Source organism: Capricornis sumatraensis, chromosome 17 (assembly GCF_032405125.1).
Source record: "Capricornis sumatraensis isolate serow.1 chromosome 17, serow.2, whole genome shotgun sequence".
NCBI classification, from domain to species: Eukaryota; Metazoa; Chordata; class Mammalia; order Artiodactyla; family Bovidae; genus Capricornis; species Capricornis sumatraensis.
The window spans coordinates 7,591,329-7,663,417 of record NC_091085.1 but is presented as its reverse complement, the minus strand read 5'-3'; the positions used below and the strand labels follow the sequence as shown (position 1 = coordinate 7,663,417).

Here is a 72,089-nt window from a genome sequence, read left to right as displayed (position 1 = left end):
TTATTTTGTTCTCTGTGCTTTTGATATCATATTTTTAAAAACTGCCAAATTCAAGGTCATATAGGTTTGACTCTACATTTTCTTCTAATAGTTTTACAGTTTTCGTTCTTAAATTTAGATTTTAATCCATTTTCTGTCATTTTTTCTTTCATTGAATGATCTTGGAATCTTTGTTGAAAATCAATTGATTATTAATGTGTGGGTTATTGCTGGGATTTCAGTTCTATCTTTACTGGTCTAAAGCCTAGCTGTATGCTGGTATCATACTATTTTGATTACTATAGCTTTGTAGCAAGTTTTCAAATCAGGAAAAATATGAGTCTTCCAAATTTGTTCTTCTCTTTCAAGATTATTTTGGCTATTCTGGGTCACCTAAAGTTCCATATGATTTTTAGGATGAGGGTTTCCATTTCTGAAAAAAATACTGTTAGGATTTTCATAGTGATTGCATTGAAACTGTTTGTCACTTTGGATAGTATTGTCATCTTAGCAATATTGTCTTGCAGTCAATGAACATAAGATGTCTTCCCATTTATTTAGGTCTTGTTTAATTTTTTTCAGCAATGTTCTCGGTTTTCAGTGCACAAGTCTTGCACTTTATTGGTTAAATTTATTCCTAGGTATTTTATTCTTTTGATGCTATTGTAAGTGTAATTATTTTTGGAATTTCTTTTATTCTGACTCCAGAACAAACACTCATTTGTTGCTAATGTTTAGAACTGCAAATCATTTTGTGAGTAGTTGTGTATCCTGAGACTTTGCTAAATCTGTTTATTAGCTCAAGTGGTGTATTTATGCATTCCCTAAGGTTTTCTAGATGTAATATCATGACTTCTATGAATAGAGATAGTTTTACTTCTTTCATCTTTATTTGAATGCCTTTTATTTCTTTTTCTTGACTAATTTCTCTTGCTCTGTATCTGTTCGTAATATATATTTACACATCAAAATATTTGTGTCTTGCATTATCTATGTACTCTTTTTTATGAAAAAATTTATAAAAGACTATTATTTTGCTATCTGCTTTCATGACACACAGTCAAAGGCTTTAGCATAGTTGATGAAGAGAGGTGGGTATTTTTCTGGAATTCTCTTGCTTTTCCTATGATGCAGCCAATGTTGTCAATTTGATCTCTGGTTCCTTTTCATTTTCTAAATCTAGCTTGGACGCCTGGAAGTTCTTGGTTTGCATAATGCTGAAGTTTGGATGCAAGATTTTAAGCATGACTTTACTAGCATGGGAGATGAGTGTAATTGTCTGATGGTTAGCACATTCTTTAGTACTACCCTTCTTGGGAATCGGGATGAGGATTGACCTTTTCCAGTCCTGTGGCCACTGCTGGGTCTCCCAGCTTTGCTGACATATTGAATGTAACACCTTGATGGCATCATCCTTTAGGGTTTTGAATAGCTCTGCTGGAATTCCATTGCATCCACTAGCTCTATTAGCAACAGGGCTTCCTAAGGCCCACTTGACTTCATACTCCAGAAAGTCTGGTTCTGGGTGGCTGACCACACTGTAGTAACTTGGTTTATTAAGATATTTTTTGTACAGTTCTTCCAGGTGTTCTTTCCATCTCTTCTTGATCTCTTCAGTGTGTACTAGTTTCCTACTGTTTCTGTCCTTTAATGTGCCCATCTTTGGGTGAAATATTCCCTTGATATTTCCAATTTTCCTGAAGAGATCTCTAGTCTTTCACATTCTGTTATTTTCTTCTAGTTTTATGCACTGTTCATTGAAGAAGGCCTTCTTGTCTCTCCATGCTATTCTTTGGAACTCTGCATTTAGTTGGATATACCTTTCCCTTTATCCCTTGCTTTTTGCTTCTCTTCTTTCTTTAGCTACTTGTAAAGCCTCCTCAGGCAACCACTTTGCCTTCTCGCTTTTCTTTTTCTTTGGGGTGATTTTGTTCACTGCCTCCTTTTTTTTTGTTTTAAGCTGTGAGAAACATTTATTAATGATTTTTAAGTATATATGTGGCAATGTTCACTGCCTCCTGTACAATATTACTGACCTCGGTCCATAGTTTTTCAAGCACACTGTTAACTAGATCTAATCCCTTGAATGTATTCATTACCTCCACTGCATATTCACTGGGGATTTGATATAAGTGGTGCCTGGCTGGCCTAGTGGTTTCCCCCATTTTCTTTAGTTTAAGCCTGGATTTTGCAATGAGAAGCTGATGATCTGAATCACAGTCAGCTCCAGGTCTTTTTTTGCTGATGTGACATTTGGTGATGTCCACGCATAAAGTCACCTCCTTTGTTGTTGAAAAAGGGTATTTGCTATGACCAGTGCATTCTGTGGGCAGAATTCAGTCAGTCTTTGCTTCATTTTGTTCTCCAAGGCCAGACTTGCTTGTTATTCTAGGTATCTCTTGACTTCTTACATTTGCGTTCCAATTCCCAATGACGAATAGAACATCTTTTTTTGGTGTTAATTTTTCTAGGTGAGGTCTTCCAGGTCTTCACAGAACTGTGAAGAAAATTCAAAGAAACTTCAGTTTCTTTGGCTTCAGTGGTAGGGGTATATGTTTGAATTACTGTGATGTTGAATGGCTTACCTTGGAAATGAACCAAGACCATTCTGTTATCTTTGAGGTTACACCCAAGTACTGCATTTCTGACTCTTTTGTTGATTATGAGGGCTACTCCATTTCTTCTATGGGATTCTTGCCCACAGTAACAGATATAATGCTCATCTGAATTAAATTCTCCCTTCTGTCCATTTTACTTCACTGATTCCTAAGGTGTCGATGTTTATTCTTACCATCTCCTGCTTGATTACGTCCAATTTACCTTCATTCATGGACCTAACATTCCAGGTTCCTATGCAATACTGTTCTTTACTGCATCAGATCTTACTTTCATCATCAGAGACATCCATAATTGAGCATCGTTCTGCTTTGGTCCAGTCACTTCATTCTTCCTCAGGCTATTAGTAGTTGTCCTCTGCTCTTCCCCAATAACATATTGGACAATTTCTGACCTGGAGGACTTATCTTTCAGTGTCATATCTTTTTGTCCTTTCATACAGTTCATGAGGTTCTCATGGCAAGGGTACTGGGGTGGTTTGCCATTCCCTCCTCCAGTGGATCACGTGCCTGCAGCCATGAAATCAGAAGATGATTGCTTCTTGGGAGGAAAGCTATAACAAACTTAGATAGTGTGTTGAAAAGCAGAGACACTACTTTGTCGAAAAAGGTCCATATAGCCAAGTCTATGATATTCCCAATTGCCACATACGGTTGGGAGAGGGGGCCATAATGAAGGCAGAACACCAAAGAACTGATGCCTTCAAACTGTGGTGCTGGAGAAGACTCCTGAAAATCCCTTGGAACAGTAAGGAGATCAAACAGTCAATCTTAAGGAAAATCAACCCTGAATACTCGTTGGAAGGGCTGATGCTAAAGCTGAAGTTCCAGTATTTTGGTCATGTTATATGAAGAGCCAACTAATTGGAAAAGCCTATGATGCTGGGAAAGATTGAGGGCAGAAGAAAAAGAGGGTGTCAGAGCATGAGATGACTGGATGGTATCACTGATACAATATTCATGAACTTGGGCAAACTTCTAATGATGTGGGACAGGGAGGCCTGATATGCTGTAGGCCATGGGACTGCAAAGAGCTGGACATGACTGGGTAACTGAACAACAACAATAGCAACATGTTATAGAGCTGCTTCTTTTTTCAGTCTAACCTGTATAGATCTAACTCATTTTAAAAATTTTTAGATAGTATTTTAATTATAGATACCATACTTTATTTAACCATTTCACAAATAATGGGTATTTAGGTTGTTTCCAATTATGTGGCATTTATATTTTAACTTTATGTTTTTTTTTTTCCTTATGCAGTAGTCTCAAACCTTTTATGTATTCAAATTCATTACATTTTTTTTTCCTTTGGTGCTTCTGGGTTTGGGGTTATACATGGAGAGTCTTTCTTTATATAACTTAGCATAAAATAAAACTAATATAAATATATGTTAAAAACAATTCTTTGTTCTAGAGCACTTATTGATTTATCTTATGTTTAAATCTTTAGAAGTTAGGAACTTATTCTGTCTTAAGGAACGTGGGAGTGATCAGTTTCATTTTCTTCTAAATGACTATCTGTTTTCCCCAACATCATTCATTAAATAATCTATCAACTGGGAGGTACTTATAAAAGAAATATAAAGTTCAAGTTAAAAAATGACTAGGGCATTTTTACTCCCAGAAAGTTTAAAAGGTTTAGTCTAAAGCATGAGTCTCGTGACAGAAAACTACTTATCCTTCAGAACTGAATTGGAGCCAGATTAGGGAACTACTATCAGCCCAGTGTGTGATACTGTGGTTTCTAATTTGGGTTCTTTGCTCCTTCCCTTTAATTCAAATATCCCTCTCTTTCTACTTTTCTCTGTGAAATCTAACTCAGTTGCTACCTCAACCATAATGAAATATTTATAAGTTTTCCAAAAGTTTCTGTGTTTTGTCCTGCTCCATTTCAAACACATGTATCAGAACATCCAGGAATCATTTTCACCTGTCAGCTGAGAATAGAAAGCTGAAAATGGGAAGGGGTTGAAAGGAGACCAGAGAATTGGGCTTATGCTGGAAACTAGAACATCATGCAAGAAAATAATTAGGAGAGTTATGGACATTTGTGAGTATAGTGTACTCAGTGCATGTAGAGATTAAGCCTAAAAACAGGAGTCTAAGGACAAATCTTAGAGCAGACTTTATAATGATTAGCCAAGAGACAAGGAATAGAACATCAAGACTGTATTTTGTCACTCTGCTTATTTAACTTATATGCAGAGTATATCATGCAAAATGTCAGGCTGGAAGAAGCACAAATGAATCAGGTTGCCAGGAGAAATATCAATAACCTCAGATAAGCAGATGACAGAATGACAGAATTTCTTCCTTTATGGCAGAAATCGAAGAGAAACTAAAGAGCCTCTTGGTGAGGGTGAAAGAGGAGAGTGAAACAGCTGGATTAAAACTCAACATTCCGAAGTCTAAGATCATGGCATCCAGTCCCATCACTTCATGGCAAATAGATGAGGAAAAAATTACAACAGTGAGAGACTTTATTTTCTTGGGCTCCAAAATTATTGTGGATGGTGACTGCAGCCATGAAATTAAAAGATGCTTCCTCCTTGGAAGAAGAGCCATGACAAACCTAGACAGCATACTAAAAAGCAAAAACATTACTTTGCTAACAACAATGGTCAGAATAGTCAAAGCTGTGGTTTTTCAAGTAGTCATGTATGAATGTGAGAGTTGGACCATAAGGAAGGCTGAGTGCCAAAAAATTGATGCTTTTGAACTGTGAAGACTCCTGTGAGTCCCTTGGACTACAAGGAATATTTATTGGAAGGATTGATACTGAAGCTGAAGCTCCAATCTTTGGCCGCCTGATGTGAAGAACTGACTCCTTGGAAAAGATTCTGATGCTGGGAAAGATCGAGGCAGGAGGAGAAGGGGAAAACAGAGAATGAGATGCTCGGGTGGGATCACCGGCTCAATAGATATGAGTTTAAGCAAGCTCAGGGAAGTCTGGAGTGCTGCAGTTCATGGGGTTGCAAAGAGTCAGACATGGCTGAGTGGCTAAACAACAACAACAAAGGAATAGAAACAAGGAAACATAGGTGATTTTATTTTAGTTTCCCATATTTCCCATCAGTGTCCCACACTGGAGGACTTTAGTAAATAATTATTGATGAATGAATAAATGAATGAGTGAGGGAGTGCTAAACATACACTCAAACTCTAGTTTCCCTGTGATCTTGGGAAAGTCATTTAAACACTCTTACCAGTTTTCTGAACTGTAAAATGCAAGCAATAGTATTTTACAAGCCCAACTCTGAGGATTGTTATCAAGACTAAAATAGAAATGTTGCTTAAATATGTGTAAAGGCTTTGTAAATTGTCACGCCCACATAAAAGCTGTACATAGGATCCTTCTTAGAGAGAGGCAGGATATACACATGTCCATGTATAAATGTACATGTTATTCCTTTGTGTCTTCTGTTTTTTCTCCTTTATAACACTCTAAGTAACTTAATTTTCATTTATTTTAAAGAATAAATTCATCTCTAGCTTATATTAACAAGAATGCCATTAATAGCAAATCATCACATGTCCTGTTTTATGTCACCTTTGTACAAACAACTTCAGAGACTGAAACTACAAACTTTTCTAAACATTGGAAAATCAAAATAATTATTTTATAAGTTGTTGGAAGATACTTTCAAATGTCTTTTAAACCTCAGCACACAAAATTATGAATTATATTTTAAAAGAAAAATTTTCCTTCTTAAAGCCTAGAACATAATTAAATGAGATATCACTGCTGAAAGATGAAAGCCCCATCTTCTGGTTATTTGTGAAATAAGGAAATCCTCCATGGAAATACTAAGAACTAACCTGGCTGGATTTCAGGGCCTGGGACTTAGCTTTAGAGTTGAATCAGGCAGGAGCAGAGATCAGATGAGACCAGCTCTAAATTACTGAGTAGTAGCCATGATTTGGGGGACTTCCCTGGTGGCTCAGACGGTAAAGCGTCTGTCTACAATGTGGGAGACCCGGGTTCGAGCCCTGGGTTGGGAAGATCCCCTGGAGAAAGAAATGGCAATCCACTCCAGTACTATTGCCTAGAAAATCCCATGGACAGAGAAGCCTGGCAGGCCCCAGTCTATGGGGTTGCAAAGAGTCGGACACGACTGAGCGAGAAGGAAATGGCAACCCACTCCAGTGTTCTTGCCTGGAGAATCCCAGGGACAGGGGAGCCTGGTGAGCTGCCATCTATGGGGTTGCACAGAATCGGACACAACTGAAGCGACTTAGCAGCAGCAGCAGCAGCTGCCATGATTTCCATGAAGTGTACAAAATTCATTTCATCCTGAGTTTCTGTAAATGGTTTTTCTAAACTTTCAGAGAAATTTTGCTTTTGGTCTAAATCTTCACATTTTGGTGTCTATCCAAGGAAAAATTATATTTGGAAGTTTTAGCAAATTTTTTCTCCCACTCTGAATTAGTCAGCGAAACTGATATAAAATTTTTCTGTCTTCAAAAACAAGTGTGTTTTTAAATATCAGGCACAAGAACTCCTGGATAACACAAACCAATAACTTGGTAGAAAGTGCGGGATAAAGTCTGAAATTTCATAGGTGCTAAGGACCTGAAATAGAACACTTTCACCCAAATTTGAAAAGTTTTGTTACAGTTGGATTCTATTTGTGGTACACAGTGCTCTGAAAGATACATTTATGGAACAAATAAATAGAAACTGCAGAATATTTCCAATTGCTTACAATATCCTTAAATTTCTTTCTAGGAAAAGTTTATGAGTCAAAAATAATTTGACACACTAAAATAACTGTTGACTTACTTTTTCTGACTGTTGATTGAAAGGAAAAATTTCAGTGACACATCTCTGGGGATCTAAGAGAGATTTAGCTACAAAGCTTTATTTCAAAGCTTGAATTTGGAATATATGCATTCCTGATAAAGGTACAGGGAAACTTAAGAGATTTGTAAAAAGGTCAAATTTGAAATTTGGTTTACAGCCAAGGTAGAAATCAGTGTTGGCTCTCCTGGTGCCTCAATGGTAAGTAATCCACCTGCTAATGCAGATCATTCTCTGATCAGGAATGAGTCCACATGTTGTGGAGCAACTAAGCCCGTGCACCACAACTATTGAGCCTGTGCTCTTAAGCCCAGGAGCCACAAGTACTGAGCCCATGTGCAACAACCACTGAGGCCTGTGAGCCCTAGAACCTATGCTCCACAACAAAAGAAGCCACCACGATGAGAAGCCAGAACACAGTAACTAGAGAGTAGACCCTTCTCTCCACAACTAAAGAAAGCCCATACACAGCAATAAAGACCAAATGCAGACAAAAATAAATAAATTTTTAATAACTATCGATAAAAGTGTTAGCTGCTTAGTCATGTCCAACACTTTGCAACCCTATGGACTGTAGCCCACCTGCCAGGCTCCTCTTCCCATGGAATTTTCCAGGCAAGTATACTAAAGTGGGTAGCCATTCCCTTCTCAGGGGGTCTTCTGGACCCAGGGGTCAAACTGGGGTCTTCTGCATTGCAGGCAAATTCTTTATTGTCTGAACTACCAGGGAAGCCCAAAACAATCTCCAGTATCAGTAGCTAAAGTGAATGAGAGTGAATAAAGAGATCTCACTTTAAAATCAATAATAAATATTAAGTAGGCACCTATTGTTTGCACCTGTAGGGAGTAAGATGGAAGAATAGAAGGACATGTGCTGATCTTCTGCAAGAACACCAAAATCGCAACTAGCTGCTGAACAACCACCAACAGGAGAATATTGAAATCCAACAAGAAAAAAGATACCCCACATCCAGGGACAAAGGAAAGGCCTCAACAAGGTGGTAGGAAGGGCACACAATCACGTTAAAATCAAACCTCATACCCGCCAGAGTCTCTTGGAGGGCACAAATAAAACCAGGACCAGGGGAAAGGAACAGTGACCTCCCCTCCAGGAGACTGAGCCAGACCTGCCTATAAGTGTTTGAAGGTCTCCTGCAGAGGCATGGGTCAGCAGTGGCCGGCTGCAGGAACAGGGGTACTGGCAACAGCAGTTTGGGGAGACATGGCTTGTTGGCCTAATTCCTCTTGGAGAAGGTCACCATTAGCTCTACCATTGGAGCTGACCCTGCACCTCTTTTTTTCAAACAAAAAGTTGATGGTATTACCAAGTTCAAGGTTGTACTGCTCACTGCACAACAGGACAATAAATTGAGAGACAAATTGTTGGGGCAAGAAATACCAACTTTATTCAGAAAACCAGCAGACCAAGAAGATAGTGGACTAATGTCCAAAGAACCATTTTCTCTGAGTTAGAATTCAGGCTTCTTTGATAACAAAATGAGAGGTAGTAAAGTCAAACATTTCCTGGTTGCAATAAGCCTTCAAAGGGGACGTGTTAATTTCTTCTTTCCTGCAGTTTTCACAGGTGGGTCTGGTCTGGATGTTTCCTATGAGTAAAACAAAGCTAAATATTCATTGTCTGGGAGGTAGGATTCCCATGGATGGGCCATTATGTATAATTGAGCTTACAGGCAAATCATTTTAATGACTAACTTGTCATTAAAGTTTGACTTCTGTTGAATACAAAGGTTCCTATAGCATGTGTGGTAAGTTGCTTCAGTTGTGTCCCACTCTGCAACCCTATGGACGGTAGCCCACCAGGCTCCTCTGTCCGTGGGATTTTCCAGGAAAGAATATTGTAGTGCACTGCCATGCCTGTCTCCAGGAGATCTTCCCAACCTGGGATTTGTCTCCTGCATTGACAGGCAGGTTCTTTACTTCTAGTGCCACCTGGGAAGCCCTCTTCTCTATTATAGGGAGACAAAGATAATGTGTAATCACAGATGATTTCTACCCTAAAGTGTAAGTAAGTCCTTTAGCCTACCAAGTACACTATCATCATCCCAGGTCCTTCCAATGAATATTCATTGATTGAACCCTAGAGCGTTGACTTCAAAAGCATCAGTTCTTTGGCACTCAACCTTCTTTATGGTCCAACTCTCACATCCATACGTGACTACTGGAAGAACCATAGCTTTGACTATATGGACTTTTGTCGGCAAAGTAATGTCTCTGTTTTATAATATGCTGTCTAGGTTTGTCATTTCTTTTCTTCCAAGGAGCAAGCGTCTTTTAATTTCATGGCTGCAGTCACCATCCACAGTGATTCTGGAGCCCAAGAAAATAAAAGCCTGTACTGTTTCCATTGTTTCCCCATTTACGGTCGCCATCAGACACATCCACAACTGGCCGTCATTTCCACTTTGGCTCAGCCTCTTCATTCTTTCTGGAGCTAATTCTCTGCTCTTCTCCAGTAACATAATGAACACCTAACAACCTGGCAGGCTCATTGCCCAGTTTCATACCTTTTTGCCTTTTCATACTGTTCATGGGGTTCTCAAGTCAACAATACTGAAGGGGTTTGCCATTCTCTTCTCCAGTGGGCCAGGTTTCATCAGAACTCTCCACCATGACCCATCCATCTTGGGTGGCCCTACATGGCATGGCTCATAGTTTCATTGAGTTGCACAAGGCTGTGATCCATGTGTTCAGTTTGGTTGTTGTTGTTCAGTTGCTCAGTCATGTCTGACTCTTTGTGATCCCATGGACTGCAGCACACCAGGCTTCCTTGTCCTTAACCATCTCCTTAACCATCTCCTGAAGCTTACTCAAGCTCAGTTTGGTTAGCTTTCCATGATTGTGGTTTTCGTTCTGTCTGCCTTCTGATGGATAAGGATAAGAGGCTTGAGAAAGCTTCCTGATGGGAGAGACTGGCTGTGGGGAAAACTGAGTCTCACTTTGATGGGTGGGACCATGCTCAGTAAACCTTTAATCCAAATTTTCTGCTGAAGGGGAGGTGCTGTGTTCCTTCTCTGTAGTTTAGTGTGAGGCCAATTATGATAGGGGTAATGGTGATAATGGTGACCTCTTTCAAAAGGACTTATACCAGCATGTGTGGCTCTCAGGAATGTTTTATTCAGTGCCCCTGACCCCGTGGCAGGCCACTGTCACCCATGCCTCTGCCGGAGACTCCTGGACACTCACAGGAAAGTCTGGCTCATTCTTTTGTAGGGTCACTGCTTTTTTTTTTTTTTTTTTTCCTGGGTCCTGGTGCTCACAAGGTTTTGTTTGTGCCCTTCAAGAGTCTGTTTTCACAGTCCTATGGAAGTTCTGTAATCAAATCCCACTGGCCTTCAAGGTCAAATTCCCTGGGGTTCTCAGTCCTTTTGCCAGATTTCCATGTTGGGAAATCTATTTTGGGCCCTAGAACTTTTGCAACATTCCAAGAACTTCTTTGTATAATTGTTCTCCAGTTTGTGGGCATTCTGCTCAGAGGCTTTATGGTGGGGCTAATGACCACCTCCTTCAAGAGGACGTTATGCCACATGCCTTGCCTCCCAGGTCTGCTGCAGCCAGAGCCCCTGTCCCCCTGGAAGGCTGCTGCTGACCCACGCCTCTGCAGGAGACACTCAGACACTTAAAGGAAGGTCTGGTTCAATCTCTTGTGGGGTCCCTGGGTCCTGGTGCACAAGGTTTTGTCTGTGCCCTCTGAGTGTCTCTGGCAAGCATGAGATTTGAATCTGAATATGATTTCATCCCTTCTACCATCTTGTTGGGGGTTCTCCTTTCCTCTTGGGCATGAGGTATCTTTTTTTGGTGGGATCCAATATTTTCCTGCTGATGGTTTTTCAGTTTCCTGCTGATGATAGTTGCCCTTTTGGAGTTCTCATGGGAGAAGATGAGCACATGTCCTTCTGCTCTACCATCTTGAAAGCAATATACTGTACACATTGACATAATAACTAAATGTTGTATGTGAACCTTGATTGTGTTAAGTAGTTACAATAGAAAAAAAGAGTCCAAAATGTGGTGGCTAAAAAACAAACGGGAAAAGCCCACGTAAAGGGAACAAAGAAAAAATCCACAGATCGGAGTGAGAACCTCAGGTGAAACAAACATTCCCCCTTCCTGGCTAGCCCTGATTTGCATAGGGAAGGCTCAGAGGGGAGGAGACAAAATGTATAAAATGAGGAAGTCAAGCTGGGTTGGGGCCTTGGCTCTCTTTTGGGGTCACCCTGCACTCACACCTTGAGGGTGTACTTTGCTTGTGGAATAAAACTCTGAGCTGTAACCAAGCTGTACCACTGGTCCACTGTTTCAGATCTTTGCTGCAATGAGACAGAACTGAGGAAATTATACACTCTCCCTACATATCTGGTGCTATGACCTGGATGTTATCTAGCTGAAGTAGCCTTGGCTCGGCTCCAGTGAGGCAGAGACAAAGCACAGCAGAAGCCCAACTTGGCAAAAGTTGATGCTGTGGAAACTGCAGAAAAAGAAACCCAGTGCAGGGGAAGTGACAAGAAGCCCAGCGTGCTGGAAACCAGGACAGCAAACACAAACTCAGCAGAAAGCTCATACGGCTCAGTCTCAGATTCCAGAAGACCTCCAGTTAAGGTAAGAAGTCTTCACCCCTATGGCTGCAAGGACATATGGCTAACAAAATCAATTCTTTTACAATCTCTCATTTCTTGTTTCCTCAAACCTTCTGCAAACAGTGGGCACAACTGAGGGACTCTGGTAGGGGCTACAACCCAATGTGTCCTGAAGGCTCCACTATCTGCTGTGCCCTAGTAACTGTTGCCCAAGCAAGTGAGAGTTCTTCTCTCCTTAATCTCCTTTGTCTCAAGGATCAGGCCAATGAAAGCTGTGGGCACAGGTCAGGCATCTAGCAGTTTTTCCAGCAGGTTATGAAGGGGATTCTTTGGCACGTTCTTCCCACTGCTTTTTCTTCCCATCCTTCAGCTCCTCTCTTCATCTATAGCACTGTTTACAAAGTATTGGGCAGGTCATCATCTTTCCATTTCCAAAAGTTGTGCTTGAAACAATTTACCTAAGACTGGAATCACATCACTCGAATCCATGTGACCGGGACTCTATGCTGTGTTGTGCTTAGTTGCTCAGTCATGTCCTACCAGGATTCCAGCCTGGCCAAAACCCAGGGTGCCTGGTTTCAGGGCCTAGTGAAGCTCAGGTTCTTGATGTCTCATTGCAGAAAGAATTCAATGAGAGACACAGGGATAGGTAAGAGGTAGATTTGCTCGGAATCAGAGAGAAACACACTCCACAGAGTGTGAGCAATCCCAGAGGCTGAGTGTGGTGGCTGTGAAATGTGGTGTGGTTAGTTTTTAAGGGCTGGGTAATTTCATATGCTAATAAGTGGGAAGATCATTCCAACTATTGGGGAACTGCCCACTCTTTGTCTTTTGATAAATGCCTTGGAACTGTCCTGGCACATCTGGGTGTGTCATTTTACCTGGAAGATTGAAGATCAACGCTTAGTTGAAGTCAACTTGTCTGCCATCTTGGACTCGTTTGATTTAATTGGTTTATGTTATGTTCTTGGGTTATGTCATTCTCTCAAAAGTTGTGCCTGGCCCCCTTCCCTCCTGTCTCCTGCTCTCTTTGTGAGCCCTGTCTGGGACAACAATGTTGCCTCTACAATCTTCTGGCAGGACAATCAAAAAATAAGGAGTTCCAAAAGGGAAGGGTTATATATGTACCTGGGAAAAGGAGTACGTCAAGGGTGTATATTGTCACCCTGCTTATTTAACTTCTATGCAGAGTACATCATGAGAAACTCTGGGCTGGAAGAAGCACAAGCTGGAATCAAGATTGCTGGGAGAAATATTAATAACCTCAGATATGCAGATGACACCACCCTTATGGCAGAAAGTGAAGAGGAACTAAAAAGCCTCTTGATGAAAGTGAAACTGGAGAGTGAAAAAGTTGGATTAAAGTTCAACATTCAGAAAACAAAGATCATGGCATCTGGTCCCATCACTTAATGGGAAATAGATGGGAAAACAGTGGAAACAGTGTCAGACTTTATTTTTGGGGGCTCCCAAATCACTGCAGATGGTGACTGCAGCCATGAAATTAAAAGACGCTTACTCCTTGGAAGAAAAGTTATGACTAACCTAGATAGTATATTCAAAAGCAGAGACATTACTTTGCCGACTAAGGTCTGTCTAGTCAAGGCTATGTTTTTTCCAGTGGTCATGTATGGATGTGACAGTTGGACTGTGAAGAAAGCTGAGTGCTGAAGAATTGATGCTTTTGAACTGTGGTATTGGAGAAGACTCTTGAGAGTTCCTTGGACTGCAAGGAGATCCAACCAGTCCATTCTGAAGGAGATCAACCCTGGGATTTCTTTGGAGGGAATGATGCTGAAGCTGAAACTCCAGTACTTTGGCCACCTCATGTGAAGAGTTGACTCATTGGAAAAGACTCTGATGCTGAGAGGGATTGGGAGCAGGAGGAGAAGGGGACAACAGAGAATGAGATGGCTGGATGGCATCACTGACTCGATGGACGTGAGTCTGAGCTCTAGGTGTTGGTGATGGACAGGGAAGCCTGGCATGCTGCGATTCATGGGGTCTCAAAGAGCCAGACATGACTGAGCGACTGAATCGAACTGAACTGAACTGAACTGATGGTTGATTCATGTTGAGATTTGACAGAAAACAGCAAAATTCTGTAAAGCAACTATCCTTCAATAAAATAAAAAAAAAAATAAAAGAAAATAGCTGGCACTTGTGTGGGAAAGATGGTATAATAAGCAATCCCTGTAGAGATTTAGGCCTTCATCTTCCAAGTTTCCTACAGCATGTGTGACAACAACAGCACCTTTCAGTGGATGCACTTGGGGGTGGGGGTGGGGGTGACAGGCACACAATGCCTGCTAGAAGTCCATCTTTTGGTGGCATCCCTTCAAGGGCAATTGGGCTACCAGGGACAATGTTTGTCACTTTGGGAGTTAGCCATGAAGGCCATTTGAGCCCAAACCCTTACCACCCTTCTCTTCAAGCTGTGAATGTACTCCCTGGATCAAATCTCCACTCCACTTTATTGAAAATCAGTCTGTTGCTTCTTGTCATTTTGTCCTTAGGCCACTTTGCCTCAACTCCTACAACCACAACCCTGCCCCTTCTGTAGGCAACATCACTCCACCCAGCCAATAACCCACTCCTCTATCATTACTTCTGTTATTACCTAGAGTGGATCTATGACAATGAAATGTTTCTCTTATGGAAGACTAGGGGAGGGAACCAGGGACTTACATTCCTACACAAGGGTTAAGAGAATTAGCCTTGTGGCTGTTTTGCCAGGTTCCCAGTCTCAGGGCACAGGCTTAGATTGCTTTATATCATGGTGGACAAACTGACAATGAGTTAAGATTACAACCCCTTAATCCTACCCAGCACTAGTTATGCTGAAGATGTTGGAGACACCCAACTCCATCCCAGGGGGCCCAAGAGGTTGACCCTCAGAGGCCGATATGCCTTGACCTGCCCGGGGATTCAATCTCCAGGAGGTTGACGTGCTTCAACCTACCTGAATCTGCACTCTGACCCGGGATGCCCAGCTCCCAGGTTGCAACATTACTGGGTAGGATAAGCTTCAGAAAGACTCATCCCTAAGGAAGTCCACCCATGGAAATAGTAGGAAGCATATTAGTTGTGGTGCTGTGCCCAATCTCAGCAACAACTCAGGAGCCCAACAAGAACCTGATTGCCTTTCTGGAAAGGCTAAAAGAGGCCCTCCAAAAGTTTACCAATCTGGACTGACACTCTTACAAGAGACAGGTGATTTTAAAGGACAAATTCTTGTCCTAATATGCATCAGATACAAGGATAAAGCTTCAACAGCTACAGCAGGAGAACCTTGCTGCCACTTTAGACAAGATGGTCCAGATGGCCACCAGTACCTTTTATAACAGAACATAAGAGGGAAGCCAAGGCCCAGCAAAGGGAGAGAAAGAGAGACTAGGCATGCCCAGGTGTTGGATGCCCTCCAGGGAAGTGCTATGGCAAACCCCAAGTCTTTGAAGGACAAGGCATGATATGAATACCTAATCTGTAGACAGGCAGGACATTGGGCCAAATATTGTCCAAATCATGGAAAGCTTCCTAAAACAACTTGCTACAAATGCTGTCAATTGGGACACTGGGCAGTACAGTCTCAAGGTTGAGTGCCAAGCCTTCCTTCATGATGGTTCAACAGGACTGAAGTGGCCCACTCAAGCCAGCCTGCCTATCACAGATAACCATCACAGGGCTGGAGCCAAGGGTACAACTGGATATGGCAGGTACATCCAAGAATTCTTTTGGTTGACACAGAGGCTACCCACTCTATCCTGACTTCCTACTCCAGAGCCTTCTCCCCCCAAACCTATACCATTTTGGGTGCTACAGGAAAACAATTACAAAAAATGTCACGTGAGCACTTCATCGTTACTGGGATGGACAAATATTTTCCCACCAGTTTCTGGTGGTCCCTGAGTGTCCTACTCCCTTATTGGGAAGATATATACTCACTAAGCTGGGAACCACCCTTGTGATGCGAAGATTTTCAGCCCCTAGAGCCCTACAGCTTCTGGTTACTGCTGAGGAACCCATTACTCCCTCTCCAATAGGGAGAGACCAAAATCAATGGGAGACTCCAGGAGAAAAACAACAAATAACCTGAACATTATTACAGCGGTTCAGAGATAGTCCCCACCTGTTTGCACAGGCTCTTAGCTGTGATTTCCTAGATCTGGATCTGGGACCAAATGGGAAAATATTACAATATGTAGATGACCTAATCTGTAGATGAGGGAAATGCCCAATAAAATGTGATTCAAATTCTAAACTTTTTGGCAAAGAGGGGATATAAAGTCTGTTGTGCTAAGGCATAGATGGTCCAGACAAGGGTTACTTACTTGGGAGTTCAGATTATGCATGGGTCCAGGAGGCTGTCCACCCACCGAGAACAAAGAATCCTGCAATTGCCTTCCCTCACAACTCTAAAACAATTGTGAGCTAACCAGATATTGTAGAATCTGGATATCCAACTGTGGTCTATTGCCCAGCCCTTATAGGACAGCTTAAAGGAACTGGATGATTCAATCCCATTGACGAGGGGAACTCCTCAAAAGGAGGTAGAGGCTACTTTAGTGTACAAGCCTTAACTCAAGCACCCACCTTGAGGTTGCCAGACCCAGAAAAAGCATTCCAACTATATGTCCACGAAAAGGATGGAATAGGCTTGGAAGTGTTAAGTTATAGGTTGGGACCTGAGCCCCAGCCAGTAGCTTACTTATCCAAGAGGTTTGACCCAACCACTGAGGCTGGCCTCCATGCCTTTGAAATCTTGCAGCTACTGCAGTCCTGATAGAAGATGCTTCAAAACTCTCTCTTGGGGGAAAAATATTTTTACCATCCACCAAGTGAAACAACTCCTGAATGGGAAAGGCCATTTATGGAAATCCGATCAAAGGATCCTCAGATATCAAGTAGTGCTGATGAAAATCCAGGCCTGACTATATCCCCTTGTGAGACTCTTAACCCAGCTACCCTCCTGCCTACCCCTGAGGGCTCTCTCACCTTTCGCTGTTGCCTAGAAACTTTGGACCATTGGACAAAACCCTGAAAGGGACTGACTGAACCTAGATAGCATATTCAAAAGCAGAGACATTACTTTGCCGACTAAGGTCCGTCGAGTCAAGGCCATGGTTTTTCCTGTGGTCATGTATGGATGTGAGAGTTGGACTGTGAAGAAGGCTGAGCGCTGAAGAATTGATGCTTTTGAACTGTGGTGTTGGAGAAGACTCTTGAGAGTCCCTTGGACTGCAAGGAGATCGAACCAGTCCATTCTGAAGGAGATCAGCCCTGGAATTTCTTTGGAAGGAATGATGCTAAAGCTGAAACTCCAGTACTTTGGCCACCTCATGCGAAGAGTTGACTCATTGGAAAAGACTCTGATGCTGGGAGGGATTGAGGGCAGGAGGAGAAGGGGACGACAGAGGATGAGCTGGCTGGATGGCATCACTGACTCGATGGACGTGAGTCTGAGTGAACTCTGGGAGTTGGTGATGGACAGGGAGGCCTGGCGTGCTGCAATTCATGGGGTCGCAAAGAGTCGGACACGACTGAGCAACTGAACTGAACTGAACTGAAGATCCTCTGACTAATCCTGAGGAAGTCTGATACATTGATAGAAGCAGCTTTGTCTTAGATGGAAAAAGAAGAGAAAGAGCCGGATATGCAGTAGTCTCCAATTTCAAGACCATAGAGGCTAACTGTTGCCACAAGGTACTTCAGCCCAATTGGCTGATCTCATAGCTCTGACTCGAGGTTTAAAGCTGGGAAAAGGAAAAAGAGTAGGCATTTACACTGACTCCAAGTATGTCTTTCTGGTGCTACATGCACATGCTGCTATTTGGAAAGGAAGAGGACACTTGACCACCAGAGGGTCTTCAATCAAGTATGGTGATCAAATCCTTATGCTCTTGGAGGCAGTCCATCTGCCTGCTGAGGTTTCAGTCTCCCACTATGCTGCTGCTGCTGCTAAGTCACTTCAGTCGTGTCCGACTCTGTGTGACCCCATAGACAGCAGCCCACCAGGCTCCCCCATCACCAAAAAGGGAGCACGGAAGTGGCACAAGGGAATCAAGCAGCTGATTAGGCGGCTGAAAGAGCAGCATTACAAAACAATGACCTAATAGGGGTTGCCACCCTAGTTCCACAGATTAATTTACCAGAAATTCCTTATACTGAAGGTGAAACTCTTAAAGCTAAGAGTAAGGGTTTTAAAGAAGATAATATGAGGTGGATCCAAAAGGAGGTACTTGGGCCATCTTGAATGAGATGTGTTGTTTCTGGCTAAACCCCTCCAGCCAAGTTGAAGAAAGTCTCACAGTCCTCAAAAAAAATATTCATATTCTACAGGATCTCAAAGAACGAGCTGGAGAGTCCTCAGGGTGTCTATAATCTCTCCTTGGGGATCTTTCTCCCGGTGAGGGGGGATTTGGAGTTGACTAATATCCCTACTAACCCCTGTTAGCACCATATTGATACTGCTTATAATTGTTCCATGTAGTATCAGTTATTTAACTCATTTTGTCTCTGATCCGGTCAACAAGCTACAAAATGCAGTGCTAGTTCAATAAGGATATATAAAACTACACCAACTGCAGAAAACATCTATCACTCACTCCTAGACGGATACCACTACAAGGACTCTGAGGCTTGAGACTAGCAAGAGGGAAGGTCCAATGCCCCTTGCCGACCCAGCTTAGCAGGAAGTAGCCAGAGAGACCTCGGTGCCCCTATTCCCAAGGAATTGGGCCTCCCATCTCTTGAGAAGGGAATTTTAGGTAGTTAGAATAGGAGAAGGCAATGGCACCCCACTCCAGTACTCTTGCCTGGAAAATCCCATGGGCGGTGGAGCCTGGTAGGCTGCAGTCCATGGGATCGCTAAGAGTCGGACACGACTGAGCGACTTCACTTTCACTTTTTACTTTCCTGCATTGGAGAAGGAAATGGCAACCCACTCCAGTGTTCTTGCCTGAAGAATCCCAGGGTCGGGGGAGCCTGGTGGGCTGCCGTCCATGGGATCGCACAGAGTCGGACACGACTGAAGCGACTTAGCAGCAGCAGCAGCAGCAGCAGAATAGGAAAAAGGAGTCTAAAGTGGTGGTGGCAAAAAGACAAAGAAAGGGAAAAGCCCATACAAAGAGAACAAAGAAAAAATATGCAGACTGGAATGAGAACCTCCGGTGAAACAAACACACCCCCTTCCTGGCTAGCCCTGATTTGCATAGTACAGGCTCAGAGGATGAGGAGACAAAACATTTAAAAAGAGGGAACTAAGATGGTCTGGGGCTTCTCCTTTGGGTTCCGTCTGCCCTCACACCTCGAGGGTGTACTATCCTTTGTTTGTACACCTCAGGGATAAAATTCTGAGCTGTAATGGAGCTGTAACACTGGTCCACTGTTCAAACCTTTGCTGTGGTGAGACAGAACTGAGGAGATTACACTCTTTCCTGACAATTGGATCCTATGTGGTTGGATGAAGGGAAGCAGCAAAACATACATCTGCAGGACAATTTGGAAATTTTTGCCATGGATTTGCAAATATGGAATTACTATTGGTTTCCTTAAGTATAATCATATCATTATAGTTAAAAAGGAAAGTGAAAGTCACTCAGTTGTGATCAACTCTTTGTGACCCCATGGTCTGGAGCCTGCCAGGCTCCTCTGTCCATGGAATTCTCCAGGCAAGAATAGTGGAGTGGGTTGCCATTCCCTTCTCCTGGAGATCTTCCCAACCAGAGATGGAAACCAGGTCTCTTGCAGGTGGATTCTTTACCATCTGAGCCACCAGGGAAACCTGCAGTTAACATGAAAATATCCTTCCTTTTAGGCAATGAACTATCTAGAAACAGCTTCATTTTGGACTCAATCTACTTTCAGATGGTTCAATTTAAAAACATGTGACACACTGGAAATAAAAGCAAAAATAAACAAATGGGATCTAATTAAAATTAAAAGCTTCTGCACAACAAAGGAAAATATAAGCAAGGTGAAAAGACAGCCTTCTGAATGGGAGAAAATAATAGCAAATGAAGCAACTGACAAACAACTAATCTCAAAAATATACAAGCAACTTATGCAGCTCAATTCCAGAAAAATAAACGACCCAATCAAAAAATGGGCCAAAGAACTAAATAGACATTTCTCCAAAGAAGACATATGGATGGCTAACAAACACATGAAAAGATGCTCAACATCACTCATTATTAGAGAAATGCAAATCAAAACCACAATGAGGTACCACTTCACACCAGTCAGAATGGCTGCGATCCAAAAATCTGCAAGCAATAAATGCTGGAGAGGGTGTGGAGAAAAGGGAACCCTCCTACACTGTTGGTGGGAATGCAAACTAGTACAGCCACTATGGAGAACAGTGTGGAGATTCCTTAAAAAATTGCAAATAGAACTGCCATATGACCCAGCAATCCCACTGCTGGGCATACACACAGAAGAAACCAGAATTGAAAGAGACACATGTACCCCAATGTTCATCGCAGCACTGTTTATAATAGCCAGGACATGGAAACAACCTAGATGTCCATCAGCAGCTGAATGGCTAAGAAAGCTGTGGTACATATACACAATGGAGTATTACTCAGCCGTTAAAAAGAATTCATTTGAATCAGTTCTGATGAGATGGATGAAACTGGAGCTGATTATACAGAGTGAAGTAAGCCAGAAAGAAAAACACCAATACAGTACACTAACACATATATATGGAGTTTAGAAAGATGTCAATGACGACCCTGTATGCAAGACAGCAAAAAAGACACAGCTGTGTATAATGGACTTTTGGACTCAGAGGGAGAGGGAGAGGGTGGGATGATTTGGGAGAATGGCATTCTAACATGTATACTATCATGTAAGAATCAAATCACCAGTCTATGTCTGACACAGGATACAGCATGCTTGGGGCTGGTGCATGGGGATGACCCAGAGAGATGTTATGGGGAGGGAGGTGGGAGGGGGGGTTTATGTTTGGGAATGCATGTAAGAATTAAAGATTTTAAAATTAAAAAAAAAAAAAGAAAAAAAAAAAACATGTGACACACACATAAGCACGAATCCTCACACAAAGCAACTCACTGTTGAGATAATGTTAACCACTGTTGAATCAATGTGAGAGGTACATAGGTGTTCTCCGTACTAGTTTTTCAAAGTTTCCCAGGTTTGAAAACTTTTAAAATAAAATGTTGAGGGGAAATGCACATCTAGACAAAGCTCTTGAGATATAATTCATAGTGTCTCAGAAAATTTTAAAGATTTAAAGTTGCCTTGAGATTTTAAAGATCAAAAGTTCATCTTTTATTTTGTTGTTGCTCAGTTGCTAAGTTCAACTGTCTGTGACCTCATGGACAGCAGAAAGCCGGGCTACCCTGTCCTTCACTACATCCCTGAATTTGTTCAAACTCATAGCTATCAAGTTGGTGATGCCATCCAACCATCTCACCCTCTGTTGCCCCCTTCTCCTCCTGCTCTCAATCTTTTCCAGCAACAGAATCTTTTCTAATGAGTCGGCTCTTCACACCAGGTGACCAAACTGTTGGAACTTCAGCTTCAGCATCAGTCTTTCCAATGAATATTCAGGTTGATTTCCTTTAGGATTGACTGGCTTGATATGCTTGCTCTTCCATCTTTTTCTTGGCTGATACATAAATAATTTTATTTCAACAATGGTATAAACAAGATTACACCATACACAATGTACAAATAAGCATTAAAAAGTATGAAAGTTTATTACTACAATATAACAATAGAATGGGGGCTGATATCGACAAAATTTTTAACTTTCTTTACACTTTAACCAGGCTTCCCTGGTGGCTCAGAGGTTAAAGCGTCTGGCTCCAATGCGGGAGACCTGGGTTTGATCCCTGGGCTGGGAGTTCCCCTGGAGAAGGAAACGGCAACCCACTCCAGTGTTCTTGCCTGGAGAATCCCATGGTCGGAGGAGCCTGGTAGGCTACAGTCCACGGGGTCGCAAAGAGTCAGATACGACTGAGCGACTTCACTTTCACGTTTTAACAAACGATAGTGTAGTCTCAGAAAAATGCCATAAAATTTCTTGTTCAATTTCACTTGGAATAAAAAGTCCAACCCCCCCCCCCCACTCAAAAACCCCTTATTTCCTCCTTTCCCACTGGTGAAATCATTAACTGTGTCCTCGAAAACAGTTTTTATTCTGTTTGTGTTCCTCTGATGGTGGACTTTTGTGCTATCAGTGAAAACCTGGGATTCTACCGCGGGTCCTATGCACAGACCTATGCTGCAAACAATAACTAAAGAAAGCCGAGAAAAAATAATGCTTTATAAAGAAGCAGCTGACGGCCAAAAATAGTTCAATTATTGGACTTAGAACGCATCCATTAGAGCCCAAATCTCTGGCCAACCTAGGACACTAGCGCAGGCTTCGCAGTCCGTAAGCGCCGCAGCGTTCCCAGAGCCAGCGGCCTCCCAGGGACGAACTTCGGGAAGGCTCACTCCCCCTTTCTCCTCGGCCATTCGGGATCGAGGTATTGGGTCAGCCCCCTCAGAGTCTACCAATAGTAAGCGAGAGGCGGGACCAATCACTCCTGCCCCTCTGCCAATCGAGGGCGAGGGGCGGGCCTGGGACGGCCGCCGGAAGCAGGGCCCTGGAGCGAGGAGGAGGGGCCCGCCTCTACGCTTCGGCCAATTGAAAGCAAAGGGTGGGTCCCAGGGCGTGTCCCGGAAGGCGGCGCGGGCTCAGGTGCGGAGGCTGGGCGGCCCGGTTGCGGCCTCCGGCGGCCGGCAGTATGGAGGACGTGAGTGCTCAGTGGCAGGTGGCGAGCGACCAGCCCGCATCCCCCTCCTCTGATGCTGGGCGCCTTGGGCAGAGACGGGGTTGGGAACAGACTTGGCGAAGGGGATCCTTTTGCGCGCGGCTACCGGGCTGCGGTTTGTGGGAGGAGGCGCAGGGGCGCCGGCGGGGTCCGCGCCTTGCTGGCCCTGGGCTTATATTCTCGTCACAGGAGGCAGGAGGGGCGCCCAGCCCTTGCGGTCGCCTGTCGGGTCCCGGAACTGGGGAGGCCAGCGATGCGTGCATGGCCTCGGGCGCAGGAGCGAGTCCATCTCCTCTTGGCCTCCGGCCTTGGCTCTGAGGGCAGATCTGTCGCTATCATCACACGGAAACCCGCATTGGAGACAAACAATATGATGTTTTGAATGGAGGCCTGGTAGGAGTGAAGGGATTTTTAAATCTTACTTAAGTGGATCCAAACAGGATTATTAAGAAGCCACTGCACTAGTTACAGTGTACAGAGAGCAGCGTAACTGTAAAAGTCTTTGCTTGAGTGTATTAAAACATTTTTAGGAAAAGCATGTATTTGTGCCCGGAATTAACTGGATTACCCATTGCATTACAAAATTCTTGCTCTTGAGAAAATGCAAAGTTGATAGTTATATGAAAGCACTGATTTGAGTTAATAAATTAATAGGCATATTACTGTGATCCTGCCACTGAATGAGATGCATCACGCAAGACACTTGAAATACAATTCCAGCCCTACAATACCTTAGATTCTTGTGCAAATAGTAACCATAGTTCAATTATCTTGACTAAATAAAGACCAAACAATTTCTAATGATAGGACTAAAACCCATGTTTTTTACACTATGAGAAAGTGGAAAGCTAACTGTAACACCTGTAAGTAGATTTGAGATTCATATATTTAAAGAAAAATTGATTGTTTTTGAATTTTTAAAGGGTGAGATTCATGAATTGAAAATATGTGGAGAAAATGAGTATCTAAATGGAAAATGAAACTCATAAAAATGTGTGCAGTAAATGCTTCTTGCTTGGTGCTAAGCTGCCTCCAGGTTCTTGGATCTGTAACTTTTAGCTTTAGGATTAGTACAATCCTAGAAATTTGTTTCACCAAAAGATTGGAGAGTAATGTTTCACCAATAGCTACATAGCTAGGTCACTTTAGGTATGAAAAATTGCCTACCTTTGGTATTTGTGGATATGATTTCTCCCACCCAAGAGAAAGCTAAAAACTATGTGCCATGTCCTAGGCCCAGACACCTAAATGAATTAAGAGGCAAAAACTTTTTAGTTTGGGTTCTTTGTTTGCAAGCGGGCAAACCAATTTTGGCTACTTTAAGGAAGAAAGGGATTTATTTGAAAGGATATAGGGTAGATGAACACCTAATTCTCTGAAAGGATTCAAACCAGGGCTGCGTAAGGGATCCAGTGACAGGAGTCCTTTCAGAATCTCTTCTGGGATGGATCTGTCTCAACCATGGCCTTTTGTTTGCTCTGTTACTCTAAGAGAGAGTTAGATTGGCCTAACCCTCTTTGGTTTCATGACCATCCTTAGACCAGAGGAAGGTGAAGAACACTGAAGGATGTTCCCCTTGAGATTGCAGAGGTAGACTTTGGGTCCCCAACGGGGAAGTAATAATTGTGACAAAAAAGGGAGGCGATGATGTGGACAAACAACAGGTATCTCTTCCAGGTAGCAGTGTGATTATTTTAAGAGTCTTATTCCTTTCACCGTTCTCTTGCAGATGACAAGTTACAGAGAGAGACAGGATGCTGTTTGTATAGTTTTCCTACATTTCTTATAGGATCCAAAGGACAGTGTATTTGATATAGTCACCAAACACATTGTATTTCATGAACATTGAATAAGTGACAGAAACCATATTGTCCCCGACCCCTTCAGTGTAGTGAGGGAGAAAAAAAGGCATACACATAAATGAAACAATACAAGTCAGCACATGAAATGCAATACCTTTTTCGGTTTTAAAGTAGAAAGAAAACACTTGGCAAGACAAGTTTTATAGAGGATGGAAATTCTGTTGGACCTTGAAAGATGAGTTGGATGCTGAAAAAGATAAGAGAGGGTATTTGTGGGCACTCCAAAAAGCTCATGCAGACCAGAGGAGAAAGTGCATGAAAGGGACCAAGAGAGAGATAAAGTAGACTGCTGTCTTACAGTCAGGGTTTCAGTGCTATCTTTAAAAAAATTCTAGATCCCAACTGTTCAAGAAGTTGGGCCATCTTTCATTCACTCTGCACACATATTGAGCACCTGCTGTGTGTCAGGTACTAAAGGTGCAAAGAATAAAGTATTATGTAGAGTCCTGCCCTGTGAAGCACAACTATTCCAACCACTTTCATACCTTGTGCTTCTTTCTGCCTGGAAGAACAAAATATCTGTATATGAAAGGACATTGTTTTGAGATAATAGACATCAAGCAATGAACTAGAGTGATCTTTGAGAGATAGGAAACAACACGAGCTGTGTAATTGCCAGCTCACTGCCTAAAGAGAGTTTGTGGGCTATAGCAGAGGTAGGGGCACCAGGTGGGCTTCAGTAGACCCTGAGTTGAGGAGGTGGAGCTGAATCTGGGGATACTGAAGCAGCTTGGGTTCACCAGACAGAGAACCCAGAGAGCAGGGCACTGTACAGAGGGAGAGCTCCAAAGAGTGCAGAATCCCTGTTCAGCTAAGTCCTGTTCTGTATGCCTCTGAGGTAATGCCCTGACGACTGAGGGAAAAAAAAAAAAAAATGACCCAGAAGGACTAGAAGGAGCAGTACTCTCACAAGGACCAGGATTAGTGCTTGCTTTTCCAGCTAGACTGGAAACCTCATAATCACAGGGTGTTGAGTATTAGGAAAGGTCTTACTTCACTTGTAGGGAATATTTAGCAGTAGACCAAACATGGTGTGGTCCCACCTAAGAAGCACCTTAAAAGAGTAAAGAGATCAAATTGTTTCCAGTGACTTAACTGAATCCAGAAAAAAGCTCAAGAATATTTACAGGAATACAAAAGTATCCAGCACCCAAAGGGTTAAAATTTTTTGCAGTGTCTGGCATCCAATCCAAAATTACCAGGCATTGCTAATTATGTGATATAATGGAGATGTTAAGTGATGCTCTCATGGTAATCATTTTGGAGTATATAAGTGTATCAAATCAACTCATGATACACAAACTTACACAATGTGACATGTTAATTATATCTCAATAAAGTGGAAAAAATGACCAAGCATGCAAAGAGGCAGGGAAATATGACATAATGAATCAATTAAAACTAATTAAAAAATGACATGAAATAGGAAACAAGGACATTTAAAAAAAACTACTATAATTTTTCTGTATGTTGCAAAGGTTAAAAAGACATGAGAGATATAAATAGACCCACTCAAACTTGTAGAAATAAAAACTACAGTGTCAAAATGAAAAAAAGGACAGAGGGAACAGCATTGAGGCATCAGGGAAGGCGGCATGTTTGCAAGACAGCCGTTTGACAGGTGGCGAGGGATGAAGAGGCACAGAGATTGGAAAAATGGCCCCTGGAGGTGTGCATGGACATTAGCTAAGGGAATACCCAGGGAGGTGAGACAGCTGCTGAGGAAGCTAGAAGAATAGAAGTCATGAAGAAAACACATATCATCAGAATTTCTCCTTGAGTTATGGCAAACTAATCAGGAAGCTATCTAGGCATTGAATTAAAAAAAAAAAATTGTAGCAGTGTTGAATGCCTACTAGTGGAAATCGAGAAGCCCATCCCAGATCTGGTCATGTCCCAGACTTCTGTGTTATCTTTATAATCTCGGTGCCCAGAGCCCACCCTTACACCATTTGTCCCCCTCTCTACCCCTTCCAAAGTAAATATATATATATATATTATATAATATATAAATGTTATATATATTTTATATATATATATATATTATATAATATATAAATGTTATATATATTTTATATATATATATATCTATATATGAGTCATGCCTGACTCTTTGTGACCCCATGGATAGTAGCCTGCACCAGGTTCCTCCGTCCATGGGATTTTCAAGGCAAGAGTATTGGAGTGGGTTGCTATTTCCTTCTCCAGGGAACCTTCCCAACCCAGGGATTGAACCCAGGTCTCTCACTTTGTAGACAGATGCTTTACTGTCTGAGCCACCAGGGAAGTCTTTTAATATATATACTAAATATATATTACTATCAACTAACAACAGTCAATTATTAATAATAACTACAATTAAATTATATTAAATATATATGTATTTATACATTATAAAGTCACTAACCCATGTCCAGCTCTTCACAACCCCATGGACTGTAGCCTGCCAGACTCCTCTGTCCTTGGGATTTCCCAGGCAAGAATACTGGAGTAGGTTGCCGTTTCCTTTACCAGGGGATCTTGCTGACCCAGGGATTACACCTGCATCTCCTGCTTGGCAGATGAATTCTTTACCACTGAACTACCTGGGAAGCCTCACACACACACACACACACACACACACACACACATGTATGTATATATGCACATGTGTGTGTGTGTGTGTGTGTGTGTGTGTGTGTGTGTGTGGTGCTGGTGCTAAGTCACTTCAGTCGTATCAGACTCCTGGAGACCCTATGTACTGTAGCCCACCAGGCTCCTCTGTGCATAGGATTTTCCAGGCAAGTGGGTTGCCATGCCCTCCTGCAGGGGGTCTTCCAGACCCAGGGATCCAGCCTAAGTCTCTTCTGTGTCCTGCATGGCAGGTAGTTTCTTTACCACTAGAACCACATGGGAAGCCCTATATATTTATATATATACATATGTATATATGTGAACGGCTGATGCTAACAGCCGATTCATTGGAAAAGTCCCTGATGCTGGGAAAGATTGAGGGGAGAAGGAGAAGAGGGTGTCAGAGGATGAGATGGCTGGAAGGCATCACTGATTTAATGGATATGAACTTGGGCAAACTTTGGGAGATAGTGAGGGACAGAGAGGCCTGGCGCATTGTGGTCCACGGGGTCACCAAGAGTTGGACACGACTGGGTGACCAAACAATAACAACAGTATGTGTGTGTGTATATATATATATATATATATATATATATATATATGTATACATATCAATTAACTGATGCTTTTGAACTGTGGTGTTGGAGAAGACTCTTGAGAGTCCCTTGGCCTGCAAGGAGATCTAACCAGTCCATTCTGAAGGAGATCAGCCCTGGGATTTCTTTGGAAGGAATGATGCTAAAGCTGAAACTCCAGTACTTTGGCCACCTCATGCGAAGAGTTGACTCATTGGAAAAGACTCTGATGCTGGGAGGGATTGGGGGCAGGAGGAGAAGGGGACAACAGAAGATGAGATGGCTGGATGGCATCACTGACTCAATGGATGTGAGTCTGAGTGAACTCCAAGAGTTGGTGATGGAAGGGGGGCCTGGTGTGCTGCGATTCATGGGGTTGCAGAGTTGGACACGACTGAGCAACTGAACTGATGTATACATATATGTATAATGTTAAATCAGAAGATCAAATCAAGATGGTGGAGTAGAAGGACATGTGCTCATCTCCTCCTGTAAGAAGACCAACATCACAACTAGCTGTTGTACAGCCATTAACAGGAGGATGCTAGAACTCACCAAAAAAGATACCCCATGTTCAAAGACAAAGGAGAGGCTGCAGTGAGACAATAGAAGGGGATACAATCATGATAAAATCAAATCCCATACCTTCTGGATGGGTGACCCACAAACTGGAGAAGAAGAATACTTAAGAAGTTCTCCCTCTGTTGTGAGGGTTCTGAGCTCTATGTCAGTCTTCCCAATATGGGAATCCAGGAAAGGGACTAGGAATCCACAGAGAATCTGACTTTGCAGGCCAGCAGGATTTGATTACAGGATTTCCACAAGACTGGAAGAAATAGATAATCCACTCTTGGAGGGCACAAGCAAACTCTTGCATACACCAGGACTCAGGGGAAAAGAGCAGTGACCCTACAGGAGACAGAACCAGACCTACCTGCTAGTGTTGGAGGGTCTCCTGTGGAGGTGTGGGTTGTCAGTGGCTCACTGTGGGGACAGGGGCACTGGCAGCAGCAGTCCTGGGAGGTGTTCCTTGGCAAGTGAGCCCTCTTGGAAGAGGCATTAGACCTACCATAGAGCCTGTAGACTCCAAGGCTGGGTTGCCCCAGGCCAAAATACTAGCCCCATCTGTCCCATCAGCTGATAATTGGATTAAAATTTTACCCAGCCCACAAGAATAAGACCCAGTTTTTCCCACCACCAGTCCCTCACATCAGCCTCATTCACCTGAGGTCAGAAGGAAGAAGCAGGAAGAACTACAATCCTGAAGCCTCTTGAATAAAAACCACAACCACAAAAGTTAACTGAAATGAAAAGGTAAATAATTATCTCCCAGATGAAAGAACAAGATAAAACCCCAGAAAAATAACTAAATGAAGTGGAGCTAGGTCCAGGAAAAGAATTCAAAATAATGATAGTGTAGATGATTCAGAATCTTGGGGAAAAAATGAAGCAGATGTAAGAAATGTTTACAAAAGACCTAGAAGAACTAAACAAACAAAACAGAGATGAACAATACACTAGAAGGAATAAGTAGAAGAATAACTGAGGCAGAGGAACAGATAAGTGACCTGGAAGACAGAATGTGGAGATCACTGCTGTAAAACAGAATATAGAAAAAAAAAAGAAAAAAAAAATGAAGTTAGCCTAAGAGTCCTCTGGGACAATGTTAAGTGCACCAGCATTTGTATTATGGGGGTCTCAGAAGGAGAAGAGAGAGAGAAAGGATCCGAGAAAATATTTGAAGAGATGGTTTTAGTTGAAAACTTACCTAATATGGGAAAAGAAATAGTCAACCAATCCAGGAAGTGCAGAGAGTCCCAGGCAGGATAAACCTGAGGAGGAATACACCAAGACACAATGTAATCAAACTGACAAAAACAAAGATAAAATATTAAAAAATAATGGGGAAAATGACAACATACAAGAGAATTCCCATAAGATTTTTAGCTGATTTCTCAACAGAAACTCAACAGAAATTCCCTTCAACAGAAGAGAATGGCGTGATATATTTAAAATGATGAAAGGGAAGAATCTACAACCAAGAATACTCTACCCAGCAAGACTCTTGTTCAGATTTGATGGAGAAATCAAAAGCTTTCCAGACAAGCAAAAGTTATGAGAATTCAGCATCACCAAACCAGCTTTACAATAAATTTTAAAGGAACTTCTCTTGGCAGGAAACACAAGAGAAGGAAAAGACCTACAAAGAATTAACCCAAAACAATGAAGAAAATGGTAATAGGATCACACATATTGATAATTACCTTAATTATAAATGGATTAAATGCACACCAAAAGACATAAACTGGCTAAGTAGATGAAAACATATGCATGTATGCACTTCCACTTACCACGTCACTCTACTTAACTTCCCAAATTGTATGCAGTTATTTTATACTGTTAGGTTAATCATGTTTCCATTATGACTTGTAAATATCTTTTTGTGTGTATGACTATTAAATGTGGGAACTGATAAGCATCTTTTACTATTGTGAAAAAAATTATCTACTCTCTTCACAACACTCAAATATATATACATTACAGATAACTGTAGTCACTGGGCCACAAATTATGTTTCCCCAGGACTTATTTGCCGTCAGATTTTTACATTTTGACCACTTTCACTCATTTCTCCTACTCTCCCATCCCCTTCCTGTGGCCACCATCAATCTATTTTCTGTATCTATCTTCAGTTTTTATAGATTCCACATAAAAGTGAGATCATACAGTAATTGTCTTTATTTGATTTATATTACTTGATATAATTCCTTCAAGATCCATCCATGTTGTTGCAAATGACAGGATTTCATTCTTTTTTATGACTAAATAATAATTTGTTATATAAAAATATATTAGATTGTTTCCATGTCTTGGCTATTATGAATAATGCTGTGATGAACATGGGAGTACAGATATTTCTTTGAGATAAGATTTTGTATCCTTTGGATATATACCCAGAAGCAGATTTGCTGGGCCATATAATAATTCTATTTTTGATGTTTTGAGGCCCCTCCATACTGTTTTCCACAGTGGCTGTACCAATTTACATTCTCACCATCAATGCTCAAGGGTTCCCTTTTCTCCATATCTTCTCTAGCACATATTATCTCATCTTTTTGATAAAAGCCATACTGATAAGTGTGAGTTAATAGCTCATTGCTGTTTTGATTTGCGTTGCCCTGGTGATCAGGGATCTAAGCATCTTTTTGTGCATCTGTTGGCCATCTGTATTTCTCTTTGAAAAAATGTCTATTTGGTTCCTTTGCCCATGTTTTAATTGAATTGTTTTTGGTTTTGTTTTTTTTGCTATTGAGTTGTATGAAACAGCATTATTATTAATATACATCAATTTATAATGGTCAAACAAAATGTGATATATCTGTATAATGAAATACCATATTCATCAATAAAAATGAACTGATTACTGATACATGCCACAACACAGATGAACTCTAAAACATATTCAGTACAAGAAGCAGGACTCAGCACATTTTTTATGATTTCATTTACATGAAATGTCAAAAAAAAAAAAAAAAAGAACCAATCTATAAAGACAGATTAGAGGTTACCTAGGTCTAGGGACAGAAATGGGGAGTGATTATAAATGGGCATGATTAGCATGTTCCAGGTGTTCTAAAATTGTTGTAATAGTTGCATAACTATAAATATACAGACATTTATTGAATTGTATACTTAAGCTTGGAGAAGGCAATGGCACCCCACTCTAGTATGCTTGCCTGGAAAATCCCATGGTCGGAGGAGCCTGGAAGGCTGTAGTCCATGGGGTCGCTGAGGGTCAGACATGACTGAGCCACTTCACTTTCACTTTTCACTTTCATGCGTTGGAGAAGGAAATGGCAACCCACTCCAGTGTTCTTGCCTGGAGAATCCCAGGGACGGGGGAGCCTGGTGGGCTGCCGTCTCCGGGGTTGCACAGAGTTGGACACAACTGAAGTGACTTAGCAGCAGCATACTTAAGCTAGTATATTTTACGTTATATACATTATATCTCAATAAAGCTGTTGAATAAAGTATTTTAAAAATCAGTAAGTTTTTAGGGCTTGAAGAAAATTATTTGCTTTAATCCCTCTATGTATTACCTTATTTGGAGATAAAGAATCAATATTTCTTTTACTTTTGATAATTGTTATTTTTACCAATTTATTTACAGTAGTTATTAAGAGGTTTATGATATATTTTTCAAATTTGGCTTTAGGTAAGAAGTGTGGTTTCTTGTCTGTAATTTTTGTAATGAATTTTAAAGCTTTGTAGTTAGTAGTTTTTCTTGAAAACATAATCCAGAAAGTGGTGTTTATTGCTTGCTTCTGTTTTCTGTACGCCAGGGTTCCTTGGATCTCATCCAGAGTATTGAAGATGACCCTCTTCTGGACACCCAGCAGCTTCCACATCACTCTTTACATGCTCATTTTAGGCCCAGATTCCACCCTCTTCCTACTGTCATCATAGCAAATCTTCTCTTGCTGATACATGTAAGTTGGCTGGGGGAAAGTGGTCCATTTGGAGGTGATGTTTTTCTAGAGGTGATATTTCTAAAAAAAATTTATAACCTCCTCAGAGGGCAGAGGGCAGTTTGGCTGTATCTATCAGCATTTAAAGAGTGCATACTTTTTTACTCATACTTCTACTTCAAAGAATTTATTGTAGACATATTTGCACACACGCAAGGATATTGTTTATGATAGCAATGTTGTCTGCAATATGAAGGAACTGCAAACTACCACTGCCCAGAAGATGTTTTGTATGTCCTTTCCATAGGAAGGAATGCTTATGTAATATTAGAAGAGAAACTTAGAAATTTGGGGTAGATGCATATGTATTTAAACTACTCTGCACGATTCATTGTTGAATGGAAAAAAATGGGGTTTACAATGGTGTGAACAGAATGTTCCTTTTGCATGTTTGCAAGGGAGTTGAGAGAGCTTTTGGACATGTGGGTGATATTGTGACTTATAAGAAACGTATTTGGTCATTCAGGTGATCAGAGTAGAGTTCTCAGGTGCACTGGGTCGTCATCCTTGGTTTCTGGCTCTCAGCTCCCAAAAACCCTGGGAATTTCCTGAGCAATAAGAGCAGTGGGAGTATCTTTTGTTACAATTTTTGATCTTTTGTCTTCAGTTCCTAAAATCACTTCAGTGTCATAAAGGTGAACTGGGTGTATTGATATTCATAGCAAGCATCTTTCCACCATTTCTGTTTATGTTGATGAGTTGACTTTGAAAAGCACCTAAAGGATGGGGGCAACAGCCAGGGAAACTAAGCAGGGACAGAGGGTTGGAACATACCATCCCACCCTCTGACTTCTGGGGATGGGAAAGGGGCTGGAGGTTGAATCATTCACTGACTGCCAGGGATTTAATCAACCAGGCCTATGTAGTGAAGCCTCCGTAAAAGCTCAAAAAGAAGGGGTTCAGACAGCTTCTAGGTTAGTGAGCCAGAACGCTTGTGATGTGCCATACAGCCAGGCCCCGAACTCCACCAGGACAGGAGCTCCTTTAGGACCTCACCCAGTGTGTCTTTTCATTGGGCTGTCGATGTGCATCCTTTAATATCCTTTGTAATAAATTGGTAATCTGGAGAGTAAATAGGTTTCTTGTGTTCTGTGAGCCTGTCTAGCAAACTAATTGAGCCCAAGAGGGAGTTGGTGGGAATCTTTGATTTGTAGTCAGTGGGTAAGAAACACTGGTTACAAGCTAGACTTGCAATTAGCATCTGAAGTGGGGGTAGTCTTGCGGGACTGAGCCGATACCAAGGGAATCTGATACCACGGTGGATAGTGGAAGTGATTTTAGGTGGATAGTGGATATACCAGGTAGATAGTGTCAGAATTGAGTTGAATGGCACCCCACTCCAGTACTCTTGCCTGGAAAATCCCGTGGACGGAGGAGCCTGGTAGGCACCAGTCCATGGGGTCGCTAAGAGTCGGACACGACTGAGCGACTTCACTTTCACTTTTCACTTTCATGCATTGGAGAAGGAAATGGCAACCCACTCCAGTGTTCTTGCCTGGAGAATCCCCAGGGACGGGGGAGCCTGGTGGGCTATGGGGTCTCACAGAGTCGGACATGACTGAAGCAACTTAGCTGCAGCAGTAGTACATGCAGCTGGTGTTAAAGGCTTGCTCGCCTCCTGCTCACCCACCCCCTTGGAATTGGTACTGGAAACATTTAACATTCATTCTGTATTCTGTAATAGAGTATTTCCAGAAGCAGACATCCTTTTAATACTAGTTGCACTGAGCACCTCAATGGAATGGACACCTAATATGTTTTAATGTTTACCTTTTGTACTATTTGAAAAAAATTTTTTTACCATATCATATATTACTTTTTCAGTTCTAAAAACAAAAAAGATATAGATAAATCTATATGTTGACAGACATTTATCAGTTTATTTACACCTAGGAAATAATGTTAAACAGAGAAATCAGTATAATGTTTTCCCATGTTTTATATGATAAAATTACAAATGTCTGGGGATTTTTAAAACATGTCAACCACAAGATAAATCCTGGAGATCTAATGCATAGCGTAGAGATTATAGTCAACACTATAATATTATAAATTTCAAAGTTGCTCGGAGACTAAATAATTGCTCTTACCACAAAAAAGAAATGGTAATTATATGATATGATCCAGGTATTGGCTAAAGCTATGGTGGCCATCATTTTGCAACATATGAATTTTTTTTTTTTTTTTAAACCCCCGTCGCCCCCTCGCCTTCTCTCAGCTCAGCCCGCCCTGCGCCCGCGCTGCTCGCGCACCCCGCCGCACTGACAGCGGTGCGAGCCCAGCAGCCGCGAGTCCTTCCCTTGGCCCGGACCACTGAGGCGCGCGGTGGTGGGGGTGCCCGGAGCGGCTTCTCTCAGCTCGCCCCGGCTCGCCGCTCCGGCCAGGGCCCAGCCACCTGAATTTTTCAAATCAACACATTGTACACATTAAACTTACACAATGTTATGTCAGTTATATTCCTCAATAAAAAGAAATAAGTAAAGTTCAACATCATAAAAACAAGACACATGTATGGATGGTCTTGGAGGCTCGCTGGGGGCTCTGTTCCAAGTCTCTTCCTCATTTTGATGACTGCAGTCTCAAGCACCAGGGGCTGCAGTTGCTCTTTGCTGAAATGTGAAAAATCAAAAGAGGGCAAAATCTTGCCGCTTCTTGGGTGTTCATGAGGAGAGTGGACGTGGTTGAGGACTGGCCCAGCTGCTGCTCCAGTGAGGTGTGCTGTGAGAGAACTGACTGCATTGAGGACAGAGGTACGCGTGTGCTCCTCTATACATCTAGCAAGTGGCCTGGTTCTGCCATGACTTCCTAATTTCCAGACAGCAGCTGAAGCACTTCTTTCCTGGTGCCTTTTTGTGTATTTTGTATTCATACTTTTTATGTATGTGATACATACATACACATACATGCACACAACACTTAAAAAAAATTGCCTGCCTTTGCTATTATGGCACTGATTGCCCTAATTTTAGGACTAAGATAATCTTGTGTTAAAGAACAAGAAAAATTAATGCCTTTATATGCTACTTTGTATAAAATGGTTCAGTTAGGTTCAATCTACAGTACATTGCAGTAGAGGGAGTATGTTGACTTTTCCACTTTTGCTTTATGAGGATGTGTATAATATAGCTAATATTACTACTCTTGACAAGTCATATACATTTTAAATAGATTTATTACATGATAAGACTCCCTGCTTGGTGATGGATGCTAATGACAACATTTAAAATTTTCTTTAATATGAATTTTTAAAATATTACATAATAATATTTCCTTTTATAACAAGTAAAACAGTATACAGAGATATAATCTTCCCATTTCTCTGCTTCACCCCTTCTCCCTGAGTTAATAAATATATCTCAGAGTTTGTTGTATTTCTTGCAGTATCTTTTGTTCAGTTCAGTTCAGTTCAGTCACTCAGTCATGTCTGACTCTTTGCGACCCCATGAATTGCAGCACTCCAGGCCTCCCTGTCCATCACCAACTCCCGGAGTTCACTCAGATTCATGTCCATCGAGTCAGTGATGCCATCCAGCCATTTCATCCTCCGTCATCCCCTTCTCCTCCTGTCCCCAGTCCCTCCCAGCATCAAAGTATTTTCCAATGAGGCAACTCTTCACATGAGGTGGCCAAAGTACTGGAGTTTTAGCTTAAGCATCATTGCTTCCAAGGAAATCCCAGGGCTGATCTCCTTCAGAATGGACTGGTTGGATCTCCTTGCAGTCCAAGGGACTCTCAAGAGTCTTCTCCAACACCACAGTTCAAAAGCATCAATTCTTCGGCACTCAGCTTTCTTCACAGTCCAACTCTCACATCCATACATGACTACTGGAAAAACCATAGCCTTGACTAGATGTACCTTAGTTAGCAAAGTAATGTCTTTGCTTTTGAATATGCTATCTAGGTTGGTCATAACTTTTTTTCCAAGGAGTAAGCATCTTTTAATTTCATGGCTGCAGTAACCATCTGCAGTGATTTGGGAGCCCCCCAAAAATAAAGTCTGACACTGTTTCCACTGTTTCCCCATCTATTTCCCATTAAGTGATGGGACCGGATGCCATGATCTAAGTTCATACAAATATACACAAAAAGATTACCACATAGTAAAAGGAGGTCTCCCATTTCCAAGAAAAAAAAAAAGGGTACTGCAGTATTTATTTCTAAACAAGATTTCTCAAACTTGAACATACAACAGACCCCCCTGACAGGCTTATTACACCACAGGCTGCTGGCTGCTCCCCCAGAGGTGTTGATTTGGGGCTTGAGAATTTGCATTTCTAACTGGTCTGGAGACCACACTTTCAACTACTACTTTATACATTAGTGTTTTTAAATCTTAACATGTCATAGATATCCACCCAAACTAATAGATAGAACTTCAGTTAATTCTTTTATAGCTGAATAACATTCTATTATGTGAGTGAGTATACCTTAATTTATTCAAATATTCTGCTATGGATACACACATATACTTGGGCAGTTTACATTTTTTTCTTTTCAAATACTGAGAAAACTGAAGTAAAATATCTTTTACTTCTGCTTTTACTTCTGAGTGACTGGGTCCTTAAGATAGAATTTCTCAGTCAAGATATTTCCAAATTATTTTCAACGACACATCCCAGACCAGTATATTTTGATACCAGTCTTTGAAATTTTGTCAATCTAATTGGACAATTATTTTAGTTCTCTTAAAACTGAAATTAGAAATAAACTTTAATGCATGATGTTTATCAGTTACTTTTTAGGTGCTGAATTAATTGTTTTTACTCTTTTTAATAAAAGAAGTGGACAGGAAACTGCATTTAACATTGAAGTACTCATCTCTAGCAGATGGGATTTAGGGTGGTTTTTATTTTCTTATTTGGAATTTGTTTGTTCCCCAAATTTTGTGCAAAATTTTCTCCAGGTTATCTGTTTAAAAAGTTTGTAAAAATAGCAAAAGTCCATTTTTAAATTCATAAAAAATAGGATAATGAAAGTCACAGGTATAAGAGTATGTGCTGGGCATGGACCTTATTGTTTCTTAATCCAAATATTGAATGTTAATCCTACTGTTTTCTTTTCTACCAGCTTGTATTTGTTATTTTAGCATTTTTAACAGGTGTGCTTTGTTCTTACCCCAATCCAATGGAGGACAAGTGCCCAGGAAACTATACCAACCCATTGAAAGTTCAGACAGTCATAATCCTTGGAAAAGTTATTTTGTGGATTCTGTATTTCCTTCTTGAACGATACATCCAGTATCACCATTGCAAAGTAAGAAACCGAGGCTATAACAAGATCTACCGGTCAACAAGACATCTGAAAAGACTTCCACTGATGATACACTCCACTGGTAAGTTCAGTTGTCTCACTCAGCTCTTTGGCAGCTTGCTTGAGTGGCATAAATGACAGCAGAATAAGGTGTTAAGTTTGGTTTTATAATCAAATATATGCTGTTGTTTCTGTGAGAGTGATGTGGCCACTGAAATTCATATCACCTTAATGTCTTGAAATTTTTCTTGTATTTCCCTTAGAAATCTGTATTTGTTATATAGAGGAGGAAAAATATTTCTCTTCCCTTCTAGGTTTTTAGCTGAGATTCCACCAAAAAAAGACAGGTTAACAGAAGAAAAAAAAAAACAAGTTTAATAACATTATACCTCCTGTATACAAGGGAGATGCTTCCCTGGTGTCTCAATGGTAAAGAACTTGTTTACCAATGCAGGAGATGCAATCAATCCTTGGGTTGGAAGACGCCTGGAGAAGGAAATGGCAACCCATTCCAGTATGATTGCCTAGGAAATCCCATTTATAGAAGAGTCTGGTGGGCTATAGTCAATGGGGTCACAGAAGAGTCAGACACAGTTAGCAACTAAACAACAATATACAAGAGAGAGACCCAAGAGAACTGAGTGACTCGAAAATGGCCTAAGCCACCTACTTCAATAACATCTACAGCTAAAGACCAAAGAAGATGGGAAAGATTGCAGGGGGCAGTAATTCTGAGAGGTGACCATGAAAAGTGCAATAAGCAATGGTAAGGTTGTTAAGCAGATTTCCATTGATTTCTTGCCTTCTCCATGATTAGAGTTTCTAGACAGTTAGAGTCATTGTGGTCTTTGTTATTGTTCAGTCCCTCAGTCGTGTCCAACTCTTTGCGACCCCATGGACTGCAGCACACTAGGCTTCCCTGTCCTTCACTGTCTCCCAGAGCTAGCTCCAACTCATGTCCAATGAGTCAGTGATGCCATCTAACCATCTTGTCCTCTGTTATCCCCTTCTCTGCCTACTTACTATCTTTTCTAGCATCAAGAAAAGCCGACTTCTGATGAGTGGGCTTTTCACATCAGGTGGCCAAAGTATTGGAGCTTCAGTTTGAGCATCAGTCCTTCCAATGAATATTCAAGGTTGATTTCCTTTAGGATTTACTGGTTGGATCTCCTGCTGTCCAAAGGATTCTCAAGAGTCTTCTCAAACACCACAGTTCAAAAGCATCAATTCTTTGGTGCTCAGCATTCTTTATGTTCCAACTCTCACATCCATACGTGGAAGAACCATAGCTTTGACTATACAGACATTTGTTGGCAAAGTGATGTCTCTGCTTTTTAATATACTATCTAGGTTTGTCATAGCTTTACTTCCAAGGAGCAAGCATCTTTTAATTTTATGGCTGCAGTCACCATCTGCAGTGATTTTGGAGTCCAAGAAAATAAAGTCTCTCACTGTTTCCATTTTTTCCCCATCTATTTGCCATGAAGTGATGGGACTGGATACCATGATCTTAATTTTTTGAATGTTGAGTTTTAAGCCAGCTTTTTCACTCTCCTCTTTCACTTTCATCAAGAGGCTCTTTAGTTCCTCTTCACTTTCTGCCATAATGGTGGTATCATCTGCATATCTGAGGTTACTGATATTTCTCCCTGCAATCTTGATTCCAGCTTGTGCTTTATCCAGCCTGGCATTTCATATGATGTGCTCTGCATATAAATTAAATAAGCAAGGTGACAATATACAGCTTTGTATACTCTTTTCCCAATTTGGAACCAGTCTGTTGTTCCATGTGCAGTTCAACTGTTGCTTCTTGACCTGCATACAGGTTCCTCAAGAGGCAGGTAAGGTGGTCTGGTATCCTCATCTCTTTTAAGAATTTTCCACAGTTGTGATCCATACAGTCAAAGGCTTGAGAGTACAAAATGAAGCAGAAGTAGATGTTTTTCTGGAATTCTCTTGCTTTTCCTACGATCCAGCGGATGTTGTCAATTTGATCTCTGGTTCCACTGCCTTTTCTAAATCCAGCTTGTACATCTGGAAGTTTTTGGTTCACATACTGTTGAAGCCCAGCTTGGAGAATTTTGAGCATGACCTTGCTAGTATGTGAAATGAGTGCAATTATGCAGTAGTTTGAGCATTCTTTAGCATTGTCCTTCTTCAGGATTAGAATGAAAACTGACCTTTTCCATTCTTGTCGGCACTGCTGAGTTTTCCAAAATTTGCTGGCATATTGAGTGCAGCACTTTAACAGCATCATCTTTTAGGATTTGAAATAGCTCAGCTGGAATTCCATCACCTTCAGTGGCTTTGTTTGTAGTGATGTTTTCTAAGTCCCACTTTACTTCACATTCCAGGATGTTTGTCTCCTGGTGAGTGATCACACCAGCATGGTTGTCTGGGTTATTAAGATCTTTTTTGTATAGTTCTTTTGTGTATTCTTCCCACCTCTTCTTAATATCTTCTGCTTCTTTTAGGTCCATACTGTTTCTATCCTTTATTGTACCCATCTTTGCATGAAATGTTCCCTTGATATCTCTCATTTTCTTGAAGAGATCTCTAGTCTTCCCATTCTATTATTTTCCTCTATTTCTTTGCTTTGTTCACTTAGGAAGGCTCTCTTATTTCATCCTGATATATAGAAGGATATCACCTTTTAAATGGAGATTTCCCTTATAAATGTAAATGCCTCTCATAAAAGGTAACCCCTAGTTGGTTTTCAGAACTTCATCTTTGTCTGCCATTTCTTAAAACTAATCAGCTTAAAACAACCTTTATGACAAAAAGGCATATTTTACTGTGGCACTGTCTGTCCACTTAATTGTGAGCAAGGAAGGCCTGGGTGAAATGTGACTCCCTTCATTCCTCTTGCTACTAGCAGTCTTGTTTATCTCAAGGAGATATAAAGCTGATGCTAGTTTATACTTGTAGGATAAGAGAGTTGTTTTATTTTACATGAAGCTTCATGCTTTTCTTACCCACTGCAGTATCCTTTCCTGGGAAAGCCCATGGACAGAGGCTCCATAGCATCACAAAGAGTCGGACACAACTTTGTGACTAAACAACAGCATAGTGCTTTTCTTGCAGTAAGAGAGAGACTGTTTTATAATAAGATGTATTATTTAAAACAGAAATGTGGAAAGCAATTTATGAATGCAAGATCAGAAAGTCCATTGAGGACTTTGAACATATGCCTACCTGCTTTTCTTTATTGCTGCAGACATTTTAAAGGCTTTATGGATTTAATATGAACTCTCATGTATTTTTGCCTAATTTTTTTTTTATAAAAGCCCTCTGTTTCAATTTGAGTCCAGAATAAATGATTAAACATTTTGAAGCCAAATTAGAAATTAATCTTTTCACAGAAAAACAGCTCTATAGAATTTAATTTTTTTTTCTTCTGTATTCTGTAGTGCCTTTTCTTAAAAGTCAGGCTGCAAGTTCATCTGCTCAGTGAGGTTCTCAGTGGGGGTGGAGGGCCCGGGGATTGCAGAGAAAGAAGCATTGTAGTGGGATGACTAGTCCTGATATATCTCCAAGGGGGTGGCCTTAACTCCTTCTCCAGAGGAAGAGCTGTTTCTGCTTTCTGCTGCTAATGTGTGGGCTTCCCTGATAGCTCAGTAAAGAATCCACCTGCAATGCAGGAGACCCTGGTTCAGTCCCTGGGTTGGGAAGATCCCCTGGAGAGAAGATAGGCTACCCATTCTAGTATTCTTTGGCTTCCCTTGTGGCTCAGCTGATAAAGATTCTGCCTGCCATGCAGGAGACCTGTATTCGATTCCTGGGGGAGAAGGTCCCCTTGAGAAGGGAAAGGCTACCCACTCCAGTATTCTGGCCTGGAAATTCCGTGGATTGTATAGTCCATGGGGTCCCAAAGAATTGGACAGGGCTGAGTGACCTTCACTTTCACTTCATGGCTAATGTGCAGTGCTTGTTTTTGGCCAGAAGATGTCACTTATACTCCGTGCCTGTGACAAAGCAAAAGTGGAATCTTGTCTATATACTGACCTGTATACTGACTGTATGTTCAGTTTCTCCAGTGCTGGTCTGGAAATAGTATTGAAATCACCAAGAGATTGTCTAATCTTTTTTTTTAAATTAATTTATTTTAATTGAAGGCTGATTACTTTACAGTATTGTGGTGGTTTTGGCCATACATTGACATGAATCAGCCATGGGTGCACATATGTCCCCCATCCTGAACCCCCCTGCCTCCTCCCTCACCATCCCATCCCTCTGGGTCATCCCAGTGCACCAGCCCTGAGCAGCTGCCTCATGCATCAAACTTGGACTGGTGATCTATTTCATATATGATAATATACATGTTTCAATGCTGTTTTCTCAAATCATCTCACCTTCCCCTTCTCCCACAGAGTCCAAAAGTCTGTTCTTTACATCTGTGTCTCTTTTGCTGTCTCGCATATAGGGTCATCATTACCATCTTTCTAAATTTAATATATATGTGTTAATATACTGTATTGGTGTTTTTCTTTCTGACTTACTTCACTCTGTATAATAGGCTTCAGTTTCATCCACCTCATTAGAACTGATTGAAATGCCTTCTTTTTAATAGCTGAGTAATATTCCATTGTGTATATGTACCACAACTTTCTTATCCATTCATCTGCTGATGGACATCTAGGTTGCTTCCATTTTCTAGCCATCTTTTGCCTTTCTTTTGACTTTGAAATTATTGCTACATGTATGACCCTTAATCACACAACCTGTTTCTAAACAATCACAGAAGGCTTCACTTTCAAGTTGCTTATATAAGGAACCAGAAAATCCGAGAGATTGGGGCAGATGTTTACTTTGTTTCTATTTTCTTTAAATATATATTTTTTTCTAATTTGAAGAAAAAGAACATAAATCTATGAAGATATAGAACTTCCAGTTAATCTGAAGGGTGTAACCATTCTTTTTTTTGGCCTATGATAGTATTTCTGGGTATTGTTTAGCTTCATCTTGACACTTGTTTTTCTCTGCAGAGAGAAAAATAAATTGATTTGACTTTATTTTGTGGAGATGGGAAAAAGGGCTTTGGTTTCCTTCCAGTAAGCTGAAAGTATTTATCTGATTTTTCTCTTCTCCTTCCTTAATCTTGAACTCTTTCAAATATTACTAGCTACATAACAAGTTGCACGTTTAGTTGTTTTTTTCATCGATTTGAAAACTTAACCCTTCACTGAAACATGGGCAGAGTGGGTGGGGTGCTCTCGTGTCTACAGTGTTTGTTATCAGGAGAATGTCTTACTTCAGCAGTCTCTGCTGCTGCCTGCAGGTTCACCCCATGTCCTGCCACCTTGCTGACATAGGCCTTCTCAGGATATCAAAAATCCTTTGGAAACTGTGTTCACTTTCCCTGCAGAGGTTTTCCTCTAGTTTTTTCCTCTTCCTAAAGCTGTAAAATTAAATTTTCCTTGTACATAAAGCTAATTTATAAATTGAGCTCTTGGTCAACATGCTAAGACACTGACATTTGTGAGTGTAAGGAGAGGCCTTAGGGATTTGTGCTAGACTATTGCTTTGTGTAGAGAGACTTCTGATAGGTTATTTAAAATCATGGCTCAAAATAATCCCATTGTACCAAGAAATAGAAGGTAAGTCAAATAAGCATCTCCCCAGCCATGATCAGATTTAGATAAATGTGTTAGTTTTAGGAAATTCTAAGATAAAACACTATAAGAATGATTTCTGCCCCTAAACTTTTCTTTGATGCATGTGCATGCTCAGTCACATCCAACTCTTTGTGACCCTGTGGACTGCAGCCCTCCAGGATCCTCTGTCCACAGAATCCTCCAGACAAGAATACTGGAGTGGGTTACCAGTTCCTTTACCAGGGGATCTTCCCAACTTGAAGATCAAACTCACAACTCCTCCAGCTCCTGAATTGGCAGGCTGATTCTTTACCACTGAGTCACCTGGGAAGCCCAAACTTTTCTTTGACAGTCTTCAAAATAAAAGTATAGGATGAAGTTAAAATGATCTTCAAAAATAAATAATGGCTATCTGAGCAGGGGGGAACAGCTCATATTTATTGAATACTCACAGGCTAGGCATCATTCTAAGTGTTTTTCACACACAAACTTATTTACTCCTCACAGCAGCTCTGTGAGGAAGGTACCGTCATCCCATATGTCACAGTAAGTAGAGGTGTTGGATCATCTGTCCAAGGTCAGCAGCGTGTCCTGGGTTTTTCTGGACCCTTGCCCTGCCCTTGACTGTGGTGCATGACCAGAAGGGGCCACTGGGTCCTTGTAGAAACTTACTCCTTGAGTTTTAAGCAAGTCCAGATTCTTCTCTATTTGTGTTATGGACATCATTTACTTTTGGCAGTGTTGTTTATTTGTGTTTGATTTCCATCCTCTAACTTCCTTCTTGCCGAATAACTGGGGGTGCATGCCCCTGCTGTGGTGGTGGCCGGGGTGCTTGGACCCCGGCTGTGCCCCCACCTGTGTACATCTCTTCCCCGCAGGCAGCACGGCACTCCTCCTTCTCCTCTGCCTGCAGCACTCCTTCCCTGAGCCCAGCACATGGTACCTGAACCTCATTTTGGCCACCCTGGCTTTGGAGCTGATCTGTTCCCTGACGTGCCTGCTTGTGTACACAGGTGAGCATGACAACGAGCCTGTTAGAACTGAGAAAGGTCTTTAACTGCAGGTCCCATCCCCACCTGAAGTCCAGCCTGTTTACCTTTCTGGCATGAAAGCTTTTCTATGTGGCTGAGACCCTATTGAGCACCCATGTCTCTCATTGCTGACTGCATCCAAACTCCTCTAATTTCAAACCACTAGGAACATACCAGTGAGTCATATTTCTAGATTTATGTCATCAACAAATTCTTATTAAATAGAGTGAAAGCTTTTCATTAAAAAACAGAAATGATAAATCCATAAATTCTGCGTCCTCAAAGGCAACTGAGATGTAAGTCTGGCTTTAAATTAGAAAATAACAAAATATAGGACTTGTCTGGCAGTCATGCTGGTTAAGACTCTTTAACTTCCACTGCAGAGGCATGGGTTCTATCCCTCATCCAGAAATTAAGATCCCAGGTGCTGGTGGGGTCAAAATCGTAATAAAAAATGAAAGTAAATAAGTTAGTACATGAAAACTGTCTTTAAACCAAGCTTGTTTTTGGTAAACCATTTAAGAATCTACTTCTTTCTAAATTTAGAATTGTCTAAGGATTGCTCTGTACAACTAGCTGTCTCTCAAAAGTCTGAGGGGTAAAATTAAATAAGCTTCAAGTATGTTAACAGGAAAAATAGGTGGAAGGATTCTTGAAGAGAAAAAAATCCAAAGCTGATAGAAATCAGGATTTCATTCCTGTTGCAATATTGACATGCACCAAAATCTGTAATACAGCTAATTTGGTATTATTGATCAACAGTTGTTTTGTGACAATAAAATACCCTATTTGTCCTATTTGAAAGAGATAATTCTTCAGTTATGAAGGAAAAGTCACATGGACCAAAACTCATGTTCCATTTTACTATTTTGTGCCTCTGATTGAGACTTCTAGGGCAAATATTGCTTTTGTTATGATACACTGAAGTGTATCACAAAAAATTTAAGGTTAATCTCCTGATACATACATTTTTCCTCCCTATATTAAAAAGATTTAAAAGATATCTAGTTTTGGTAATGTGAATAGTAACTCTTCATGACATAATTCTTTGATACACTAATTCTAACCTAAACTTGAGTGACTTGTCTGTAGTAAAGTAGTTAATCTCTGGAAATACAGATGGACTTTTTCACTGAGCACTGGACTGCCTCTGTTGGAAAAAATTAGGAACATGAAACTTAAAAAAGCTTTGTGATTTGATTGGCTCACCATTTGTTTAAAAACAATCCAAGCTTCAAAAAATGCTACTCAGTTACCAGTCTTCTAGCAGTCCTGATGTTCTGGCTTTAGCTCGGGAGGAAAGGAGTGTAAGGGCAGCAGGCCCATGTCCCGCGTCCTGCAGTTTAGTGAGAGCTCTCCTGGGCTTATTGTAGCAGAAAGAAAGAGTAGAAGATTTCTTGTTCTATGTAGATTGCATTCATGGTGTTGCCTGGCCTGCGATCTGTAAAATGCTGACTCCATGCAGCTTATTTTAAAAACCACAAACAGCAGAAACTATCACAACATTGTAAATCAACTATACTTATATTTAAAAAGTGGAACATCTTCAGGAAAAAAAAAAACCTACAAAGATGAGTCTGATAGTTGGACTTTGTTATATTGTCGAGCAACGTGTTTTATTTCTGCCTCTTAACTTTTATTTTAGTACCCTGTTAGGTGTTATTTCTGTTCCCAAGTTCAAGAAACTTAAACTTGTTCCAAGTTTCTCCATTTATCTAGGAGTTTTTATGTGGAAGACAACATTATAAGGAGATGCCATATGAACATAACTCCAATTCAGGAGCAAACCTCCTGGGACAGTCAGGTCTCATCCTTCATCTCCAAAGTGGCACTGGACATGGTGGTTTGCTCCCTCCTCGAGATGTATTCTTTACTTCCCCTGGGACCCTGGCTTCTTGGGATCCTGCCTGCCCCCTTGGTGGCCTCATCTTTTTGCTGAACTCTCCCAGCCTTCATGGTGGAACCCAGTGCTCAGTCCCTATCTGCTCTTGGATGAGGGTGCTGTGCTTATGCCATTGGAAGCCAAGGGGCTGTTCATATCTTTTTTTTTCACTGAAGTGTAGGTGATTCACAATGTTGTGTTAGTTTCAGGTGTACAGCAAAGTGATTCAGATATATATATATTCTTTTTAAGATTCTCTTCCATTATAAGTTATTATAAGATATTGAATATTGTTCCTAATGCCATATAGTAAGTCTTCATTGTTTATCTATTTTATGTATGGTAGTGTATATCTGTTAATTCCAAACTCCTAATTTATCCCTCCCTCTGCACCCCATTTCCCCTTTGGAAATCCTAGTTTGTTTTCTGTGTCTCTGAGTCTATTTCTGTTTTGTAAATAAGTTCATTTGCATCATATTTTAGTTTCCATATATAAGTGATAGCATATATTTGTCTTTCTCTGACTTATTTCACTCAGTATGGTAACCACTAGATCCATCCATGTTGCCACAAATGGCATTATTTCATTCTTTTTAATGACTGACTAGTATTCCACTGGAGAAGGAAATGGCAACCCACTCCAATATTCTTGCCTGGAGAATCCCAGGGATGGAGGAGCCTGGCGGGCTGCAGTCTATGGGGTTGCACAGAGTCGGACATGACTGATGTGACTTAGCAGCAGCGGCAGCAGTATTCCATTGTATATATGCATCACATCTTTTCCTCCATCAGTGAAGATGTAGGTTGCTTCCACGTCTTGTCTGTTGTAAACAGTGCTGCAATGAACATTGAGGTGGATGTACCCTTTCAAACCATGTTTTTCTTCCAGATATATGCCTAAGAATGGGATTTTTGGGTCATATGGTAACTGTTTTTAGTTTTTTAATAAACTTCCATACTGTTTCCCATCGGAGAAGGCAATGGCAACCCACTCCAGTACTCTTGCCTGGAAAATCCTATGGACAGAGGACCCCATGGATGGGGTCGCTAGGAGCCAGACACAACTGAGCGACTTCACTTTCACTTTTCACTTTCATGCATTGGAGAAGGAAATGGCAACCCACTCCAGTGTTCCTGCCTGGAGAGTCCCAGGGATGGGGGAGCCTGGTAGGCTGCCGTCTCTGGGGTTGCACAGATTTGGACACGACTGAAGCAACTTAGCAGCAGCAGCAGCATACTGTTTCCCATAGTGGCTGCACCAATTTACATTCCTACCAATAGTGTGAGAGGGTTCCCTTTTCTCCACACCCTCTCCAGCATTTATTATTTGTAGACTTTTTGATGATGACTGTTCTGACTGGTGTGAGGCAGTACTTCATTATAGTTTTGATTTGCATTTCTCTAATTAGTGATGCTAAGTATCTTTTCATGTCTGTTGATCATTTTGATGTCTTCTTGGAGACATGTCTATTTAGGAATTTTGCCTATTTTTGTTTGGGTTGTTTGTTTTTTTGATATTGAACTGTATGAACTGAAATTAATCCCTGTTGGTGTCATGGTTTGGTTTGGAAATATTTTCTCCCATTCTTAAGTTTTCTTTTTTTGTTTATCATTTCCTTTGCTGTGCAAAAGATTTTAAGTTTAATTATGTTCCATTTGTTTATTTTTTGCTTTTATTTCCATTACTGTAAGAGATAGATCCCCCCAAAATTGTTGTGAATGGCACCCCACTCCAGTACTCTTGCCTGGAAAATCCTATGGACGGAGGAGCCTGGTAGGCTGCAGTCCATGGGGTCGCGGGGAGTTGGATACGACTGAGAGACTTCACTTTCACTTTTCACTTTCATGCATTGGAGAAGGAAATGGAAACCCACTCCAGTGTTCTTGCTTGGAGAATCCCAGGGATGGGGAAGCCTGGTGGGCTGCCGTCTATGGGGTCACACAGAGTCGGACACGACTGAAATGACTTAGCAGCTTAGCAGCATGCTACCTATGTTTTCCTCTAGGAGTTTTATAGTTTCCACCCTTACATTTAGATCTTTAATCCATTTTGAGTTTATTTTTGCATATGGTGTTAGAGAATGTTATAATTTTATTTTTTACATGTAGCTGTCCAGTTTTCCCAGCCCCTCTTATTGAAGTTCAAACTTTCTTTTCTCCATTGTATTCTCTTGCCTCCTTTGTCATAGATTAATTGATCATAAGTGTGTAGGTTTATTTCTGGGCTCTCTATCCTGCTGCATTGATCTGTGTGTCTGTTTTTGTGTGAGAGGCTTCTCATTTCTAATTCTCTTGACCATATCCTGAAAGTCAAGGGCTTCTCGTTACATTCCCTCACTTCGTTCTTCTGGCATCTCACTTCCTTCTGGTCCTTTCTGGTGAACCCTCTGCATATCTCCTAACCTTCCCACATTTCTCTTTAACTTCATTGCTTAAGCTTCTTTTGCCTTGTTCTCAGCTGAGAGTCACATGAAAATCATCTGTGGGTTCTGGTGGTTCCATGACAGATTGAACATATGACTCAGCACATGCACTTCTGGGTATCTGCCTACTTCTACACTTTGTGTTCCAAGTGGCATTGTTTATAGTATGGATTGGGAAGATCCTTTGGAGAAGGGAATGGCAACCCACTCCAGTATTCTTGCCTGGATAATTCGATGGACAGAAGAACCTGGCAGGCTACAGCCCCTGGGGTTGCAAAAAGTCGGATACCACTGAGCAACTAACACACACACACACACACAGAAGTAGGAACAACCCCAAAGGCATAAAGTGATGACTAGACCAACAAAAGATAGTCTGTCTATACAGAGGATAGTGTTCAGTCACAAAAAAAGGAGTACATGGAGTGAAGCTTGAAAGCATTATGCCCACAGGAAAAGCAGTCATAAATATTATATGATTCTATAATACTTGAAATGACCAGAACAGGCACATCTATAGAGAAAGAGAATGTGTAAGTGTTGCCTAGTCCTAGAGGCTGGGCTACATGATGAATGACTGCTCAAGGAACCCAAGCTTCTTTTTGTTGTGGTAAGATGTTCTAAAATTGATGGTGGAGATAGTTGCACAACACTTTGAATGTATTGAACCATTGAGTTGTACACAGTAAAGGAATTACATGTGAACTGCATCATATGTAAATTATATCTCAAGGGTTATTACGGGAAAGGAAAGAATCCTGTGGAGTTTTTAAAAATTGTGCCAGGGCCTAACTCACCTCCTCTCCCCTCCACACATGCTGAATACTCCACACATTTCGAGCTGCAGAAATAATTCTCAAGGGCAGTCACTGCCTGTCACGGAGACCTGCCTCAGCCTCTGTCTCCTTGTACCATCTCTGGTGGGAGTACTCATTCCAGCCATGTCCCAGGGTTGTTATACAGTTGGAGTAGGTGCCTGGACAGTGGGTGTTATTCAGACATGCAGGTGTGTAGATAGATCTGAGGTTGGGAGCAGCAGCCTTGTCTTTGCAGCTGACTTCTCCCAGTGGCATTAGTCTTCTGGGGCTTCTAGAACTGGATGACTAAGACACATAAACTTAGTTATTCAGTTCTGGAGACTGGACATATGAGATTGGGGGCGGGGGGCAAGGATGACTTTCCTGAGGCCTCTCCCTTGGGATATAGGTGGCTGCCCTCTCACTGTGTTCTTATGTGGCCTTGGCTCTGTGTACGTGTATCCCTGGTCTCTCTTCATGTATCAGATCAGCAATCCCTTTTGTTTTTACCTTGATTACTTCACCAAAGGTACTGTCTCCAAGGACAGTCATGTTGGGATTAGGGCTTCAAGTTCATCCGTGGTCTCCAGGTCATCAAACTCTGGCTCCTCTATATAGGTGTCTTCACTTCCTGGCAGTGACCACTGATGGCTGTTTCCTGATTCTACTCCTGCCTCTCTGCATCAGCATTTCCATTCCATTTAAGTCAATTTTTCCCATTTTTGTTTATTCACTTTATGAAGTGCTTTTTTTTTTTTTTTTACATTTTATTTGAAAAGAATAGGCAATTCCTAATGTAATTTGAATAAATGGAATTAGAACATTTTTTGTGATTGGATAACCTGATAATAATGACTTTCTTATTTTAGTGAAAATTCAGAAATTTAATAAAGCCAAGCCACAGCCTGATGTACTTGAAGAAGAAAAAATCTATGCTTACTCCAACAATATTACCTCGGAGACTGGATTCAGGTATGTGCAGAGTGAAAGAGTAGAGAAAGAGAATTAAAAGTTTTTTCATCTAAAAATCTAGAGACCATTCTGATGCTTGGAGTTTAGGACACTGCATATGTTAGAATATGTTTACGACTGTGTTTGATTTGTTTCTTTCCTCTCAGCTGTGGTGAAACTAAGTCTAAAGAAAGAATCTCATTTGGGAATATTGCTTTGGCTTATGATGTCTAAGAAAAATAACAAATGTAATATGCTTTACTGAAAAGTAGTAGGGCTCCATTAGCAAAGAGACTGTTGGTGAACGTGTGTAACCATGGCCACCTTGGTTCTGCGCAGGCCTCTCTCGAGCCTGGAGGAGCTTGTGGAGAAGCAGGGAGACATCATAGTGTACTTGAAGCGGCACAACGCGCTCCTCAGTCAGCGGCTGCTGGCCGTCTCGTCCTCTGACCTCGGCTCGCAGCCAAGTGGGATTTGACAGCAATTCCAGAGGAACCAGAGTCACTTAAGACTGATCAACTCCCTGACAAGGTGTCACAGGAGATTGCAGCTTTGCCAAGTAACATTCTACAGTTTCTGTTGGAAACCTGAATCTGATTCTCACCTGTGTGACTGTTTAACAAGTAGGACTCATGGATCATTTGAAAGGCACTTTGAAGAGCCTTGATAACTCATGGAAAATATATCTTTTGCATGTTTTGAAATTATTTAACCACTTGGTTTATCCTAGGTCAAAGTGTAGTTTAAACATCTCCTTGGCCAACACTTCTTCCATACTCTTTGAAACCTGGTGATAATTTGTCTTTTGTAAAGAAAGTCTGACATGACAACCTACTTAAAATGGGGTTTTGATCAAATGAGTTTTTCCCACTTTTATACAGGTGAGGGAAGTCATCATTTCTCATGGTTAGTGGTTTTTTCCATGGAGCCTATGCATTTATATGCTTCTGTGGTATTGGATATCCTTGGGCCTTATAGTTTTTATAAAGAATTTTCCACTAGGTGATTTACCTTCCAAACCTTACAGTTTTCCATCCTCCAGAAGTAAGATTTGAAGTTTACTTGGACCAGTGTTAGGCCAACCAGTGCTGCCTGTGGCAGCAGCAGGGCCTGTGATTGGCAGCAGCTGAAATGGAGAAGACTTTAGGCTTTCTCTTTCTTTACTTTGACCCTTCTTTGAGAGATTGCTGTTTCAGTATTGACCAGTTGTCATTGAATCAATAAGTTCACTGATTTAAAAGGAGTCTTCTGTGGCTTTAAGTTTGTCTGAAAGAAAAAAAAGAACTTTTTTTTAGTCTTGGATTATACTTAAAAATTATGATGGGAAAAAAAAGTATTAACTGTTTATATACAGATATTAAACATATCTAATTCTTCAGATAAAATGAAGCGTTTTTATGTGTAAATGGCATTTTTTTCTCCATTTTTCCTACTTTGCCCTTTTCATTTATCAGTTTGCTTTTGGCACCTTTCCATGCTGCCTCAGCAAACTTCTTTGTTGAATGCTTAACATGAGAGAGGAGATATTTGTGATTACGTATGCTGCTAAAAATCTTTTTTTGTATTTAGCTGAATAATGAATATTTGATTTAAAAATCTTTGAGCTATACATAACTGTTTGACAAGGAATGTCTTCAGTGGATCATACCATACTTATGAAATGGCAAATGTCTGTTTCCTTCAGATACAGCCCTTTCAGAGCACTCAGAATTTTCTGTTGAGGACAGGTGATTGATTGCTTGTCACTTGCAGTCAACCCCATTGAGTCCCCCAAAATGACAGCATTCACAAACTAAAGCCAAAATTGTATTTTTAAAGTTAAAATTGAATCCAGGTTTCCTGACTTTCTCTTCCTCCCTTTTTTTGTTTTTCCCTTCCTTTTTGTATGTCTCAAAGCCATTGCATTGTGTGGAAATTTGTCTCCGTGCCCTGGAGAGCTTTTGCCTTTAGCTGTTTTCCTTAAGGAAAGCACTGGTGGTAGGTGATTAATGCTCATTTATTTTTAAAATTCAATTTGTATCTCTTATCAATTTCTAAGGTTATGAGATGAACTTTGGTTTACAGAGAAAAGTATAGTTTAAAAGTTAGAACACTCAAGTTCTGATGAGATATCTGTATAATCACCAACACACTTTTCTAAACAGAATGCTGAACATTTCAAACAATAAAAGAAATTTTAAAAAGAATGAACAAAACAGTTTAAATATTAATCATTCTATGCACCAGAGACACTGTGCTAGCACCATGGATAGAAAAATTAGTGAGACAGTCCTAGTTTAAAACTTACACTCTAAGGAGAGGACTAGGATTTCCAGGCTCTTGCTATGTGAGATGATGGCAGCAGCCCCAAGATACCATAGGGGCTCCAGGTCAGAGGATTCTCTGGCGGGGAGGGGGGAGGACAAAGCTTTAGGAATTCCAGGGAAATTCATGAGCAAACAAGAAGTGCGACAGCTACTGATGACCATACGTGCTGTGTATAACTTGAGCGCAAAGTGTGAGGCAGGACTGGGAGGAGGAACAACCAAGATTCTGGGCACCCTGACCTTGTAGGCCAAGGGGCCTGTGCTGGAATGGGTCCGGCTAAAGAGTTCTAGGCAAGGAAGTGGCAGTTGGTTTTAGTTTCAGGAGGATCAGACTGTCAGCGTGGAATGGGAAAATGGGTGGCAGAGTACATGGTGCTGAATGAACAAAGGCAGGTGGAGTAACATTTTATCATGTGTGCGTATGTTTATATCTGTGATGTATTTCTATATTGTTAATTTGAAAATTGTATTTCAAATGACAGTAGCATCATGATTTACTGCATTTCTTTGAATATTAATGAGGTTGACTTTTTTTTCATTCTTTGTCCTTTTACAAATCTTTTATGATATACATGTGTAAGTCTTTTGCTTATTATTCTCCTAGAATATTCTTTTTCTTTTTTTTTGGATATTCTTTTTCTTAACAAACATGATCTTCCTTTCTATATCAGGATAGTCTTCAGTTTATATTTGTTTGGAATATTTTCTAATTTGTTTGGAGTACTTTTGCCATGTACTCTTCGACTACAGGCTGGATTCTGTCCCTGCAGCCTTGGTGGGACTGACACAAATAGATCCCTAAAGTACATCGGATGAAAGCCAGGAGTATCTTGAAGGAATTTTAATATACCCAGACTCGGGAATTCCCTGGAGATCCAGTGATTAGGGCTCTTTGCTTTCACTACTGAGAGCCCAGGTTTAATCCCTGATCAGGGAATGAAGATCCCACAAGCTGCACAGCAAGGCCAAATGTATATGTATACACACACACAGAGGCTTCTGCTGGAGGCCTTTGTCTTCATCCAGAGATTCAAATAGAGGTCTTATATGAATTGAGTTAATTCTTTTTCCTTTTTTCTCTAAGACAGGGTTCTCCATCCTTGGCGCTGTGGCCATTTTAAGTTATATAATCTTTGTTTCAGGGACTGTTTCTTTGTTTTCACAGGGTGAAATCTTTGTTTCACCCTGTGCATCATAGGGTGTTTAGCAGTATGACTACTGGGATGCCTGTAACAACCTCTAGTTGTAACAACCAAAAATGTCTCCATGTAATAGCAGGATGAGCACAGCCCTTAGCAGGCAGCCATTGCTGTGCCTTATTATTCCATACCCTGTTACTAGGCAGCAGATGTTGGTTGGTACCTCAGTAGGTCCTGCCCACAAGCAAGCATCAATGAGCGGCTATTAGTTGCCCTGTCCAGCTATTGGTCAGCACCACAGTGGGCCCTGCCCACAAGGAACTGTCAGTGAGGGACCATTAGGGAAGCGATTCAGCCAGGGTCAGTGGTGTGGTGGTCATCAGGTGGAGAGTGAGGTAAGAGGCAGATTCAGGCCTTCTCCTGGAGGCCCTCCAGCTTACCCAGCCTTGGGCCAACTGGTGAGCTGGCGGGCCCAGGGAGCAGGCTGTACACTCTGTCCTGCTGGGCTCCAGAGCCCTCACTCAGGCCCTCCATGCTGAGGCCCAGGCCTTGAGGCAGCAGTGAACCTGTCTGTGACCTAATAGCAGTGCGCGTTTGTCTGGGTCACAGTCTGTGAGACCTGGTCTCCCTTACTTGGGCAGCCTGAGGAGACTGAGGGGCAGTTGGGTTGGATGCCCGGCTCCCTCAGGGATGACAGGTGGGCAGAGAGTGGGGAACCTGGCCGTGAGGAGCTGTAGCTGAGCTCTGCCTCCTCTTAGCCAGGACTGGGACCTCAGAGGGTGAAAGTTGTGCCTTGGGACTTTGCCCTTTCTTGTCAGGACAGAGTAACATTATTCTGTTAACAATAAACAAATAACATTCGTTTGGTAGAGCTTTACAGGAAAGTCATTACCATACCATGACCTGATCACAAAGATTCTGATACCAAGAAGTTTGCAACAACTCACCACAACATTCCCTCACCTTTTGCTTTTAAAGGGGCTTGCTAAAAGTTTTCAGTAATTTTGGGGTTCTTAGGACATGAGCCACCCATATCCCTGTATGAATGTGTAATAAACTTTTCTCGGTTCCGAACTCTGATGTTTTAATATTGATGGGTCTTACTGTGTATCGGGCACATGGACTTGCGATTCTGTAACGTCTGTACACAGGCATTTCATTTCATTTCATACTTACATTCTGTGGGAGCTGGTGTGCACCAGGACGCGTTGTAGGTGTTCGCAACAGGGGTCAGTTAGACAGAGATGGTTTCTGTTGTCATGGAACCTACATTCTGGGGTGGGGTTGGGAGGAGTAAGATAGAGGGAAGGTGGAAGTGAATGCATAGACAAACAAGCCAGTATCTGGTTTGAAGAATACAATTCTTTTTCTGTAAATCAGGCCTCATGGAGATTTTAATGTTAATATGACTTATGGAAAGAATTTAGCTTCAGTATCCTATAAACATTCAGAAAACTGAATGGCAGAGAAAATGAACTTTATGTCTGCTTCATACTTTTTACAGAAGATACCAGTGTTTCGTGGTCTTACAGCCTGATCAGAAATGCTCTTGTGAGCCTTGAATACAAAACTCCCATCTGGCAGCCTCTTGAATTCTTGAGGAAACAAACCTCAAATATATGACAATCACAAATGACAAAAATCTCAAGACATTTCCTAGGTTTTCTAAAGAAGACTGTAGTAAACATGTCTCTAAATTGTCCCTTCCCATTCTTTCTGTTCTGACCCAGCTTTTTACCCAGCTACTCTACTGGAACTTCTTATCAAGGCAAAGGGTAGGATATCTCTTACCTGGGACTGAGTATACCTCCTCGGCCTGCCTGCCGTGGTCCTCTCAGTTCCCTGCTCTCTCCTCACTTGATTTTCTTTACTCTGGCTTCCAGGACACTGCAACCTCCTAATTTTCCTTTTCACTGGCCTGTCCTATCTCCTTTGCAGGCTACTTTTCTTGATGTTAGTGTCTCCTGGTCCTCTTTCGTCTCCATCAGTTCTTGCTCTTGCTGACTTCATGGCTACAGCAGAATGTACAAGCTGGCCACTTCCAGGTGTGTCCTCCCTGACCTCCAGATGCATATCCCCAGCTGCTCCTCTAGATCCCCACTTCAATGCCTGAAAGGCATTTTGCTAAACTAAGCCCTCCAACACAGCCTTCTCTATCTCCACCAGGGTAACTCCTCTTCCTCTCACATGCCCATAGAATCTATCAGCAAACCTTGCTGGCTTTTCCTTTAAAATAGAGCCAGAATCCATCACCTTCACATGGATTGTTGAAATAGTCCCTTACATGGCCTTTCAGCTTCTAACCAATGCTCTTCCCCCACATATCCCCACCCCAAACATCAACATTTAGTGTAGCAGCCAAGGAGGTCATGCTAAAGCACACATATACCATGCAACTCTGATGTCTCCCTGCTGCTTAGTTGCTTCATTCCTCGATTGTAGCCTGCCAGGCTCCTCTGTCCAGGGGATTCTCCAGGCAAGAATACTAGAGTGGGTTGCCACGCCCTTCTCCAGGGGATCTTCCTGACCCACGGGTCGAACCCAGGTCTCCTGCATTGCAGGCAGATTCTTTACTGCTGAGCCACCAGGGGAGTCCTAAATGTTCAATAAAAATCCAAGTCCCTGGCAGTGACCACCAGGGCTCTAGAAAATCAGCTCCCACCCACCTCTGCTTTTCCTTCACTTTCTCTGCTCCGGTCATGTTGTTTCTGGACTGTGAGACACATCCCCAACTCAGGACTTTGCACCCCTGTTCCCTCTGTCCAGAAAGATCGACTCCTATGGAACTTTACCTCCTTCAAGTCTGTGTTCACATGTCTCTTGTTTATTAAGGTCTCCCGCTCACACTCAGCCCCTCTATCTCCCTTATGTTGTAGGAGTTCCGAATGTATGTCCCCTCGAAATTGTCAGTTTGGCATATTGGTTATTTTGAACTAAAGTTATCGAGAAACAATCACTTACAAAAAAGTAAACTCCTGGGACTGACCAGGTGGTCAGTTGAGTAGTTTATACTCTACCTTCTACTACAGGGGGCATGGGTTTGAACCTTGGATGGGGAACTAAGATCCCACATGCTGCATGGCCCAGCAAAAAAAGAACCCCTGCAGGAAAGAACCCACAAGAGAAAACCCACCACTCAAAAGAGTCACTTAAAAAAAAAAGAAGTAAGCTCTTACTCTCCTTTGTCTCTGTGAAAGCAGGAGATAAAACTGCTGTGTAAAAGGTATCGTCCCCTCAGCAGTGAAACAGTAGGACCCTGTATGGCCCTCCTGGATTCAAAAGACCCTTTGTGTCCCCTGTTTCTTCTTTATATAGAAAAAAGGCTTTAATCTCCTAAGCCTTCCCTGCATTCCAAAGAGCAGGCACAAGAAGTTACTAATTAGTGGAGAGAGGGAATACAGACACAAAAAGCAGTCAAGAAACAATCATCATCATCAGTGTTAGTCACTCAGTTGTGTCCGACTCTGTGACCCATGGACTGTAGCCCAATAGGTTCCTCTGTCCAGGGGATTTCCCAGGCAAGAGTACTGGAGAGGATTGCCATTTCCTTCTCCAGACGATCTTCCTGACCCAGGGATCAAACCAGGGTCTCCTGCATTGCAGGCAGATTATTGGCTGTCTGAGTCACCAGGGAAGCCCCAAGAAATAATAGTGCAGAGATTAAAAAAAAGCCCTGGTTCCTCCCCAAGTGACATACATAGCAATCTGATGCATATCTTTGAGTTTTTATGCAGGAACTAAGACTGCACCCACATGTAGGATGATCACTACAAGCTAAGGATGAGTATGTAGACCAAGGCTGGTTGGAACCAGTAGGCTGATAATTAAGAGTCTTGAAACCACCTGGTTACCTGACTACCAGACAATCAGAAGAAAGCCATGTACCCTGCAACCCTCATCCCAATTGTTGCCTTTAAACACCCTTCCCTGAAAGCCGTCTGGGGGTCTTTTGAGCATGAGCCGCCCATTATTCTTACTTGGACCCGAAATAAATGCTATACTTTCTTCACCACAACCTGGTATCATTAGATTGGCTTTGCAGCATGGTGGGCAAGCAGACCCAGGATTGATCTGGTAACACCAAGAGACCAGAAGTCATATTTATCATCAGATGGAATTTAGAGCCAAGAAGGCTATAAATAAACAAAACTTGTTTAGGGAAGGAAAAATAATTTTCCCTCTGCCCTATTAGGTTCTTTCCTGGGAACTCACTGTAATAAAAGATAGTAAACAGGAGACCAAAAAAACCCAAACTTTATCAGCATGTATACCTTCTGTGTACATGGGAGATACCCAGGAATACTGAGTAATATCCCAAAATGGCCCAAGAGTGACACAGAGTGAAAATCGTTTGGTCGTGTCCAACTCTTTGCAACCCCATGGACTCCATGGAATTCTCCATGCCAGAATACTGGCGTGGGTAGCCTTTCCCTCCTCCAGGGGATCTTCCCAACCAAGAGATCGAACCCAGGTCTCCGCATGCAGACAGATGCTTTACCAGTTGAGCCACAAGGGAAGCCCCAAGCCACCACCTAAAATACCTCTAGCAAAGGACCAATGAACATGTTGAAGGGCGGGGAAGCCAGTTATTGGAGGCTACAGGAAAGGCACAGCTAACAAGAGTATGATTGTTATGTAGATTTAGCTCTTTGTCTTCTCCATTGGTCAGATTATAAGATGTAGAACTATCTGCCTCGTCCTGGCACAGAGAAGGAAATACCCTTACAAATAGAGATTTCATTTATAAATGTAAATGTTTCTTTAAAAAGAGTAGCTAACTGCTTGGTCACTTCTTTACAAGTCATGTTTTTATGGGGCTACCGTGTGTACACAATTAAATTTTTTTCCTCCTGTTCATTTAATGGCCTTATAGCCATTATGTTATTAAACCAGTCAAAAAGAACAAAGAGGGAAAGAGAGAAGATTTTTCTTCCCCTACATCTTGTTTGTTTTCCTCCCATTGCACTTTCCATCTTCCATATTATGTAATTTACTTGCTTACTTTTTCTCTCCCCTGACTCGAAGGTAACATATTAATTTAAGATGTAACAAAGATTTAAAAGTAAAAAAAAAAACCCAACCATTTTCCTACATTATTCACAAGTGCACAAAGACATGTAAAATCATGGCAGTAATGATTATAAGAGTGAAAACTTTCATAATACACTGAAATAGTTTCAGGGGATTAAGTATATATATAAACATAATGTTATATATATATATTGTGTATATATATACAGATATACACTGATATAGAAGATGTCTGGTGCCATATATAAAATTAAAAATATGTGGGGAAAATATTTACAATGTAATAGTCAAACATGCTTATTTAACATTTTCATTTTGAAAAGAATGCAACAGAAAACAGACAAGGGTAGTAGAAAACCTCAGGTGTTCCCATTAACATTAGAATTAAGACAATATCCATACATTATCATTCTGGAGGTTCCAACAAAATATTCAGATGAGAAAAAGTATATGGATCTTTATAGATGGAAAAAGCAATGAAAATTACCATTACTTCCAGACTATATGATTCAGTTCAGTTCAGTTCAGTAGCTCAGCCATGTCTGACTCTTTGTGACCTCATCAACTGCAGCAGGCCAGTCTTCTCTGTCCATCACAAACTCCTGGATCTTGCTCAAACTCATGTCCATTGAGTCGGTGATGCCATCCAACCATCTCATCCGCTGTTGTCCCCTTCTCCTCTGCCTTCAATCTTTCGAAGCGTCACGGTCTTTTCCCAGTGAGTCAGTTCTTCACATCAAGTGGCCAAAGTATTGGAGTTTCAGCTTCAGCGTCAGTTCTTCCAATGAATATTCAGGACTGATTTCCTTTGGAATGGACTGGTTTGATCTCCTTGTAGTACGAGGGACTCTCAAGAGCCTTCTCAAACACCACAGTTCAAAAGCTTCAATTCTTTGATGCTCAGCTTTATTTATGGTTCAACTCTCACATCCATGCATGACTACTGGAAAAACCATAGCTTTGACTAGATGGATCTTCGTCAGCAAAGTAATGTTTCTCCTTTTTAATACGGTGTCTAGGTTGGTCATAGCTTTTCTTCCAAGGAACATGCATCTTTTGATTTTATGGCTGCAGTCACCATCTGCAGTGATTTTGGAGCCCCCCCAAATAAAGTCTCTCACTGTTTCTACTGTTTCCCCATCTATTTGCCATGAAATGATGGGACCAGGCACCATGATCTTGGTTTTTTGAATGTTGAGTTTTAATTTTTTCACTCTCCTCTTTCATCTTCATCAAGAGGCTCTTTAGTTCCTCTTCACTTTCTACCAAAAGAGTGGTGTCATCTGCATATCTGAGGTTATTGATATTTCTCCCTGCAGTCTTGATTCTAGCCTGTGCTTCATCCAGTCTGAAATTTTGCATGATGTACTCTGAATATAAGTTAAATAAGCAAGGTGACAATATACAGCATTGATGTACTCCTTTCCCAATTTGGAACCAGTCCATTGTTCCATGTCCAGTTCTTCTTGACCAACATATAGATTTCTCAGGAGGCAGGTCAGGTGGTCTGGTATTCCCATTTCTTTAAGAATTTTGCACAGTTTGTTGTGATCCACACAGTCAAAGGCTTTGGCCTAGTCAATGAAGCAGAAGTAGATAGTTTTCTGGAATTCTCTTGCTTTTTCTATGATTCAGTGGATGTTGGCAATTTGATCTCTGGTTCCACTGTCTTTTCTGAATCCCGCTTGAACATCTGGAAGTTCTTGGTTCACGCACTGCTGAAACCTAACTTGGAGAATTTTGAACATTACTTTGCTGGTGTTTTAGATGAGTGCAATTGTGCAGTAGTTTGAACATTTTTTGGCATTGCCTTTCTTTGGTTTTGGAGTGAAAACTGACCTTTTTTAGTCCTGTGGCCACTGCTGAATTTTCCAAATTTGCTGGCATATTGAGTGCAGCAGTTTAACATCATCTTTTAGGGGTGAATTATATGATTGAATACCAGGAAAACTCCAAAAATCCTACTAGAAAAACTGTTATTAAAAATATAGATAAAAATAAATTAAGGAAGGACATTTTCACAGGACCATAATAGGTACTTGGTTCATGCATCTTGCCTAGTTCAGACCCTCTCTTTGAATGGTTGTCTTTTTTCCCCCCATAATAATTTCTAATCAATATTCACTTTAATGAAACAGAAAAGAATTACAGTGACTGGACAACCACAAAAAGAATTCTATGATGTTTTTGCTACCTGTGAGTATATAAATATGCTTTTGGAATTCCTGGAAAACAATAGAAATAGGAGCATGCAGTAAGATAGCTGGAAATTTAATACATAAAAATTCATTGCTTTATACAGATAAGTACCTGTTAGAACATACAATTCAAGAACAGACCTCATCTGTAATAACAATGAACAAAGATTAAATAATCCAAATCCTTTTGAAGAAAACTTAAGAATATTACTAAAAGTTACAAAAGAAGACTTGAAAAGGCATGGCATGTCCTCAGAGTCTTGACACTATAAACATGTCTATTTTTGTCCAGGCAATCTATGAGAGGACTAATGCTAAAGAAAACTTGACTCATTATTATAATAACAGCAACAGTTAAATACTGTCCATTAATAATCAGATGAAAGAAATGGAATAGGAAGTAGAGAAATAGCCCAAAGTGTGTATGGGAATTTAGTATATAAAGAAAAGAAAAGTGAAAGTGAAGTCGCTCAGTCGTGTCCGACTCTTTGTGACCCCATGGACTGTAGCCTACCAGGCTCCTCTGTCCATGGGATTTTTCAGGCAATAGTCTTGGAGTGGATTGCCATTTCCTTCTCCAGGGGATCTTCCCAACCCAGGGATCGAACCTGGGTCTGCCGCATTGTAGACAGACGCTTTACTGCCTTAATATATAAAAGTGACACTTAAAATCACCACAGAAAAGTTAGCTCAATCACTAAATGATATTAAAACCACTGGGTAAAACACCAAAGAAAAAACTAAGGTTATTATCTCTATCTTAAAATTCATAACTTCTAAATCCAGCTAATTCAAAGATTAATGTATTAAAATGAAACTATTAAAATATTAGAAATAAACAATGGTTATGTTTTTACAATCATTTCAGAGAGGTGAAGTCTAAGACTTTTAGGATTGGCATAGAAGCCATAAGTGAAAAGCCTGATATATTTAACTGCATAGAAATTAAAATTTCCCCCTGGGAAAAAACTTTTGTAAGGCGATCATGACAAAAGTTTTAGGACAATAAACTGGGTAAAAACTATCTACAATTCAAGTCACAGGCTAAGAATTTGAGTTGTGATTAAGGAGTATATATTTGGCACAGAACATCTGACAGCTCACTGTGAACGACGCTGGATTCATGACCTCTGAAAACTTCGCCTTGGGACCAGGAGCCAGTCTTGATCACTCAAGAGCTTTTGTGTAGAAGAGTTTTATTAAAGTATAAAAAAGGAGAGAGAAAACTTCTGACACAGACATCAGAAGGGGGACAGAGGGTGCTTTTATAGTTTTATATACTTTTCATATGCATTTTAATTAATTATTACAATAAATCAAAAGACTGTCTCAAAGGTCTTACTAGACCCACTCCCACGATTTACATTTTATGACAGGATTAGAACTAGCAATAGAAATATCTTACCAGACCCACTCCCATAATATACATTTTAAGATAGCAGGATTAGTTAGAAGGTTCTCAAGAAGGAAAAGCATATCAATAAGCAGGATACATTGTTGTTATATAATTCTTCAGTTCATTTCAGTTGCTCAGTCATGTCCGACTCTTTGCAGCCCCATGAATTGCAGCACGCTAGGCCTCATTGTCCATCACCAACTCCCGGAGTCGACTCAAACTCATGTCCATTGAGTCGGTGATGCCATCCAGCCATCTTATCCTCTGTTGTCCTCTTTTCCTCCTGCCCCCAATCCCTCCCAGCATCAGAGTCTTTTCCAATGAGTCAACTCTTCACATGAGGTGGCCAAGGTACTGGAGTTTCAGCTTTAATATCAGTCCTTCCAATGAACACCCAGAACTGATCTCCTTTAGGATGGACTGGTTGGGTCTCCTTGCAGTCCAAGGGACTCTCAAGAGTCTTCTCCAACACCACAGTTCAAAAGCATCAGTTTTTCGGCACTCAGCTTTCTTCACAGTCCAACTCTAACATTCATACATGACTACTGGAAAAACCATAGCCTTGACTAGACGGACCTTTGTTGGCAAAGTAATGTCTCTGCTTTTTAGTATGCTATCTAGGTTTGTCAAGGTAAGGAGCAGCGGCTACACTTCGCTGGAGCAGCCATGAAGAGATACTCCACGTCCAAGGTAAGAGAAACCCAAGTAAGACGGTAGGTGTTGCAAGAGGGCATCAGAGGGCAGACACACTGAAACTATACTCACAGAAAACTAGTCAATCTAATTGCACTAGGACCACAGCCTTGTTTAACTCAATGAAACTAAGCCATTCCCGTGGGGCCACCCAACATGGGCAGTTCATGGTGGAGAGATCTGACAGAATGTGATCCACTGGAGAAGGGAATGGCAAACCACTTCAGTATTCTTACCTTGAGAACCCCATGAACAGTATGAAAAGGCAAAATGACAGCATACTGAAAGAGGAACTCCTCAAGTCGGTAGGTGCCCAATATACTACTGGAGATCAGTGGAAAAATAACTCCAGAAAGAATGAAGGGATGGAGCCAAAGGCAAAACAATACCCAGCTGTGGATGTGACTGGTGATAGAAGCAAGGTCCGATGCTGTAAAGAGCAATATTGCATAGGAACCTGGAATGTCAGGTCCATGAATCAAGGCAAATTGGAAGTAGTCAAACAGGAGATGGCAAGAGTGAAAGTCAACATTCTAGGAATCAGTGAACTAAAATGGACTGGAATGGGTGAATTTAACTCAGGTGACCATTATATCTACTACTGCAGGCAGGAATCCCTTAGAAGAAATGGAGTAGCCATCATGGTCAACAAAAGAGTCCAAAATGCAGTACTTGGATGCAATCTCAAAAACAACAGAATGATCTCTGTTTGTTTCCAAGGCAAACCATTCAGTATCACAGTATCTAAGTCTATGCCCCAACCAGTAACGCTGAAGAAGCTGAAGTTGAATGATTCTATGAAGACCTACAAGACCTTTTAGAACTAACACCCCAAAGAGATGTCCTTTTCATTCTAGGGGACTGGAATGCAAAAGTAGAAAGTCAAGAAACACCTGGAGTAACAGGCAAATTTGGCCTTGGAACGTGAAATGAAGCAGGACAAAGACTAATAGAGTTTTGCCAAGAAAATTCAAAATGCTATGTTTGCTCATAGTAAACACCGTCTTCCAACAACACAAGAAAAGACTCTACACATGGACATCAACAGATGGTCAACACCGAAATCAGATTGATTATATTCTTTGCAGCCAAAGATGGAGAAGCTCTATACAGTCAACAAAAACAAGACCAGAAGCTGACTGTGGTTCAGATCATGAACTCCTTATTGCCAAATTCAGACTTAAATTGAAGAAAGTAGGGAAAACCACTAGACCATTCAGTTCAGTTCAGTTCAGTCACTCAGTCGTGTCCAACCCTTTGCGACCCAATGAATCGTAGCACACCAGGCCTCCCTGTCCATCACCAACTCCTGGAGTTCACTCAGACTCACATCCATCAAGTCAGTGATGCCATCCAGCCATCTCATCCTCTGTTGTCCCCTTCTCCTCCTGCCCCCAATCCTTCCCAGCATCAGAGTCTTTTCCAATGAGTCAACTCTTCGCATGAGGTGGCCAAAGTACTGGAGTTTCAGCTTTAGCATCATTCCTTCCAAAGAAATCCCAGGGCTGATCTCCTTCAGAATGGACTGGTTGGATCTCCTTGCAGTCCAAGGGACTCTCAAGAGTCTTCTCCAACACCACACTTCAAAAGCATCAATTCTTCGGCGCTCAGCCTTCTTCACAGTCCAACTCTCACATCCATACATGAGTACAGGAAAAACCATAGTCTTGACTAGACAGACCTTAGTCGGCAAAGTAATGTCTCTGCTTTTCAATATGCTATCTAGGTTGGTCATAACTTTTCTTCCAAGGAGTAAGCGTCTTTTAATTTCATGGCTGCAATCACCATCTGCAGTGATTTTGAAGCCCCCCAAAATAAAGTCTGACACTGTTTCCCCTGTTTCCCCATCTATTTCCCATGAAGTGATGGGACCGGATGCCATGATCTTCATGTTCTGAATGTTGAGCTTTAAGCCAACTTTTTCACTCTCCACTTTCACTTTCATCAAGCGGCTTTTTAGTTCCTCTTCACTTTCTGCCATAAGGGTGGTGTCATCTGCGTTCAGGTATGACCTAAATAAAATCCCTTATGGTTATACAGTGGAAGTGAGAAATAGATTTAAGGGACCAGATCTGATAGATAGCGTGCCTGATGAACTATGGACGGAGGTTTGTGATATTGTACAGGAGACAGAGATCAAGACAATCCCCATGGAAAAGAAATGCAAAAAAGCAAAATGGCTGTCTGAGGAGGCCTTACAAGTAGCTGTGAAAAGAAGAGAAGCAAAAAGCAAAGGAGACAAGGAAAGATACAAGTATCTGAATGCACATTTTCAAAGAATAGCAAGAGATAAGAAAGTCTTCCTCAGCGATCAATGCAAAGAAATAGAGGAAACAATAGAATGGATAAAAAAGCTGTGGTACTTATACACAATGGAGTATTACTCAGCCATTAAAAAGAACACATTTGAATCAGTTCTAATGAGGTGGATAAAACTGGAGCCAATTATACAGAGCGAAGTAAGCCAGAAAGAGAAACACCAATACAGTATATTAACACATATATATGGATGTTGATGTATGGCAAAACCAATACAGTATTATAAAGTAAAATAAAAAAACAAAAAAAATAATAAAATTTACTTCTTGTTTAATAAAGAAAGCTGTATTCCTTAAGACTTATGCTTAGACATATTATTATTTGAGGTTGTGTTTTGCCTATCTCATTACACGAAAGAAATACCAGACCACCTGACCTGCCTCTTGAGAAATCTGTATGCAGGTCAGGAAGCAACAGTTAGAACTGGACATGGAACAACAGACTGGTTCCAAATAGGAAAAGGCATATGTCAAGGCTGTAGATTGTCACCCTGCTTTTTTAACTTATATGCAGAGTACATCATGAGAAACGCTGGACTGGAAGAAACACAAGCTGGAATCAAGGTTGCTGGGAGAAATATCAATAACCTCAGAAATACACATAACACCACCCTTATGGCAGAAAGTGAAGAGGAATTAAAAAGCCTCTTGATGAAAGTGAAAGTGGAGAGTGAAAAAGTTGGCTTAAAGCTCAACATTCAGAACATGAAGATCATGGCATCCGGTCCCATCACTTCATGGGAAATAGATGGGGAAACAGTGGAAACAGTGTCAGACTTAATTTTTTGGGCTCCAAAATCACTGCAAGTGGTGAATGCAGCCATGAAATTAAAAGACTCTTACTCCTTGGAAGAAAAGTTATGACCAACCTAGATAGCATATTGAAAAGCAGAGACATTACTTTGCTGACTAAGGTCAGTCTAGTCAAGGTTATGGTTTTTCCTGTAGTCATGTATGGATGTGAGAGTTGGACTGTGAAGAAGGCTGAGCGCCGAAGAATTGATGCTTTTGAAGTGTGGTGTTGGAGAAGACTCTTGAGAGTCCCTTGGACTGCAAGGAGATCCAACCAGTCCATTCTGAAGGAGATCAGCCCTGGAATTTCTTTGGAAGGAATGATGCTAAAGCTGAAACTCCAGTACTTTGGCCACCTCATGCGAAGAGTTGACTCATTGAAAAAGACTCTGATGCTGGGAAGGATTGGGGGCAGGAGGAGAAGGGGATAACAGAGGATGAGATGGCTGAATGGCATAACTGAGTTGATGGACGTGAGTCTGAGTGAATTCCGGGAGTTGGTGATGGACAGGAAAGCCTGGCGTGCTGTGATTCATGGGGTCGCAAAAAGTCGGATATGACAGCAACTGAACTGAATATTAGGAATATTTCTATTTCTGTGAAAAATGCCATTGAATATTATTTTGTGATTGCAGTCAGTGTATTTGTTGATGGCTTTGTTTGGAATGGACATTTTAATTCCTCATTGTCCCAGTGCATGAGCGTGGAATAGTTTTCTGTTTATTTGTGTTTTCTTTGGTTTCTTCATCAGTACTTTCTAGTTTTCTGACTACTGGTCTTTTATGCCCTTGATTAAGTTTGTTACTAGATGTTTTATTCTTTTTGATGCAATTATAAGTGGGATTTTCTTAATTTTTGTTTCTGATTGTTATTAATGTATATAAACACAAGTGATTTTTGTATATTGATTGAGATTGTAAATTGTAGTATTTCATATGATTGTAAATTTATCTGAAGATATTCAACTATACTGAATGTAATCTAAAAACTTTTTGTGAAGTTACGGGGAACATTTTATTTATAAAATCTGTTTCTCCTGCAATAGTTCATCCAGAGGACCCAAGGCATGGTGGTTACTAATAGACTTCCCACAGTACTTCTTCATTCCATGTGGACTCATTCGAGGGCAGTGAGCATCACAGCTTCCCTTGAACTTCATCTGGGTAAGTCTTGGCCTCTATAAGAAAGTTTCATGCCTGTCTAGTCTGATTTTCTTTTATGGTATTGACTTGGTTGTTTTGAAGCATAACTTACTTTCTGGTAATTTAAAATGTACAGAAAACTCCTGATAATGGGGAAAAGTGCTCACATTTGCTACATCATCTAAAATACTCTATGTGTTTTATCCAAAATGGGTGCATCCTCCTGCAGAACCAGCACATTACCTCCAAAATCAGGAAATCATGTGGTTTCTACATTATAATGTTATCCACAGCCCCACTTCCCTTTGAGCAATTGTTCAATTGCATGAATATATCTTTTCTTCCCATCCTTTTCCTCATCCTTTTTTTTAGAGTGTTACTGAGATTTTCAGTGATTTGGACAAACTTGATGGATTTAAAGTAGACATGGTGAATATGGGATCTGGGTGGCCTTTTCTATATGGTTTTTTTTCACTAAAGATGGTTTTAATGTTTATTCATGTTGTAACCTGTATGAATCCTGCATTCTTTTTTTCCCCATAGTAATTAAAAATAAATAACATGCCAATTACCATTTAGATATTTGTAAGCATACAGTATTGTAGTATGAATTACCTTTACTTGTTTTGCAAACCAGTTTAATAATGTGTACCTTGTATGTGGTTTGTAGAAACTCAGGAAACTGAGTCAGTGACTGAAATGGCCCAAGATATCACCTTAGATACCATCTTCATCTAAAAACAAAACGGGCTTCCTGGTGGTCCAGTTGCAGAGACTGGACACTCCCAAAGAAGGAGGCCCAGGTTCAATCCCTGATCCAAGAACTAGATCTCCCATGCCACAACGAAGAGTTTGCATGCTGTAGCTAAATATCTGGCTTGCTTCAACGAAGGTCGACCTGGTGCAGCCAAACAAAAAAACAAATATTAAAAAAATAAAACCGAAGGAAAGGAAGGATATGGTTGTTCTACAGATTTACATCTTAGCTTTCCCTATTGAGAAAAAAAAAACTAGCTTCACAAGACTGCCATCCTTCCATCTGGTATATACCGAGGATTCCTTTGAAATGAGATTTCTCTTTTAAATATGACTCACAGAAGAGCCGTCTTGAACTTGGGTTTCAGAGATGATCTTGTGTCCTCTTAAAAAAAAAATAATTAGGTCCAACTAATTCTCACGCTGTAGAGGTATATTTTGGGGTAGCATGTGCTCCCCTTCACTTTGGATGTATCCCAGTTTGCTTACACAGTCATCTACCGAAGACATCCTGATATTTGAAAGTTTTTAGCTGTTACAAGTTGAGCTGCTGTGTATAACTGTGTGATACTTTTTGTCTGGTCACTTTTTCAAAGCTGTTTACTAAGTGCTAGACGTGTAGTAGACGTGTAGTGTTCTGGTCACTGGTGAGCCTTGTTTAGCTGTGGGAAACTTAGCCTTGTCCAGCTAAGTTTCTGTGGCATGTGGCATCTTCCTGGGTAAGGGATTGAACTTGAGTGTCTTGCATCGTCAGGCAGATTCTTTACCACTGAGCCACCAGAGAAGCCCCGCCCCTGCCCTTTTTTTTGAGTTTGCTAGATCTAATAGGTGTGCAGTGCTGCTTCACTGTTGTTTTAGTTTGTAATTTCCTAATGATATATGATTTTGAGTATTTTTGATATGCTGATTTACTATCTGTATCTTTTCTTTGGCCAGGAATTCAGATTTATACATTTTTTAATGAGGTTGTTTGTTCCAGATTTTTTGATATAGTTGGAGTACAATGTTTTATCAAATATGTATTTTGTAAATATATTTTTCTGTGGCTAGTGTTTAAGTTTTGTGAATACGGTTTTTCACAGTTTAAATTTATACTTTTTTAAAGTTCATGGTATAAATTTTATGTTCTTTTTTGGATAGATTTTAGCGTTTTGTTTTGTTTTTTGGTTAAATTTCATAAGCAAAACTAAGGTACTGTAGATACAGTTTTAAGCAAAAGTGAGGTGCCATAGATACAGTTTTGCTTTTTGTCTGTTGAGAAGTTTGAGTGAGGTTGGTGTAAATTGTAAAATTACGTCTACATTCATTTGACTGGATATGGCTTCCAATTATTTGTATAATTGGTTTTGGAGATGTCATGGAAAATCAGTTTCCCCAAGGGAAACTGGGTGGGTTCCATGAAGCACGAACCATCTTCAATCCCTGGGAATCACTTTCTGCTTCTTCTGGCTTTGGATTTGACTTGTTTGGATATCTCATACTAGTGGAATCACAGAACGTTTGTTCTTTTCTTGTCTGGTTTATTTCACTTAATATAATGACTGTAAGGTTCGTCCACATTGTAGCATTGTCAGAATTACCAACTTTGAAGGGCCGAATCAGATTCCATTGTGTGCATACCACAGTTTGTTTATGGAGTTGGCTGTCCATGGACACTTAGATTGCTTCTGTTTGTTGGCCAGTAAGAATCATGCTGTTGTGACTATGACTGCAGAAATATGCATTTTTTCAGCCCCCTGTTCCAAACCTTTTGGGTACATAGCATGAATTAGAATTGAAATATCAATTTATTCCATGTATTAGTTTTGGAGTAATTTCTGTAAAGTCTTGTGCAGTGGCAGAACCATTTCAGTTCATCTTTTTGTATAGTCGAATACTGTTCAAGCTTTTGAATATACCCTGTGTTGCATGTTCATTCCCCCACCGATGGACACTTGAATGGGTTCTACTTTTGGGCTATTGTGAATATGGTCGCTATGAATATTTGTATACCAGTTTTTGTTTGAATTATTAACAAATACATAATACTATATATGAAAGAAACCACAAGGACCGACAGTATAGTTTAGGAAAGTGTATTGAATATCTTATGATAGTGTATAATGGAACAGAATCTCAAAAGGAATATGTGACAAAGACATAGTACCATGATAATTATTGTGCCAACACTATGAGCTATCATAGCACTAGTCAACATGTATTAATACATGCCACTAAAATATTCACATCCGTAAGTATATTTTACTGCTTGGTTATATAAAAGTAGAGAAGTCAAACAGAGAATAAATAAACTTCCTGTCATTGCTCATCATCATTTATGCACTATTACTACCTGTAACACTCATTGTATAAGTGCTGGACTAGGAATTGACATTCGTATAAACCAAGAGATTGTGAAGGTGTAAGAAAGTAGTTGAATTCCTTAACGAAGGATGATAGAACTCTATGTACATGAAGTGAGTGAAAGTCAAACGGTTTAATTGAGCTACATTCTCACTAGAGTGATGAGCTTTCACCCCACCCAATGTTAGTTCACAATTAAATCCTGCAGTCATCTGGCCTCAGTGTCTGCTTCTTGCCATCCAGAAAGAAAAGGTGAGGAAGTCCTGACAAAATCGTTGCTATTTTTCTTTGTTTTTTTTTTTTTTTTTTTTTTGTATTTTATCGCAAAGCTTGGCAAAAAGAGGGCCTAACCTGTTTTTAGAGTTGCATGCCAAGGCTTGCCCTGGCATGTTACATATGTTGACAAACTGCTGATCATTTTCAACAAAGGACAATGATCTGCACTTCAGTATCTGTTGCTTGAACTGGGATAGTAGGCATCCCTTTAAGTGCAGTCCTTCAGGCTGAAGTACGCATACCTGAAGCAGTAGCATAAGATGCACACATTTATCACATAAACATCACATCCCATGGATATGTAAGAATTTTTCAGTTATACCGCTCATCATTGGAGGAACTGACTTGCCCCAGTAATAACTGGAGTACCCAGCATAGCAGTTCCTTGACTAAATAATACGCTTACGGTACTTCTTCCAGTGTTCTTTCTCCTACTTCGGTCATGAACAGGAGAAGCTGATAACAGTGTTTCTTGAAATGTTCTCGATTCCTAGGTAGCACCGTCGGTAAATAATCTGCCTACCAGTGCAGGAGATGGAAGTGATGTGGGTTTGATCCCTGGGTCGGGAGGATAATAATTCATACACTCGTTTTATGTGAAAAGTTTTATACTCATGAATGTTTTTCTTCTGTATACAGAATATATAGGTGCACTATAAAGAAAGCTGAATGCAGAAGAATGGATGCTTTTGAACTGTGGTGTTGGAGAAGACCCTTGAGAGTCCCTGGGACTGCAAGGAAATCCAACCAGTCAGTCCATACTAAAGGAAATAAGTTATGGTGTTCATTGGAAGGACTGATGTTGAAGCTGAAACTCCAATATTTTGGCCACCTGATGCAAAGAGCTGACTCATTTGAAAAGACCCTGGTGTTGGGAAAGATTGAAGTCAGGAGGAGAAGGTGATGACAGAGGATGAGATGGTTAGATGGTATCACTGACTCAACGGACACGAGTCTGGATAAACTCTGGGAGATGGTGATGGATAGGGAGGCCTGGTGTGCTGCGGTTCACTGAGGTTGCAGAGTCAGACACGACTGAGTGACTGAACTGAACTGAACTGAACAGAAAAACAAATGCTGTTCAAGGACACTGAAAAAACCCTTATGTTGAAAATTAGATCTGTATTGTGAGCAATGCTTAGAAATACATGAGTTGAAGCATAGTATTATGCCTATCATCCTTCTCATTCCCTCAGTGAAATGTGTTGAGAAAAGCTCTTCATTCATGATATAGATTCATGAAGAAGCTAAGTAGAATTAATCCTTTACATTGACAACTGTGAATTTAAGTCTCCTGTGAATCCTATGTGACAACCACACATACCAATATGATTTATGAGTATTATATCAATATTTTTAGTCCTCAATTCAGTTCAGTTCAGTCACTCAGTCGTGTCCAACTCTTTGCGACCCAA

At 40.9% G+C, this 72,089-nt stretch overlaps 1 protein-coding gene across 1 annotated transcript; it reads left to right on the top strand.

Annotated features, from left to right (window-relative positions):
• The first annotated feature begins 22,811 nt into the window (after positions 1-22,811).
• Positions 22,812-50,762, top strand: TMEM192 (transmembrane protein 192). The gene is made up of 6 exons (XM_068990204.1): positions 22,812-23,129; positions 32,171-32,317; positions 37,424-37,692; positions 44,083-44,213; positions 50,203-50,305; positions 50,624-50,762. The coding sequence occupies exons 1-6, from the start codon at positions 22,812-22,814 to the stop codon at positions 50,760-50,762; spliced, it is 1,107 nt and encodes a 368-aa protein (XP_068846305.1).
• Positions 50,763-72,089: the final 21,327 nt, after the last annotated feature.

What these genes read in the sequence shown, in the direction of transcription:
- TMEM192 (XM_068990204.1), top strand. Translation starts at nt 22,812, where the DNA reads ATGCTGGGCGCCTTGGGCAGAGACGGGGTTGGGAACAGACTTGGCGAA. An exon ending in ATCTTCTCTTGCTGATACAT is followed by an intron (nt 32,318 to 37,423) that starts GTAAGTTGGCTG and finishes CTTTTCTACCAG; the next exon opens with CTTGTATTTGTTATTTTAGC. An exon ending in ACCTCGGAGACTGGATTCAG is followed by an intron (nt 50,306 to 50,623) that starts GTATGTGCAGAG and finishes GGTTCTGCGCAG; the next exon opens with GCCTCTCTCGAGCCTGGAGG.